This window comes from Passer montanus, unplaced genomic scaffold (assembly GCF_014805655.1).
Source record: "Passer montanus isolate IOZ18808 unplaced genomic scaffold, ASM1480565v1 scaffold71, whole genome shotgun sequence".
NCBI classification, from domain to species: Eukaryota; Metazoa; Chordata; class Aves; order Passeriformes; family Passeridae; genus Passer; species Passer montanus.
Genome location: NW_024372259.1, coordinates 2,632,526 through 2,701,459, shown reverse-complemented (window position 1 = coordinate 2,701,459; position 68,934 = coordinate 2,632,526). Strand labels below are relative to the sequence as shown.

The 68,934-nt window shown below is 47.7% G+C and overlaps 3 protein-coding genes and 1 long non-coding RNA gene across 7 annotated transcripts in view; 2 read left to right on the top strand and 2 right to left on the bottom strand.

Annotated features, from left to right (window-relative positions):
* The window catches only part of CENPL (centromere protein L), a 4,515-nt gene extending 2,059 nt beyond the window's left edge, over positions 1 to 2,456 (bottom strand). Inside the window, exons 1-3 of the mRNA XM_039730235.1 lie at positions 2,217 to 2,456; positions 1,846 to 2,097; positions 393 to 935 (exon numbers count right to left, since the gene is read on the bottom strand). Of these exons, the coding sequence (XP_039586169.1) occupies positions 393 to 935; positions 1,846 to 2,097; positions 2,217 to 2,438 (1,017 nt within the window). The 5' untranslated portion in view covers positions 2,439 to 2,456. The remainder of the gene's footprint in view (positions 1 to 392; positions 936 to 1,845; positions 2,098 to 2,216) is intronic.
* Positions 2,457 to 2,513: 57 nt separating this feature from the next.
* DARS2 (aspartyl-tRNA synthetase 2, mitochondrial) lies at positions 2,514 to 16,424 on the top strand. Its single transcript, XM_039730234.1, has 17 exons — positions 2,514 to 2,646; positions 3,829 to 3,928; positions 4,671 to 4,737; positions 4,981 to 5,082; positions 6,146 to 6,241; positions 6,851 to 6,974; positions 7,628 to 7,674; positions 8,371 to 8,477; positions 9,248 to 9,317; positions 9,856 to 10,035; positions 10,399 to 10,506; positions 11,692 to 11,754; positions 11,926 to 12,078; positions 12,929 to 13,147; positions 14,060 to 14,170; positions 14,387 to 14,462; positions 15,542 to 16,424. The coding sequence occupies exons 1-17, from the start codon at positions 2,577 to 2,579 to the stop codon at positions 15,727 to 15,729; spliced, it is 1,881 nt and encodes a 626-aa protein (XP_039586168.1). The 5' UTR covers positions 2,514 to 2,576; the 3' UTR covers positions 15,730 to 16,424.
* An 8,587-nt stretch (positions 16,425 to 25,011) lies between these two features.
* LOC120512262 lies at positions 25,012 to 31,757 on the bottom strand. Its single transcript, XR_005629982.1, has 3 exons — positions 31,428 to 31,757; positions 30,127 to 31,120; positions 25,012 to 27,729 (listed from the first exon to the last, which is right to left on the bottom strand). It is a non-coding gene; the product is annotated as an uncharacterized LOC120512262 (long non-coding RNA).
* Positions 31,758 to 34,542: 2,785 nt separating this feature from the next.
* Positions 34,543 to 63,572, top strand: RGS8 (regulator of G protein signaling 8). Of its 4 annotated transcripts, none has more exons than XM_039730330.1 (6): positions 34,543 to 34,649; positions 41,715 to 41,773; positions 47,563 to 47,664; positions 48,557 to 48,621; positions 58,937 to 59,103; positions 61,098 to 63,572. In XM_039730330.1, the coding sequence occupies exons 1-6, from the start codon at positions 34,572 to 34,574 to the stop codon at positions 61,278 to 61,280; spliced, it is 654 nt and encodes a 217-aa protein (XP_039586264.1). In that variant the 5' UTR covers positions 34,543 to 34,571; the 3' UTR covers positions 61,281 to 63,572. The 4 variants fall into 4 exon arrangements, with proteins under 4 accessions (XP_039586264.1, XP_039586268.1, XP_039586266.1 ...); XM_039730332.1 differs by lacking the exons at positions 34,543 to 34,649; positions 41,715 to 41,773 and adding exons at positions 43,557 to 43,715; positions 45,229 to 45,401; XM_039730333.1 differs by lacking the exons at positions 34,543 to 34,649; positions 41,715 to 41,773 and adding exons at positions 43,559 to 43,715; positions 45,229 to 45,758.
* Positions 63,573 to 68,934: the final 5,362 nt, after the last annotated feature.

Here is a 68,934-nt window from a genome sequence, read left to right as displayed (position 1 = left end):
AAGGTAGAAAGATCAGCACCTTTATGAAAAGGTTTACATGTGAAGGAGTCTTCTGCCTGTGTCTTAATAACTACAATACTGGAAAGCTAGGAATGTTTTTGAAGTTTGGGATGTTTTTAAGTCCAAAATGAGGTTTTCTATGGCCTAAGAAACTTTCCTGTTCATACCACAGCTAATACACCTATTTCTGCCCCAGGCAAGTAGCTTCTGCTGCAACACAGTAATAAAATACTGTAGTGGCAGCTGCCCCACCTCTAAAGCCAAATATGACTAGTAAAAGCTGAGGGTTTAACAATTCCTTGTAGGAAATCATGCAAAAGGCACACAAGACCTTCAGGTACAGCTATTTTTATTTGGCCAGCATTAGGACAACCTGCTACTAAAGGCCTCACCTTTACAATCCCATCACAGTGTGCCGAGGCAATCGCTGTGGAAACCTTCACCAGCTTGGCAGCTGACAAGTGGATCTTGAAGTGCCTGTGGAAGTGGGCATAAAGGCAGTCCATGAAGACATCCACCTCCTCTTGGGTGATCTCCCCTGGCGTTTTTTGCACCGTGTCCCACAGAGCTTTGGCATCCTCTGGGTGGATGGCGTAGGAGATATCCAGGGGCTGCAACAGGCGGGGCACGGAGAAGAGCAGTTCCACGGCGGAGGCGGCTCTGTCCAGCTTGCAGCCAGCCCACATGGCCACCATCCAGCTGAGGTTCAGCGGGCTGATGGCCAGGCGGCGGAAGCAGCAGTCGAAAGTCTTCTGGAACCAGCTGCCAACCAAGGAGGTGTAGCTCTCGGCCCCGTGGCTCAGGAACAGGGGCAGGCAGGTGAAGTGCTCCGGCACGTTCTCGGAAAAGTCGTCTCCGAACACGGAGCAGAACCAGCCCATCCACACTGGTTTGTCCTCAGAGTTCTTGGAGGAGGCTCGTGACCTCGAAAAGAGCTGCCATGGGGAGAAGAAGCATTGCAATGCTGCAAAGCAAGTGTGGCTTTTTCTTTTTTTTTTGTCATATATTGATTTAAAGTTTTAAAACTTTTTTTAAAAGTGGCTTTTTTTTAACTTGTGTCAAACACATACAATTATTCAGTCTGTCCACGACATCCCTAAAAGTTCAATGCAATTCTATTGAAAACAGCAGAAAAAGCACTTTTAAATTCCTTAGGAACAGTCCTGACATCTGAGTTTATGCTGCTTAACTCCCATGGTACATCCTACAGCCATTGACACAATGAACCTGACACTTCAGTAGCACATTTCACTCGAGGCAAAGCATTTCAGAAATATTAATTAAGCTCTGGCCAGGAAGTGGGATTATGCTTTATCCAGGAAGAAAAATAACCCATCCATGTCCTGGCAGTAAACTGACTACTGAACTAAAACATCAGAGATTGCTCTGTATAGCCATACCCTGATGCTGAACTCAAACTTGCTCTTTACTGTATGCATTGCTTAGGGGAGATCACAGAATCTCAGTTGAGCTGAAAAAGACCTCTGAGGTCATCAAGTCCAGCCTGTGACCAAACACAACCTTGTCATTAGACCAAGGTTTTGACTGTGTCACATCCAGTCTTAACTTAAACACCTGCAGGGACGGTGACTCCACCATCTCCCAGGGCAGCCAATTCCAATGCCTAATCATCCCTTCTGTAAAGAAATTCTTCCTAATGTCCAACCTAAACCTCCCCTGGCACAACTTAGGACTATAAACGTTCAGTTCCAGTTAAACATAGACAGAATTCAGTTTCATTAAATCACAGTGGATGCCCCACTAGGTATTCCACACAGCTAAGGTTTAACTTCGGGCTTTTCTTTCAAGACAGAGCTTTCCATCACAGCATAAACCAGCTCCCACCTGCACCAGGAGCGCAGCCTGGTCCAGCTCGCTGCCCCGGAGCTCGGCAAGGCTGGACAGGGCCGCCTTGATGTCCAGCTCGACGCCCACCTGCACGGCCAGCCCCTTGTGCTTCTCGGCGGCGATGAAGGCGCCGAGCTGCCGCGCGTAGTCCCTGAGGCGGCCGCGGCGGAAGCCGAACAGGGGGGTCACGCTGTACAGCGTCCAGGCTTTACGCAGCAGGAACGCCGTTTTCTGCGGGTCCGCCTTTTCCTAGGGGCAAACAAAAGAAAAGGAACGGGGTTAAAGTTTGGTTTGAAGTTTGTTTTTGCAGCGCGGCTGAGGGGACGCGGAGGGGACACGGAGGCGGCGCCGCCCGCGCCTCCCCGTACCTGAGAGCACAGCGCCGGCACAATGAGGCGCCCGCCGGGGCTGACGCCGAGGCGGCCGTGGCTGCGGCCGAAGGGCAGAGCCCGGGAGAGCCGCCTGAGGCTGGGCAGGGTCCGCACCGCCGCGTCCTCCGGCGCCTCCTCCGCCATGGCCGCCGCGGCCCGCCCGCGCCGTTCGAACTTCTTCCCGTCGGCCCCCGCGCGGCGGGCGCGCCCCTCCGCCATTTTTGGGGCGGGCGGCGCTGAGGGAAGGAGGCGGCCGCGGGTTCCTTTTTTGCCTTTTCCCCTCCGGAGCTCTTGTTTTTCCCCTCGCGCAGGTCTGTGGTGCTCCTCCCGTGTGTCTGGCTGAGGGGCGGCTGCGGGATGGCGCTGTCCCGGCTGCTGGTGCGGGCGCTGCACCGCGCGGCCGCTGCCGCCGCACCTGCGGCCCCAGGTGAGGAGGAGCGGTGCTCCCACACCCTCGAGATCTGGGCTCCTTCTCTCCCGGGTACAGGTCAGGGGAGTCCACACAGTCGATTAATATCACAAGTTATTTTCCCTGTATCACTTTATGAAGTGTCTTGTCTACATCTGTTTTAATTCTAAAGGCTGTCATGAAGAATTATTTGTTTGTGTCCAGGTAATGGTATCCTTCGGGCTTCTCCTTGCAAGCTGAGCCTCTTGCACATTCTGTAGTGGTGTGCTTAGGCTGTGATTGCAGGCACAATCACACCTTTCTGTAACCATGCTTAAGGCCTTCTTCCAGTTGTTTCAGGCAGGACCTGTTCAATTTACACCTGCATGGTGGGTGTCCTCTATGTGTGTGGAATTCTTGGTTTGTTAAGCCCTGTTCTGCTGTGTCACTGGCAGGACAAAGGGGAATGGCTTTGACTTGAAGGAGGGCAGGATTGGGTTGGATATAGGAAAAAATCCTGTGAGGGTGGTCTGTTCAATTTACACCTGCATGGTGGGTGTCCTCCGTGTGTGGGGAATTCTTGCTTTGTTAAGCCCTGTTCTGCTGTGTCACCACCAGGAACTGCACTGGCAGGACAAGGGGGAATGACTTTGACTTGGAGGAGGGCAGGATTGCACTGGATATTGGAAGAAATTCTTCCCTGTGAGAGTAGGGAGGTCTTGGTCCTGCTGAGAGGAGCTGTGGCTGCCACATCCCTGGAAATATCCAAAGCCAGGCTGGATGGGGCACTGAACAACCTGGGATAGTGGAAAGTGTCCCTGCTCATGGCAGAGGTGGCATGAGCTGAGCTTTAAGGTCCTAGAAACCCAAACTGTTCTGTGATTGTAGATTTAAATGTGGAATTGTCAGCATCCCTCAGGACTGATCTGTGACTTTTGCTTCTCTTGCTCCTGAAATTTGCAGGGAAACAGTTCGCAGCAAGGCTGTGCTCAAGTATCTTTATAAACTGAGAAACAAATAATCCCTGTTTAAAATACATTTATACTAGCTTAATTTAATGTTTATGACATAGTATTTTAGTGCGGATCTGTATAAGAAGTAACTTCTCCATATATATTAAAATTTCATTGGGAGGGAGAACTATTATTTATTCTGCCTCATCTGCAAAATCTATGAGAGATTATATATATATATATATTTTATTTTTTTTTTAAATTTAAGACTTCAACAGTTTTGTCACTCGGACCAACACGTGTGGAGAGCTGCGTGCTGCTCACGTGGGACAGAAGGTGACTCTGTATGGATGGGTTCAATATCAAAGGTAAGTGCAAACCATGGTGAAAATGGAGGTGATTATTTGCCACATCCAGTCTAAGCTGTGTTTCATCCAGCATTGCTCTCCTGTGATGGTCTGCATGGGTTTTTTGATTTTAGGAGGTCCTGAGTGTCTCATCTTTGAGCAGTTGTGGATAGGGGCTCAGGAAGAGGAGTTAGGATTATTGCAATGTGGTTGTGGTGATCTTGTTTTTGAAGACACCAGAGCCTGTCCCATTGGGGAGTTTTTTGATGGATAAAGCACAATGGCAGCTGTCCCTGCTGCAGCTTGAAGAAATCAAGATTTATGGTTCTGGGGCTGGCAGTGTGGATTGTTCATGTGGAACTTTTTATAGGACCAGTGTTCCCCTTCTTGTGATTGGATTTTGTTGTTGTTTTTATTCCACGTGAACTTTAGTTTTATTGCTCATTTAGTTGTTTTTAGCTGAATTCTGTTTCCCAGCAGGAAAATTCACGTGCCCAGAATCCCTTGTCTGTGCATGAAAGCTCAAGTTAAAATCCTGCCTCTCCTGGTTATTTGTATGTTGTGTGAGGCTGGTCACAATGTGAAATGATTTGTGCAGGTTGGGTTCAGGTGTGGGAAAAGTGTCCATAATTCAGTACTTGGAAGTGCTTCGGGGTGAGTTGCAGGGTTCTGAAAGTGTAGCCAGTTGCCATATGCTTTAAAAAGTATAAACTACTAAATCTGTGAAAAAAATGTTCTTCCTTTTGTGCTTTTCATGGATCAGACAAGGCCTGTTTCTGGTTTTGAGGGATTTCCAGGGCCTGACCCAGGTCGTCATTCCTCAGGATGAGGTAAGTGCTACCAAAACACGAGTCTGTGTTTTTATTTTCCTTTGGCAGCCTGGCTTCAGCAGCCACTTTGTCAAACTGAGTGCTCTGACTCACAAGTGTTGTGAGAGCCCTGACCTGACACTGCAGCAGAAGCATCAGTGCCTTTTCCCCTGCCTTAAAAGAGTGATTTTGGATTGAGGTGCTTGGCCACAGTGCCTTGGTGCTGTTCTTTGGTTCCTCTGAGGCTCTGTCCTCTCCCTGCAGGCACATTCCCACGTGAAGGAGCTGCTGTCCAGCGCCCCGCTGGAGTCTGTGGTCAGAGTCACTGGGACAGTGTCCCCCCGGCCCCTGGGGCAGGAGAATCCGGTGAGGATGGGCTGGGGGGGACTCCCCAAGTTGTTATTCCTTGAAGGAAACACCTCTGGATGGTGGGATTGTGGTGGGCTTTGTGTGAGAGCATTGTCAGGTTCTGGTTGTGTGACAGCCCATCCTCAGATAGCACTGATTTCACCTCACACTGTGTCAGATAACAGGAGAATCTCAGAGCACATTGCAGGCACCCACAAATTAAAGTGGATCCCAGCCCTTTGCAAGGATGATGCTGGGTTTTCCATGCTTTCAGAGTGTGGGGGGAATTCCTTTTGCTTGAAAATAGATATTGTCATGTCGAGTTCCACCTGTTTATTGATTCTGCTGGTCTCCCTGTATAGGAAACAGAGGTTGAATAATTTTTTAATGTTCTGCATTCCTCAGCTGTCATTGTAATCAGCTGTAGACTGATCTTTCAGGATTGTACATACAACTGGCAGGCCTAAAAACAGTACTGTATTTATGATCATAACTCCTTTTTGCTCCATCTTGTAGATGTCCACTTAAAATCCAGGCTTCAAGCAATGCCTTTCTTTCTTTTATTGATTTCTTGTTTTGTGGGAAGGTTGTGTGTCCTTTCCCCTGGTAAATAGTGGGAGTCCTGCAGGATGAGTGAGCTTTGCTGTGCCTCAGTGCCATGTGAGGGGAGCTGCCTGCCCTCCCTCGGGATGGAGTCAAAAGAAGACCAGTTCTGAGAACTGGTGTTTAGAACTGGAAGTTCTGAGAAGTTCCTCATCATTTGCCTTTTTTGACTCATGTTAAGGGCTGCTGCTGCTCGTGCTCACTGAAACCCACACTGTGTGGTTTTGCTGGGGCTAATGTGTTTAGAGACCAGTATGCTACTGGGAAGGAAGCTGCTATCTTTGGTGAGGTGACTTGTGTTTCTCTGAAGAGAAGGAAAACATGGAAGAAATCTGTCCTTAGGAGAAGCTCTCTGATTTATAGATTGTGTTAGAAGGCAGGGAGTGTAATCACATTGCTTCTTTTTTTTCCTTAGACCATCTGTGAAATACCTTTGTCCAACTGCTTTGAGTTTAATTTTCTTGCCTTTTTGTTCCAGAAAATGCCAACAGGGGATATTGAAGTGAAGGCAGAGACTGCAGAGATCCTAAACTCCTGCAAGAAGCTGCCTTTTGAAATCAAGGATTTTATCAAGGTGTCTGTGTTTCTCTTATCAAATTGGTGGCTTTTTGCTAAATTGGGAATTTGCCCAGGGTGGTGGCAAAACATCTGAGGGCTGAGTCTGATTCTCCCTGCTTCACTTCAGAGGAATGATGGTATTTAAAACAGGGGTGCTGTTTGTTTGCTGGGATGATTTATTTCCAGTTAGCTTGAATGATTCCAGATTTCAGAAAGAAATTATGGTAAAGGAAAGAGTGAAAGAAATGGGGCTAAGCTGGGTTTTTTGAGTGTGAAATGAGGCTGTTTTATTTAACTCATGGAATCACAGAATGGTTTGGGTTGGAAGGAACCTTAAAGATCATCCTTTTCCAAACTCCCTGCCATGGTAGGGATGCCACCAGGTTTCTCAGAGCTTCATCCAGCCTGGCCTTGAACACTTCCAGGGATGGGGCAGCCACAGCTTTTGTGGGCAGTTTGGTTCTTTGTTCCCAGCAAAGCCATATTTGTGTAGGTTGTGCGTAACAGGCACGTTGTGGCAACCAAACACAATGTGCTTCTCGTCTTTCCCTGTGGCTCTAGGAGCACCTTGAGTGGACATGCAGTTCGAGTTTTGTCCCTTAACCCTGCCCCTGTCTCCCCCCAGAAGTCGGAGGCGCTGCGGATGCAGTACCGGTACCTGGACCTGCGCAGCTCGCGGCTGCAGGCGGCGCTGCGGCTGCGCTCCCGCGTGGTGATGAGGATGCGCGAGTACCTCTGCAACCTCCACGGTGAGGGAGCTGCTGGGAGCAGCAAACCTGCCAGCCCTCCCTGCTGCTTTTTCCTTGTGCTGCCAGGGATTCCTAACCGACCTGCTGCTCCAAACTGGTCGTGTTTAATAAGGACGTGTCTGCTTGTGGTGGGGTCTTCAGTGGGATGTTGTCAGGCCTGAAGAAGCTGCCCGCAGAAGTTATGGCTGCCCCATCCCTGGAAGGGTTCAAGGCCAGGTTGAGTGAAGCTCTGAGCAACCTGTTTCAAATTAGCTGTTTCCAATGAGAAAAGACCCTTTGCAGGTCGTAGTCCTCATTTGGTCACCCAGTTGAGGCATGTCAGAGGGATGGATTTTGTTTAGGGCTTTTGCTTCTCTTAAAATCAGGAATTGCTTTTTGGAAAACCATTGCCTGGTTCAGAATAGATAGAGAATTAACACATTTTCAGCCTGTTTGGAGTCCTCTGTCATCCACAGTTCTGGCAGGACATCAGAGTAGCTCAGAGCCTTTAGATCTGTCATTACAGGAATAATTATTGGAAGTAGTAAAGTGTGTTGGTTTTGGAGGGGCTCCATGGTGTACTACATGACCCATTTTGCTGACTAACCCTACTCTAGCCTACTCTGTCGTGTTAGTTTTTCCTCCTCTCAGCATATTCTGTGTTTGTTCCCCAGGCTTCGTGGATGTAGAAACTCCAACTCTGTTTAAAAGAACCCCAGGGGTATGTATGTGATGCTTTTGGCCTCCTACAGCTGCACAGTCAGGGCTGAATCATTTCCAATTGCCACTCAGCTTTTGCTGCTTTTCCCTTGCTAAATAACACTTGTGGAATTTCTTGTATCATCCACAGATCCTTTTAAAAGTAGAGGGAGAGAAAGGGGAGAGGTGATAACTCATGTCTTAATTTTGAAACTTTAAACAAGATAAGCTTCTGCCTTGTAGAGCACATGTTGAATGCAAGTCTACCCTGGGATTATAAACCCAAAAAACTTTAAAGCACTGTCTTTTCAGCATTTATCTCTTAACCAGTAGGTTATTGTAGAGGTCATACTCAAGTAAATTTAATTTCTAATCTCGTATTCCTTTCTTTCACTTCAAAAATAGTCAGAGAGAAGAGAGCTGTAGCTGAGGAATTGTTGATGCAGTTACCCTGGAGTTCTTGCATTTAAACCCCAGTCTTGGATGGTCTATTATGCATTAGTCTCTCAGAGAAGAAGGTAGAGAATTCTCCTTTCAGATATTTTGGACCAAGTTGGTTAACAAATATGAAGTGTAATGTACAAACAGCCATTTCCTCAATTGTGGGATTTCATAATGGGAGAAACAGGTCCTTTCCTCTTGCAGTTCCAGTGTTTGCTCTGTCAGGAATCGGGACCACTTACTTGCTGAACTGTGTAAATTCTCTTTCTCATGCCAGGGAGCCAAAGAATTCCTTGTGCCCTCGAGGGAAGCAGGCAAGTTCTACTCTCTGCCACAGAGTCCTCAGCAGTTCAAGCAGCTCCTCATGGTTGGAGGCATGGATAGGTAAGAGTTCCTTGGACTCCTGCTCTCTGCTTGTCCTCTCCAGGGTTTGATTGCTTTATCTGTGAAGTTTAGAAACTTCCCTAAAAAAATTCACTGCCAAGAATTTGTGCCTTGAAGACAGATCCTTAAATACTTGGGACTTTATAGTCAGATGAAGTGTATCCTTCTGGAAAGCTGAAATCTTTACTGCTGTGTTAAATGCAAACCTGATCTGAAGCAGAGCCTGCCTGAAGGGCAGAAAATTTAATGTGTGATGAAAGCTGCTCCAGGAGTAACCTACAGAACTAATTGAGGTGAGGCTGGGCAGCTGAGCATGACTGAGACAAGGAAAAGCATGTCAGGTTGCCCAAGTGCAAGGCTTTTAATTGAGCTTACTTCTCCATATCAAATGGATGGACAGGGAGACAGACAATTATTCACATGGTGAACTGGAGGCCAGGTTTGTCTGAGAGTTTTGCATGGCTGTTAGGAGAGTCCTGGAGTGGAGTGGAAGGTGGAGTAAAGAGTTGTGTGCTGCCCTTGGGGGACAGCTCACCTGGCAGTCTCCGTGTGCCTCTGGAACATATGGCTGCAGATGGATACAGATGAGTTGCTTCCACTCAAAATTCCATTCTTTTGAAGGGATGGGAACAAAGATCATCTGCTATGGGAACAGAGCCCTCTCTCTCTGATTTCCTTCTTTTTTCTTTATCTTTTGTATGATCAATTCTGTAGCCACAGTTGACTTCAGGATACTATCAATCATTCTCTAAGTCACAGTGTCCCTGCAGGTACTTCCAGGTCGCTCGCTGCTACCGGGACGAGGGTTCACGGCCTGACAGGCAGCCAGAATTCACCCAGGTAACCAGCCTCTGCTCCTTTGCTCCTCAACCCAAGTGGCCCAGAGCTGTTTTCCCTTCTGGAGCCTTAGTCTGTGCTAGTCTGGTGCTGCTTTGGTGTGTGTTTCACAGACACAGCCCTTGGAAGTTGGGGTGGGATGAGTGCGTGGTTCCTGTCCTTGGCTGGCTGCAGTGCCCCAGGTGCAGATGTGGGAATTACGTTGCAGCAGTGATTTTACTGTGATGATACAATCTCCTCCTGTCCTGCTAGGTCAGACATCCCATTCCTCAGCCTTGAAATCCCAGGCTGAGTTAGCCTGGTTCATTCAAGGCTGCATCTGTGTCCTTGTCATCCTTACCTCATTCACTCTCTGAGGAGGTTGTTGCCTGAGTCATCAGCCTGGAGGGTGATCCTAAGCACGTTCCTGCCCTGATGCAGTCATGCTGTGATGTCATTTTGTGTATTGTTTCTTGTTTTGCTGGCTTTGTACTCACAAGCAGCACTGTGAAAGCACAACCTGTAGCTAATGTGGAATTCCCCCCCTCTTCTCTGTTTCAAGATAGATATAGAGATGTCATTTGTAGATCAAGCTGGGATCCAGAGGCTCATAGAGGGCCTCCTGCAACATTCCTGGCCTGAGGAAAGAGGCTCCATTGTGACTCCTTTCCCTTCCATGACATATGAGGAGGCACTGGCTGAGTATGGGACTGATAAACCAGACACTCGCTTTGGGATGAAGGTGAGGGTTTGCCCCTTGGAAGCTTACAGCTTTTCCTTTCAGTCAGTGTTTTAATAACCTTTGGATCATGGTTGGCTGGAGTTTTTAGTGCTGTAATTTACCCAAGGTGCCTGTCCCATTGTTGTTGCTTTGTGCAGTCTGCTGAAGAAGAGAGGATTTAATCAGTTGACTGTGAAAAATAGATGTTCTAATAAAACTTTATTTTAAAGGTGATGTAGTGCTAGGGAGCAGTGCATCTTGACTGTTTTAGGAGCAAAAGCTTCTAAAAGGGAATAGTGTGGAAGGTGTTAAGATAGAAGTGCAGGAATTTTTGCTTTGTATTCCTACCAGCTGTGCTTTTTCCTGTGCTCTCTCCTTTGTCAGATCGTGGATATCAGTGATGTTTTACGAGGATCAAACATTCACTTTGTGCAGAATGCCCTCAGTTACCCACATGGCTCCATCAGAGCCATTTGTATCCCTCAGGGAGTGGTAAGTGATGCTCTTACATCCTGTTTATGGTTTATGTGGAATAAATAAAATGCTAATTTGAATTCCTTTGTTGGTATGGAAATGTTCCTTGCTATTACTGGTGCTCTTAAGGGAGCTTGGGATTGGTTAGGTGGGGCTGAGTGTGTTAGAATGATAAGGCAACAGGAGGAGTATTTTATCCTTAGGAAGAGAAGGAAAACAATAGAGCTGCAAGATCCCACGAGGATAGGGAACCCTCTTGGGGTTTCATCTTGCTTTCTATCACCTTTCTGATGTGCATGTCAGTAATAAGTTGTGCCTTGTGACGGGAGATTTGTCCTGGTTTAGGGGCTGGGCGTGGCACAGCTCTGGGATAGCCAGAGAAGGGTCAGGTGCTTGCAAGTCCTCCTCCTGTTTGCTTTAGCTACATTTTTGGGTACAATTAATGTCTTGTAATGAGAATATCATAGACCAAAATCAAGGCTGACAGTAGATGTGGAAGACATTTGACACAGCCCTGCATTTTGGCAAGGAAACAGATTTATTTCTGGTTGTAGGCATCTCTGTAGCTTGGACAGTATGGAAAAAACAACTCCTTTAAGTATTGAGTTTTATCTGGGGGGAGCAGGGCTTCATGGCCATGGTTTCCCTTGGGATTCCTTTCATTTTGGCACAAAGTGCAAGTTAGTGGCTTCCCACAAGAGGGCACAGAGGTGTTTGTTTGAGCAGCACAAAAATGGCATCTAGAACCACCCTAAACACTGGAGTAGCTGAAAAAAAAATATCAAGATTTTGAGACCTGATGCAGGTCCTCATTTACTGCATGGCTTTGCATGCCAGAGTCAGCTCAGCTGTTTTTTCTCTGTTCTTCCTCCAGTTTGAGCTCTGCATTCCCCATCCACAGTGTGGTGGTGTAACCTTGTTTCTGCAGGCTGGAGGCAGTGATCTAACCCTGCTGACCAGACCTATTTATCTGTGAGAGGGAGGAAAAAATGTGGATCTGGAGGGGTCTCTTCCTGAAAGGAGCCCTCAGAGCAGACACCCAGCCCAGTGCTGAGGACCCTGTCCTGTTCCACAGCCTTCATAAGAGCTTGAACTAGGAGCAAAAGAATTGAGAAGTTTGGAACCAGCTTAGTCAGTGAATTTAATACCTAGTCAGGTTTTCCAGACTGATCTTTGCTGTGTCTTCTCTTGCTCTTTCCCCAGAGGTATCTTACAAATAAAGACTTGGAGTCACTGAAGGAGTCTGCAAAATCCCAGTTTAACCAGGTGAGACAAAAACTCCTCAGAGGCTTTGGGAAGGGTGAGTGACAAAGAGTGATACAGGCAGAGGGAGGTAGGAGGGCAGTTTTTAGTAGCTGAGAGTCAGAGCCTGAGCATGTAATGCTTCCAGTCAAGAGAGGGCAGCACTGCACTGAACATACCCTTACCTTCCTCCAGGAAATCCTGGAAATTATCCGCAGACCTGATGGAAGCTTGAAGTCTTTGCTTACCAAGTTCCTGGGTGAGAAGGAGCAGTCGGAGCTCATCCAAGCACTGAACATGCAGGAGGGTGATGTGGTGCTGCTGGCAGCTGGAGAACACAAGCAAGTGGTAGGAGGCATTTCTTGGGTGGCTCTGTGAGTTGAATGTTGCTGATGATGGTTTTGATGTTATCTGACCTTAGTCTGATTCTTCTTATTATTAAAATAGGTCATCATCTAATTTCTGTTTCTCTGGAACGGCAGCTATAGCAACAGCAGATAAAGCATGAAATGTGCCTATTACTTTTATGGCCCCCAGTCAAATTCTGGGCAGGATTTGTAACTGAAATGAAGGCTGAAATATAAAAAACCCTGCAATAAATCAGTGCCTTCTTTTCTTTTAACTTCATTTTTGAGACTTCAAACAGATTGCAAAATGAGGTCAACTAGGTAATTGTGTCTCCCATAAGTGCATGACTTATTAGCAGCAATGATGAAAGATTCTGTTTCTATCCTTCTCTCTGTTCTTGCCATCAGATGTTGCTGGCAAGAATACAGAGAAATAAAACAATAAAACAAAGCATTGTTTTATTATAAGGTGTCATCCTTTGCTCAATAGCCAACATGTTGTTGTATTCTCTTCTGTGCCTTCATTTCTCTGTCTGCAAAGTGTGGATCTTACATGTGGTTTCCGAGTTAATCCACATGTGTGGAGCTGGAGGGTAGTCTAAGAAAGTTCTGGAGATGAAATAGCTGGAAAAACAGGGACTTCCAAGCTCCTTACTTAGTCTCTGTCAAACCCTGGTGCTGCTGCTGCCTCAGCAGGAAGGTGATATATTTCAGGGTACAAAGCTAAAGTGTTTAAGGCAGCAAAGCATTCCAGCTGATGCTGTCTGTGGTACTTCCTTCATGGAACACTTTGCCTGGCGGGTGTTTGAGTGGTGCAATGACCCTGTCTCACCTCTCCCTTCTTGTTGCAGTGCTCTGCCTTAGGAGCCTTGCGGTTGTTGGGTGCCAACCTCCTGGAGGCAGCTGGGCTGGCACTCCGTGATCCCACAGCCTTCCACTTCCTCTGGGTGGTGGATTTCCCCCTGTTCCTCCCCAAGGCTGAGAATCCCACTGAGCTGGAATCTGCTCACCACCCCTTCACTGCCCCTCATCCTTCAGATGCCAGCCTCCTGTATTCTGATCCCACAAAGGTAACCAACTTCATGCCTGCCATGCTGGCTCTTCTACAGCTGCTCCCAGGGAAAACCAGGCAAGCAGCAGCTGGGTTTAGTGTAAAAAGAGATGTTGTTTCATGGCACTGACTGCACGAGGAGATGTAGATATGTTTGAATGAGTCCAGAGGAGGCTGCTAAGATGATCAAAGGGTTGGAGCACTTCTGCTATGAGGAAGGGCTGGAGAAGCTGAGGTTGTACATCCTGGAGAAGGGAAGGTTCAGGAGCAACATTAGAGTCCTTTCCAGTGCTACAGGAGAGCTGGAGAGGGATATTTTGCAGGAGCAAGCAGTGATAGGGCAGGGGGAAATGGCTTTAAACTGAAAGAGGGTAGACTTAGATTGGTATTAGGACAGAAATCTTCCCTGTAAGGCACAGATTGCCAAGAGCAGCTGTGGCTGACCCATCCCTGGCAGTGTTCAAGGCCAGGCTGGACAGGGCTTGGGGCACCCTTGGATAGTGGAAGGTGTCCATGCCCATGGCAGAGGGATGGAACTAGAGGAGTTTTGAGGTCCCTCCCAACCCAAACCATTGTGTGATTCTATGATCTTGTACATGTCTGGAAGAGATGGCTTCCTGATGACTGCAAATAGCAGGTATTCACGTGTGCCCCAACAAAAGGAACTGACAGCAAACACAAATGTTAGATTCTGACCTGTCTCATTTGCTTCAGGTTTGATAAACCTTTCAAAAGGATTTGTTCTCCTCCCACATCAGAGGCCCCCATGCCTCCAGCAGGACTGGTACCTGAATTGCAATGCACCCCTGGGGGAGCAGTTTTACAGAGTTCCATGGCTTCATTCCCAGTGCCTTTGGCACCTCTGTGCAGGTTGTTTGTGGGTGCAGCTGTGGGCCAGCCTCACCTGGTGCCTGTCCCTGTCTCTCTGCAGGTCCGTAGCCAGCACTACGACCTTGTGCTCAATGGCAATGAGGTTGGAGGTGGCTCCATCAGAATTCACAGTGCAGAGCAGCAGCGTTTTGTGCTGGAGAAAGTGCTGAAGGTAACACCTACAGATGCCTCTAACGCTCTCTTGGAGATTTAAAAGCACTGATTAATTGAAATATTAATTGCATATTCTGAAAGAAACACTCATCTTCTCACATAAAGACATAACTCCTAGCCCCAAGCAATGGATGATTTCATTGTACCTTCATCTTGTGTTGCTGATAGGAAGAGCATTGCTTGTCCAGTGACACCTCTTAATGTGATTTTGCAGGAGGACTCTGAGGTGCTTTCCCATTTAATTGAGGCTTTAGAATTTGGAGCTCCACCTCATGGAGGAATTGCTTTAGGTGAGTGATTTGTAGTTCTACAGATGCAGGTCCTTTTGGGATTTTTTTGTTTGTTTGTTTGGAGATTTTTGTTTGTTTGGGTTTTGTTTTGGTGTGGGGTTTTTTGGGTTTTTTTTGCATACCAGATCCCGGGAACAAGGCTCATGGTTGATAGGAAAAGCCCTGCTGCTTCCATCTCTGCAGCAGCTTTGTGGAAAGAAACAGACTTCTGGTCACCAAGAGCAGAAAGTTGTGGTGTTTCTCCCCAGAGGCAGAGTGGGGTTTAGGTATAAAGCAAGGACATTGGTGGCTCTAAGGACGGTCCTTACCTGCTGATCTGCAAACCCTGTATTCAGTGAGGTTGGGCCAGCTTTGTTCCCATTCCAGTGCAGCCAGAGCAGGATCCCTGTGCTGCCTGCCTGGAGGCATGGGACAACAATGGCACTTTGTGTTTCACACCCCTCCCCTCTGCTGCCATCTCCCTTCCTTCCCTCCTCACCTGTTTTGCTCGTTGATTCAGAAAATGTCAGGGTTTGGTTTTTTCACTAGAACAATGCAAGTTCATGGTTTAAAGAAAGAGGGGTAAAACCCAACCAACCAACAACACCCTCCCTACACTCACCAAAATGAAAAAGCCTACAAAACCAAAGGTATTTTAACCTGTGGTCTTGCAGTTTGACTTTCCTCCATCCAGTCACCCAGAGGCTTTTGTTCCTTTTGAATTCTTCTTAGTAGTTTAATCCTTCCAAACTGGTTGATGCAGAGCTGTGAGCTCCAAAGCAGAGCCCTGCCAGTGTTCTGCCATTCAGCTGCCCAAGTTTTGTTATGCTGTGTTTGCTGTCTGTGTCCTGCAGCCCTTCCTGTGCCACAGAACTTCCTGCAATATTGAAAAGCTTTATTTTGGTAGACATTTCTGCTCTCGAGGCAAATCTGTCTCTCTGCTACCAGCTGAGATTAATTTTTTTCCTCCCTTACTCGCTTCACTCTTTTTCTTCAAGCTCAGTGATATTACCTCCTCAATCTTTCTGATTTTTCTGACTCAGGGGAGGTAATACAGAGCCATAACTCAAGTGTTTCACCGATTTGTTTTCTGCTTGTAGGACTTGACAGGCTGATCTCTCTCATTGTTGACGCTCCAAGTATCCGGGACGTCATTGCCTTTCCAAAATCCTTCAGGGGACGAGACCTGATGGGCAATGCTCCAGACTATGTCACTCCAGAAGAACTAGAACCATATCACATTCAGGTCTCCTGGCCTCTTGAAGAAAAAGAGGCAAAGAAAAACTGACTTGATGCCAGTGATGTAAGCTGATCTGATCAACCAGAGGTGGTTACAGCTTCTAGAGGCTGAGATTCAGTTCAGAAAATATCAGCTCTTGTGGCAGGGTGAGGGACAGTCCCACTCCACTGTGCTGTGGCAGTTTCCAGATGGAGTGGCAAGTAGATAAGGGATCTTCCTGATAGGAATTCATCTTTGGGAGGTAACGGAAAGGATATAAAAAAACCAATAGCAAATAATATAATTTTAGCGTAGGATATTGAGACTGTTTGCTTTAGGGTGTCATATTGGAGGGAGGATGGGTTCTGGTTTTTCCCAACTCTCAATTTTTACATGTCCTTTGTAAAGTGTTCCTCCTCCCATCTGGAAGAGATATTCAGCTTCCCTGGCAGGAATTAAATCATGATCCTCATTAAATCATGTCAGCTAAGCACTGTGACAATAAAACTGTGCTGGACCAGGAGCTCTGAACACTGCACAGCCAAACTGCTGTTCAGCCAGCAACTTGTCTCCTGTTGGAGGATACCAGATCATGCAGAACTTTGCCATGAGGAATTCACACTCAGCTGTGTTTTTCCTTCAAAGGAGAGGGAGAGAAGCATGGATGATGTTTGCAACAGTTGTCCTTGTAATACTTGTCAAAGAGGTGTTGATCTGTCTTTGGGGCCTGTGGTCCTGGTGCTTTCAGCACAGTCATTCAGGAGTTTGTAGAGAAGATGGTGCAAAGGAAGAAAAGGGAGAGCTCCTGTGTCCCAGCTGGGAGGGACAGCAGGAGGCACACGCCAGAGGAAATGCTGGAGGACAGAAGGAAGACTGCAGTTGTCTGAGCTGATACTGAGCTCCAGCCTGCCCTGCAGACTGTCAGATCCTGCTCTGCTCCAAGGGTTGGCCACTCTGTATCCACATCATGGGATAACATTGCATAGTGGTGTTCACAGCTGTTATTTAAATACTGAACTGTCCTGCTGATAAGAATCACTAATGCGGGCAGCTCTTCTCCTTAAGGGTGGATTTTGGGGTTTTTTGAGTACCATCCATAGAATGTGACACTGGAGTTGACTTGCTGCTGCTTTGCACATTATAAAATGATGGAGTTCCATGTGTGAAAGAAAAATACTTTCTTTGTTTCTGGCATGATTGTTACTTTCAGTCTCAGAGCTGGTTGAATGTTATTTAAAACAAAACAGAATGTGAACACAATCCTGGATTTGTATTCACATTCATTTTAGCCAAACACTGAATTCCTTCATTTTTTCCTCATATGGGCTATTGATTTCTATTTGAAATCAATTCATCTGTAGTTAACCATTTTTTTTTTCTTTCTCTGAGTAGAAGCTGTCAGTAATGGAGTGAGATCAGTTTTCAGAGAGAAGTTGACCTGAAAAACAGATTCCTAACCACGTCCATGATAAGCTTTGTGATCTTTGTGGGTCTCGTTCAACTGAGGACATTCTGTGACTTTAAATACAGTTATTTAATTTTTGTTGTTTTTGCAGGGAGGAGAGTCACCCTGGGGCAGTTATACCAGATATTTTTGTTCTCCTGACTTGTCAGTGGTGATACAAAGTACAGCCACTGCAGGCTATGTGTTGTATTCTGCTGGTTTAGAGGATGCTGGATTTTCTGATTTCCTTTCCTCACTGGTAGTGTGATTAAGATTTGCATGGAACTTGCTTGAGGATCATCTGTGTTCCCAAAGCAGGGATGTCATAGGCTTGTTTGAGGTCATGGAACATAGGAAATAAGTTACTCTCTAAAGTTCTTCACTCCCCCCAGGCTATTATTTATAGTAACTGTAAACAAAATGTGCTGAACTTTGCTTTTTAATTGTGAAATCAGGAGTAGCGTATCGCTTGCTTAGCACCTGCTTGCAAAGGCAAATGCTGTTTACCTCTGCTGAGTCCCAAATTAGGATTATCCAGTGTTCAAGGGGAAGCTGATGCTCTGGGAGGCTCAGGCAGAAATGTAACCCTGCCTGGAACATTCTTTTTGAGAGCACTTGTTAAAACATGTGAGCGAGCTGTCTCCCAGCCATGCACATCCCTCTTGTGCAAGCAGCTCTGGGTGCTGGTTGTTTACCCACTGCTAGATGAGGGACTTGCTGCAGTTAGAAATCAAAAGTGCAACCAAACACCTTGTCTGGGCTGCTGCTGTCCTGCCACAATTAGGTTAAATGTTAAAAGGTGTGTCCCAAATCCAGGAAAACCATTTTTGATTGGACTGGTGAATGAAGGTGGCTCCCAAGACAAGTGTGAGTTTGCCAGGGTTGTGTGAATGTTGCCACAGAGAAGATACCAAGTTGATTTTTTTTTGTTTGTTTGTTTTATAGAGCGTCGTGTAAGATTGTACTTGGCCTTATGGAAACCAAATCTACAGAAAATCCCTGAAACCACAATCTGCTTGGCACACTTTAGCTGCTTATTTTGGTAGGAACAAGAGTAGACAGGCAGTACAAAGAAATCCATGGAAATCAGGGCTGCTCATATTGCAGACCAGTATCTCCTGCTTGCTGGAGAAAAAATGCCAGCCTGTGATCCTGAAAAGAGGTGTTGAAACCATCACAGACCCCTTGTTGCTTCTGCTCCTTGTTATTTTCCCTGTATCAGACAAACCTGTGGAAAACATGTGCTGGAACATGCCAAATCCTCCTCTGTTAAGAATTATTCTTTGGGTAAGAATGTGAGGTTGAATGTTCCCTGACATGATCCTCTCCACTCCAGAGAGCTTCTCCTCTGGCACAGATGGGATGTGAAGATCAGGGTGGGCAATAGGGTTGTACAAGGAGTGCTGCAGCAGGAGCCAGGGTTGGATGTGAGGCCTCTGCACTCTTTGACCCCACCTCTTACTGATTTTCTTCTGTTGGATCCGAACAAAACACTGGTAAAATGATTATTCCCCACCTCTAAGAGAACCTACTCTGTGTATATTTTAATAGATTTGACCACAACAACCCTGTAGTAAATTTATACTACCCCTTTGTGGAAGCAAAGATCATTTTCTGGTGAGTATATTTCAGTATATTCCCCCTGTCCCCGCTCCAGAACAGGAATGTGGTGTTCTGGTGGGATTCTCATCTGCCAAAGTGTGAGTTGTTGTTTTAGCTTAATTTTTTTTTCCTTAGAAGTTTCCAAGCCTATCCACAATATTTCAGGCTGTGCCAAGCTGGGGAGAAATGGAAGCCTTTGGTTTCAGCCATCTCAGGTGGTTTGGGTGAATTTAGCTGGAAGGGTTTTGTATAAAATGCCACAAAGACAGAAAGTGTTCCCAGAATTTAATATGGAGTTTAATCCTGCATTGTGCTGGTACCTCTCTCGAGATTAGCTAAATTACAATATAATTTACTAAATTGCAGTGTATCACAGCAGCTTTGTGTAATCCCTTGCTGCAGATACCCAGAGGTTCAGAGTGCTGATGAATTCCCAATTCTGCTGAAAACAGAAAGTATTTGTAAAAAGTCAGCTGAAATATGCCAAGAATGGTTTCAGCTGTTTGCAGCTGGATTTGTACCCACTATTTTATCCTGGATGTGAGCAGGAGGTGGGGCTTTGTACATTCCCAACCCCAGGAATGCCTCTGCTGCTCTGGCTTCCACCAGCACCTCTCCCACTGTGAGGAAAGGAGCAGTGATGCTGCACTAAATGCAGACAGCCCCAGAAAATGAGTCTCTACTGATAAAAGCAGAAGGATAACGAGAATTTATGCTCTCAGGTGTATAGATTTCTATTTTTTCCCCAGTTATTTCTTATCTTTGCTTGCACTGGGGTGTGTTTGTGATTCTTGAGCCCCTGTGCTCACAGCAGCAGAACAGGCAGAGACAACACAGCCACCTAAACAGTGCCAGATGCAAATCCCCCATGGCAGCTTCACATGACTTCACCTCTCAATGTTTGGGCTCTGATTCCAGACTTGTGCTCTAGTTTGTTGTGTTCCTTTGGAAGCATTGTTTTCTGTAATTAAAAAATGATGATTCCATGCAGTCAGCAGCTGTGCCAGGCACAGTTCTGCAGCGAGCAGAGCTCCGTGACAGATGCATTCAGATGGATTGGTCACATTTTTCTCTAATAACCCAGCAGGAGCCAGCTTGCTTGTTATGTTTTGATAGCCTTGGTGTTCACTGCAGAGCTGAAGAAAAGCATTGTGAATGATTCCCCCACCAATTTGGTTATATTTTAACCATGTTTGTATTTCATAGAATCATAGAATTCAAGAATTTATTTGGGTTGGGTCTTAAAGACCCTCTAATTCTACCCTGGGACACCTTCCACTGTCCCAGGCTGCTCCAAGCCCTGTCCAACCTGGCCTTGGACACTTCCAGGGATGCAGGGGCAGCCCCAGCTTCTCTGGGCACCCTGTGCCAGGGCCTCCCCACCCTCACAGGGAGGAATTTCTCCTCAATATCCCATCTAAACCTGCTCTCTGTCACTTTAAACTTCTATCCCCTTGTCCTGTCACTGCATGCCCTTGCAAAAAGTACCTCCCCCTCTTTCTTGTAGACTCCCTTCTGTATTTTTATAGCCTTGAGTTTTGTTAAATTATGTGTTATTCTAAAAACTACTTCCTTGTGCTTAATTTAAACCTCTCACCTGATCATTGCACAAGGCACTTTCCCATGTAGCTTATAGAAGTAATGATATTCAAATTTCTTACGTGTTTTCTGTTCTGCTTATAACTTCATGAATTAATATCCTCTCTTTTTTTTTTTTTATTTTTCCATTCACATTTATTTTAAGCTGTACAGTTTTAGGCAATTTCACCTACTTTCCTAGGGAAATCCCTGCCTGCCTTCTGTGCAGTGACTTTTCATACACTCATGGACAGGTGGATGGCCAAAGCTGAATGTTCTTGTTGGTTGTTTTTGTGGGTTTTTTCCCCCCACATCTTGCTTTTTATTTACCAACCTTCAGTTCCAGTGACTAGGTACTTTTTTTGGTGCAAAAACTAGTATTAAATCATATATTTATATATATATATATTTAAAAAATATTAACTGCTCAAAAAGATCCCAATCTACCTGAAAAAGCAAGAAGCAAATTTGGACAACACTTTCTCCTTGCCCAACTGGCAAAGTGAACAGTATAAAAACATTTCTGAGAACATTTGGTACAAGGGGCCTGTTTGGTGGCAATTTTGTCTGGAACAGCAATCACAGTGTACTCTTGGATTTTTTAATATTACCCTCTACTTGGAGAGTGATAGATTTAAAACACCTTCAGTCCTGAGAATTTTATTTGTTTACTTGAGCAATTTGAAGGGAATTGGAGATGAAGTCCTCAGCTCCTTGATGTTTTCCCTTGAAATGCAGCCTCCTTGTTTGTCATCTATTCAATTTTCCTCACCATTATTTTTATTTGTATGTAAAGAGAAAAGACAACCAGGGTGGTTCTGGGAAAGAAAAGCCTTCAATAGGTTTTTTTCCTGCAGCATGAACAGAACTAATTTGACAGCAATTACAGCAGCAGGGCTCTGAGGAGAAGGACTGAGTGAGTCCCATCCTTTCACACAGCATCTCTTCACTCCAAGTGGCAAAACAACAATGGCCAGGATGCCTTGTCAAAGCTGCCTTGGAACAGAGACCAGACAGAGCTGAAGAATAAAGTAGGGATTTATCAGGTGTTTATCAGATCCACCTTGGGCAGCACAAGAGCCCAGCCAGGGCTGCACCCAAGATGAGCCAAAATGGCCACAAAATGGACAACCAGTCATGGGGTCTCTCACTTTTGTAAGTTCTGCTCCATTTGCATATTGTTGTTAATTGTCCAATTCCAGCTTTAGCCCATGCAGTCCCATCCTGCTTGTTTTTCTCTCTTCAGCCCACGTTGTTTATGCTCTTGGGCCTGAGATCTGGATCATTTGTCCTTGGTGCCCAGCTGGAGCAGGAATTGTTTTGTCTCCCTGCTCTGTGCAGAGAGCTCACCATCCCCTGATAAGAAGCTCAGACCCACACACTAAAGCAGCACAGAATCTGAAAAATAGAAGAGCTCAAACCTGAGGCATCAGCCAGAGCCAAGCACTGCCCAGAGCCAGGAGTTCTCCCGAGGATGACACAGCCCTGGTAACTGTGGAATTGCCCTTTTTTTGCAGCTTTGTACAAACCTGCCAGAGGACCATGAGCAGATGTGGGTGGATGGCAGGCTGAGTAGCTCAGGGTGCCACAGGGAATTGTCCCAGAGGGAGCATCCCAGAAACAGCCTGGGAAGGAGACCTCATTGTAGCCTTCCAGAACTTTCTTCCCTGTGAAGAAGCCCTGGCACAAAGCTGTGGCTGTCCCTGGATCCCTGGAAGTGTCCAAGGCCCGGCTGGGCAGAGCTTGGGGCAACCTGGGATAGTGGAAGGTGTGGGAATTAGATCTTGTTTAAGATCCCTCCCAACCCAAACCATTCCTTCTCTGAGTACTTTAAAGCAAACTCATCTCTAACCTCCCGTGCTTCTTTTCAAGAAAAGAGTTTAAATAAAAGGTGCCCTGTCATGTTCATAGCAAAGGATTAAAAAAGCAATTATGGAAGGCGAGATCTTGATTTGGATGTTTAAGATGTCTTGTAAAAATCCAGAGAATTCTCTAAATAGAACTTAAACTGAAAGCATATGAAGGCATGAATTCTCAGCTCCTATTTTCACTGTTAATATTGTATAACTAAAACCAGATCCAGCAAAAAAAAAGGATTCTTTTAATGGGAGGAGCATAATTTTAGCACAGCTGCCACAGAAACACACAGGGCCAAGCTCTGCCCACAGTTGCCTCTGGAGATAGCTGGGTTTAATGCATTTGCAGGAGCCATGTGGAGAAAATCTCTGGCATGCTGTTACTAATTTCATTTGTGGAAGATGAGATAAATATTAATGAATATAAACACCTATTAAATGTAGACTCACCAGTTAAATAACTGTGCTGACTGCATTAATGTGCTTTGTAGTCAGGAATGTTCAGCTGGAATGATGCCTTCTGAAAGGCAATTTCTGCACGTTTATAATTTTGTCAATGCTACCTGAAAAACCTCCTGTTGAAGCTGGAAGCCTGCAGACATTTTTTCTTCACATCAAGGTCATTTCCATCCCTTTTTTTCTGCTCCTCACTGCTTCCTTGGCAGCGCTGATCAAAGCATCTGAGGGGTGCCTGATGAGCAGCCCTTCATTATTTCATCCAGGACCAGATTTTGGACCCAGAGCACTGCATGGCCTCCCAGAACAGCTGCTGCAGTTCTGGTGAGGAACAGCACCAAATAACTGAGCTTTGCAGGATATAGAAATTAGCTGACAGGAATAAAATAAGGTGCAGCTAATTCGTGCTGCCTCCCCATGGCTCCAGCTTAAAAAGATTTAAAAATACTGAAAAGTGTCAAAATAATCAGAATCTATTATGCAACAGTAGGAAATACTGAAGCTGTTCTTTACATAGCCAGTGACACAAGATTTTTGTGTGCTTTCCTGGGGGTTGCTGTTCCTTTTGAAACCCTAAAAGAGGTTACTGCTTTTTTCCTTAGCCTTTCACAGTAGTGGAACTAAAAGCTAGAGGTACAAATTGTGTGTAGATATATAAATTCTGTGATACTATGCATCCTACAGTGAAGAATAGGCATTGTATAATGTGCAGTTGTAGAAAACTGTAGTCATTTTAATAAATTCATAGTCAGGAAATGTCATTTAATGAATGTAGAAATCGATGAACGGTGCTGATTTATTTATTAAGTATATATTATATTTTTTTACATATATATAAATAAACACATACCTATGTATGTTTATTTACATAAATAAACAAATATGTATATATTAAGTATATATTATATACATATATAATATATTAAAATGTATATAGAAATATTTATTTATTTATTAAGTATAAGGAGGATAGGGAAAATTGAGGAGGAGAATTCTGCTGGAGGCTGTGTCCATCATAAAAGAGGATTAAGGAGGGTGAGATGCTTCACTCACCTTGCTCTCCTCAGTCAGGACTTTAACCTTACACTGTAAAAACACTGGGCTGTTTCTAACTGAGCTGAATTTGAATTATGACCTCCTTGGCAACTCTTGCATTTCACTTGGCTTTGCTTTTGAACTGCTGCAGGTTTGTTTGGGGCTTCTTCTCCCTCCCTGGAGCTGGAGTTATAAATTTGCCATATAACATTTCGTGATAGATGGAGTGTTGGACTGTTGGGAATGAGCTTTTTGTGACACTGACCTAAAGGTGCCACTACTCAGTGAATAAAAACACTTCCCCTCTGTAACCCTGGGCTTGCTTTATTCTCTAAACCTGCAGGAAAAACGCATTTTGCTTCATCCTGATCCATTAATGCAAGAAATACTTGTTCTGACTGTGACAAGCCTTCCTTTCAGTGGTCCTGGTAATCACAACAAACGAGGTCAGCATTTCCCTTGGTCCTCCTCAGGCTGTTAATGCCCATGTGGGATAATCTTGGGGACACAAAGAGCTATCAGAAAATGTCAGGAAGGCCAAAATGGTTATTTTTCATAGTTGTCATTGTTAGAAAGTTCAAGAGAAAGAAGTGCTGAGTAGCACTGCTGGTGATAATGACAAATAGTGAGGGCTTTGCTTAGAATAGAGGGGAAAAAATTGCATTCGAGAGGGCTCTTGGGAAATCAGGCTGCCTGGGTGGCAGGAATTTCAATAAAGAGCTTTGAAGTGATTTCAGAATAATTTGTGGTGCTTTCTGATAAATTTGGGTGGATAGGTGAGGAACCTGACTGCTGAAAAACTCGCTCAGTACCTGTCTCTAATAGAACAAAAAGGGACCTGGGTAATTACAGATCAGTTTAATTTCACTTGCAGGAGGACAAAAAAAAACCTGAAAAAAAAAAGCACAGGTGTGGAAGGTGCTGGACAGGTAAAACCACGTGGTTGTTTTGGGGAAGTGTCATCTGCTGGTGTGAAAAGTCCCTGCCCATTCCTCCTGTAAACCCCTGTGAGGTACTGGAAGGCTGCTATAAGGTAAATTAAATGGGTACTTTCAGGTAGTTTAATTCAGTCTGGGATGGTGAATAGAAGATGTTGTTTCCTATATTTGTGAGCAAACTAGTACAAATTTGAGAATCTGTAGGCTAGTGTGATGCCTTAAGAGCTGGAACAGAGGCTGGATGGAGTTAAGAGGAATAAAGCGGAGATTTATTGAGGTGCCTTTATTTATATATTTATAGATAAACAAATATATATTTTAATATATTTATATAATATTATATAATATATAACATATAACATATAATATAATATACAACATATAGTATAGAATATAATACATAATATATAGTATACAGCATATAATATATAATATAAAATATATAATATATAATATAAATTTATATATTTATATAATATGTATGTTTATTTATATTTATTTATATATATATCTAGTGCCTTCAAAGGCCACACCCTGGCAGTACCAGAGCCACAGTCTTGGCTCTGCCTGGATGGCTCCAAGATGGAAGCAAAAGAGGTCACAAGATCTCACATTTTTATAAGTTTTAGTTCATTTGCATCTAGGAGTTAACTGTCCAATTAATAGCTTCAAATGATGAAGTTTCATTCTCCTTGCTTGCTTGCCCACCCTCCTCTTCTTATGTTTTTTATCCTTTGGGCCTGAAGTTTGAAGAGATTGTCCTTGTGTCTCCAGCTAGAATGGGATTGTTTTGTCTTCACCACCCTGTGACAAGATCCCAGTAACAGTTAAAATGAAGCTAAAAGCTGCACACCAAAGCAGAACAGAAAAACCTAAAAAATCTAAGGCAGGTTTTCTCCTTAAGGAAGGTTTTCTCCTTAAGGCAGGTTTTCTCCCAAAGGCAGGTTTTCTCCTAAAAGCTGAGGAGAGGTTTTGAGCTGTGATAAATTGAGAAATGGTGATGGGAAGGCTGGGAACACCGCTGTGTGAGTGTGAGCTGCCGGTTTGGAGGAGCAGCCCTGCAGGCACGGCTGCTGCTGGCACAGGGTCACCAGCTGAACACGAGTCACAGACGGAGCCCCTTGTGCACAGGCAGACACCACGCTGGGTGTGAGCTGTCCTGCAGACAGCAGAGCACACACTGCTGGCTCCTCCTGCTGCTCTCAGCCGGAATTCCTGATTTTGGGGCTGGGGCTCCCTAGGAGACCCTGCGCCCTCATCCCAGCCCTGCTGGGCCAGAGCAGAGCTCTTGTGCCCGGCTCATTGATGGGCAGCCTGGCACAGAAAAGCTCCTTCCTGCTGCCAGCAGGGCAGGCAGAGACTGACGTGGGTGAATGTGGTTGTGTTCACAGGTCCCTTGATTCCATGTTCCAGAAGGCTGGTTTATTAGATTATGATATTATATAATATTAAAATGCTATACTAAAACTATACAAAAAAGAATAGAGAGAAAGTATCCATCAGAAAGCTGGAGTGGAATGGAATGGAATGGAATGGAATGGAATGGATAATAAAATCCCATGACTCTCAGAGAGTCCGACACAGCTGGACCATGGTTGGTCATGAAGTAGAAACAACTCACATGGACCAATCAAAGATGCACCTCTTGTGTTCCACAGCAGCAGAAAATGATTGTTTTTCTTTTCCTCTGAGGCTTCTCAGCTTCTCAGGAGAAAAAATCCTGGCAAAGGGATTTTCATAAAATATCGTGGTGGCAGGTGAATCAATGGGGTTCTCTCTTGGGTGCTGTGCATGGTGATGCCCTGGGCCACACAGAGGTGCTGTGATGCTCTGTGACCACTCCAGCTTCTTTAGCAGGTATTTCTGTCCATTTCTGTTCCACTTCTGTCCATCTGTTTTCCCAGACAGAGAGATGCTCATGCTTAGGTAGCTGTGAAAGTCCCTTATTAGTTTTTTTCTCCTTGATCTCACTGCCTGTTTCTCTTGGTTTTAACTGCACAGTCCCAGAGGATGACCACGTCCCCCAAACTGGATTTTTAGGGAGATGTTATTCACACAGTACCTTGTTGTGTTCTCTGGGTGCTGCCTGAAGTCCACAGGACTCCTGGGAATTGCATCCACGCTGTCTTTGCAATCAGTCTGGGCTCAGAATGGAGCTGGATCAGTTCCTCCTGTCTCAGGAGCATTTCATTTTCCTGCTGCTAAAGGCAGGTGATGGAACATCCTCAAACATAACCCCCACTCTGGGGGTCATCTTGTTTGCACACATTTGGTCATGGATAAGGGGGCTGGCTGCAGGACATAATTTGGGCAATAAATACAGATTTATGGCTTTAAACCACAGTGAGGACAGGTAGGTTTTAACAAGCTGCTAGACCAGGCTTTAGAATGCCTCTGTCTCCTCTCCTAAAGACATCCAAAGGATCTCTCCTGGCTCTCTGGCATTGCCAGCAGCAGAAGGGTTGGTCTCCAATGCCCCCTGCACAGATCCTCAGTGCTCAGTGGCTGTCTCCTGCCTCCATGAGCATTTCCTGGAGAATTTTCAGTCCTTCCCAGCTCATGGCTGTTTATGAGGGACTCTCTGCTGCCTGCCAGCGTGGCTCTGGGTTTTGCTGGGCTACGCTGATGGAAATGTGAAAGATAAATGAACCTGCAGGTGCTCGGTCAGAGCTGGCACGTGGTTTTCCAGGCATGGGAGCCAATTCTCAGGGTCAGAGTGTCTGGACTGTGTTTGGCCAAGTGCCTGGATGGTGGCCAGCATCACGAGAGTGGCTCATTACAGCAGGCTGGCCAGGGGACAGGCACCACTTGGTTCTTGGCCTCTCCTTTGCCAAATGGTGCTGGGGTCACAGAGCACAGGGCGAGACACCCACGTGTCCCTGCCCTTTGAGCAGAGGCTCAGCAACATTCCCAGATGTTCCTCCAGCAATGCCAAGGCTAAACAAACAGCAGCAGAAGGGATGGCCCCGTTGTGGTGCTGCACAAAGCTGCCAGACGGCTCCAGGACAGGTTTTGTGGAGTTGCTGCTCACAGTGAGCAGGGTTGAGTGTCGGGGAGGAAATGAGGGAGCAGCAGGATCACTGCTGGATCTTTCTCAGCTCTGATTAGGAAGGAGCACTGCAAGAGGTGATGGCTGACCTCTGAGCTCTGTGTGCTGCTGCTGCAGAGAGGGTAAATACAGAATCAATAGCAGCTTTTTGAACACCTTTTTTTTTTTTTCCCCAAGACAGTTGCTCCCAGGGGCATTTATTTTAGGAGAGAGGTTATCTCAGGAGTCATTTCCCAAGAGACTTCTCTGTTATGTGATGTTTTAGCAAGAAAGACCTTCTCCAGAGACTGTGCATTCTCTCGGGGGAATCATGTTTTACAGAGCATTTCCTTGCATGTTTCAAAAAACCAATTTCTGTCCCCATTTATTTGAAAACACCACCTCGTATCAGTCGTAGCCTTCAGTCTGTGCTGTGGTGGCCTCCCTCACCTCCCAGGCTGGACTTCAGGGGGACAGGAGTCACCCTGCTGTCTGCAGCCAGTGCCTGTGCTCAGTGCTGCCCTTGGCCACAGGCACTCCAAGCCCTGGGTCACCACCCTCTCTGGAAGTCTCATCCCTTCTGCTTTAGGATAAATGTCCAGGAATATGGGCCCAGGCTCAGGGAATAGTGAAGCCAGAGGTCACAAAAACCTCCACAATTCAGTCCTTTCCCTCTTGGTTTCCCCACAGGAATGATTTTGCTGCCATTTGTGAGCCCAGTTCAGCCCTTAAGGGGCTTTGCCAGAGTCCCAGGGTGACAAATTCAAAGCCAAACAAGGAGTGGTGTCGTGCTGCTTCCCACCAGTGCCAGCACTGCCACAGGATGATTTCTGGAGCTGAAAGACCTCTGAAGTGCAGGGCTGTCACCATGACATTTTTCTGAAAAATCCTTTGCCAGGATTTTCTCCTGAGAAGCTGAGGAGCCTCAGAAAAGAAATGGAAACAATAGAAAGAAAATAAATGTGGACAATAACTATCTGATGGCTGTGGAATGTGCGCTGGAGGTTGTTTACCAACAAGTGCATCTTTGATTGGTCTCATGTGAGTTGTTTTTACTTGATGACCAGTCATGGTCCAGCTGTGTTGGACTCTCTGTCACGAGTTTTCCTTTTCCTTTTCCTTTTCCTTTTCCTTTTCCTTTTCCTTTTCCTTTTCCTTTTCCTTTTCCTTTTCCTTTTCCTTTTCCTTTTCCTTTTCCTTTCCTGCCTTCTGCTGAAATCCTTTCTCTATTCTTTTTAGTATAGCTTTAGTATAGTATTTTTAATATAATATACTATCACAATACAATAAATCAGCCTTCTAAGAAATATGGGGTCAGATTCATCTCTTCCCTCATCCTGGGACCCATGAACACAATGACACAGGGCTGTCTGGAAAATCCTGGAGTTTCCCATTTCCTCTGGGCTTCCCATTTCCAAGGCCGGGCATTGCTGGATTCCCAGCCTGGTTTAAGTGGGGCAGAGAATGTGAGTGGAAGGGGAAAGATATTGTATTTGTGGGGTGCCCCGATGAAGGCAGGAATGATGAATCTGACTCCGTGTGTTCAGAAGGCTCATTTATTATTTTATGATACTATCTTATATTAAAGAATACTAAACTATACTAAAGAATACAGAAGGGATACTTACAGAAGGCTAAAAAGATAATAATGAAACTCATGACTCTCTCCAGAGTCTTGACACAGCTTGGCATCAATTGGCCAATGAGTGAAAACAACTCACAGCAAAAACCAATGAAACAATCACCTGTTGGATAAACAATCTCCAGCCAGATTCCAAATCAGCAAAACACAGGAGAAGCAAATGAGATAATATTGTTTGCCTTTTCTCTGAGGCTTCTCAGCTTCCCAGGAGAAAAATCCTGGGCAAAGGGACTTTTCAGAAAATATGAAGGTGACAGAAAGAAATGTCACAGGCTGGCAGGGAGCTGTCTGCCCCTGCAGGGACCCGAGGTGGATCCAAGCCATCAGGCTTCACAGCCAGGACGAGCTGCTAATTTCAGCGGTGGCACAGCCCCAGCTGCCCTGCCTGGAAAAACGCTTGGGTTTTGTTTGTGCACAAGGGAGTCGTGTTCTGAGGGTGCCCCATCCACCACGGGGGACGTCTCTGGGAGCAGAGGGCCAGCACTAATGCCATCCTGTGTGGCTGGGAATGAATTCAGCCTTTATTCTGTGCTCTCCATCCCTGCTGGGCCCGGAGCTGACAGGCAGGAGGAGATGCTGCCATTTACAGCTCCACACCCTGGTGCCTCTAATCCCGCACAAAACCCGGCCCGTGGAGCAGCAAACACAACAAGACCTCTATTCTTAGCCTGGAAAGCCTCAAAGCTGGTTCTTTGGGGTGTGGGGAGATGAATATGCAGTTGCTGGAGCTGTCACAAAGCCCTGAGCTGGGAGCAGACGCTCCTCTCCCATTGGATCCGTGGCCTTGGCTGCAGCTTTTCACAGTTACATAAATATGGCCTATTTTCCCCTCCCAAATTAACATCTTGCTCGCTAAGTTTAGGCTCTTGCATGCATACAAAACAAACCTGCTTTTTCACATGCAGCTGGAAATCCTGGGTCGCCCAGGGAGAAGCTGTCCCTGCCCCTGTAGAGCTGGGGGCACCTTCACGGTGGTGACAGAGAGTGGCACTGACAGTGTCCCCCTGCAAGTCCTGGACACCACACTGCAAATCATCAAATTGCCCTTTTTTTTCCCCTCTGGGAGAGTCAGATCCCAGCCCACAAGGCTGCCAGAGTGTCTGTCCTCCTAGAGACCAGAAGTTTGGCTTGGGGCACAAGAGCAGACAGCTCCTCACTCCCCACAAGACACAGATGTGGGGATTATTTTCCCCCAAAGATGGTTCTTGCCCACCCTCCCCAATGGCTCTGCAGTGTATCTGCATTAAAAACAGCCCTGCAGAGAATGGATGTCACTTGGAAATCTCCCAGCCCTGGGCTGTAGGAAAGCTGTGCATCCTCAGAGACTCCTGGCAGCTTTGTTAGTGATGTCAGTAATACAGATGCAGAGAGCTGCAAGAGAGATGCTCACACCCCCCTTTGCAGTGACAGTGCTCCCAGTTTTAACATCCTAGAGGGATCCAGCTCCCCAGCACCACTGGGATCTCTCTGGGATGGAGAAACAATCATGATCTTGTCATGGCATCAAACCTCAGCTCCTCTCTGCTCTTGTGGTGGGAATGAGGACGGGATACTGATGGCTTGTCAAAGCTGACCTAGGACAGAGGCTGGACAGAGCTAAAGAATAAAGCAGGGATTTATTAGGAGGCCTCAATGGATCCACCTTGGGTAGCACAAAAACCCAGACAGGGCTGACCCCAGGTGAACCCAAAATGGTCACAAAAAATGGACAACTGCTCACGGGGTCTTACACTTTTATAAGTTCTGGTCCATTTGCAGATTGCAGTTCATTGTCCAGTTCCAGCTTTAGCCCATGCAGTCCCATCCTTGTTTTTCTCTCTTCAGCCCACGTTGTTTGTGCTCTTGGGCCTGAGATCTGGATCATTTGTCCTTGGTCCCCAGCTGGAGAAGGAATTGTTTTGTCTCTCTGCTCTGTGCTCTGGTCCATTTGCAGATTGCAGTTCATCGTCCAATTCCAGCTTTAGCCCATGCAGTCCCATCCTTGTTTTTCTCTCTTCAGCCCACATTGTTTGTGCTCTTGGGCTGAGATTTGGATCATTTGTCCTTGGTCCCCAGCTGGAGAAGGAATTGTTTTGTCTCCCTGCTCTGTGCAGAGAGCTCACCATCCCCTCATAGGAAGCTCAGAATTGCATACTAAAGCAGTGCAGAATCTGAAAAATAGAAGAGCTCAAACCCGAGGCATCAACACCTGGTTAAAGGCCCTGATCATCCCTTGGGCCTTGGATGTGCTGCTCCAGGCAGAGAATCCATCCATAGCACGGACCCACAGCGAGACCTGCTCTCGTGCAGGGCTGATGGAATGCTGAGACTTGAAATATGCTCTGGCAGCTCCTGGCAGGGTGATCTGTGAGGAGGGGCTTTCCTGGAGCTGGCTGCCAACATCCTGAGGCCACTGGAGCAGGCAGGGCACTGGATCTTGCTCGGCAGGACCCATCCTGTCCTCGCTGTGGGAATGCTGCTCATTTTAGGTGAGACTGGGAGGTGTGTGACCGAACACAGCCACCAGGGATGGGGATGGGCCTGGCGTGCTCCCAGGGCAGTGCTGGGCAGGGCACTGGCTTGGAAACTCTGCGCGTGTAATTCCATGCGTCACCCATTGAGTTCTATTAACAGCAGCCCTGTGGCTGGAGATCCGTGTGCCTGCAAACACCAGTGGGAAACTTGGAGTAAAACGGGATTTTGGGGAGGGTGGAATACCTCCAGCATCTGACTTGACTTTGATTTAACCCTTCTGACCAAGCTGAGCTCCCCCAGGTGAGATCTGAGTGACAAAACATTGGAGCAGAGGAGGGAAAGAGATCTGGGAACTTTCAAAAAAGCTGAAAAAGGCATGAGGTACAAAGGTCTCCCTTCCTTCCAGAGGATCACACACTTCTAAGCACACAATGTTTTAGAGAAATAAAATCCCCTTCTCCTTCTCCTTCTTCCTATTATTATTATCAACATAATTATAATTATAATTACTGTTGTTGTTTAGATATAATATATAATATATAATATATAATATATAATATATAATATATATTATATAATATATTATATATAATATATTAGATATAATATATTAGATATAATATATAATATATACTTTAATGTCTTCACACAATTTTACAGCACAGTACTAACCAATATTTTATTCCTTGCACAAAACACTGATTTTGTCAGATTAAACTCTTTTCTAACCCAAAAATAGAACAGCTAAGGAGCATTTTAAAAACTTTTATTTTATTTTCAGTCTCATGTGAAGAGTGAGGCAACGCAGATGTTATAATTCACACCATCACAATCAAAAGTCAACTATTTCTTAATTACAATACATTATAAGTGTTTCTTAACCTACCAATTTTTACTACACTATACTATAAATACTCTAAAACCAATTATCTAAAATTACCCCTCGTAAGTTCTACTACAATGCATCTTTCATGGTTCTATTTCTGTAAAATATCTATTCTTATTTACAAAACCATCTTTGAAAACTTATTTCTAATTCCATTTCTCTCTCAACAGTATCTGTCCTATTCCATAACATTTATAAGCCAACATTTCTTATCTCAAAATTTACATACAAATATACACTATATAATCCTTCCATCAAACTTTAAGATTTCTCTGCAAATCTATTTCCCAGGTAACAGCAAACAAAGACCACAAAAATTGTATTTGTTTTGGTTTAGGGTAATTTTGGAAGAAAAAGTTTTAAAGGCTTTTTTTTAGAAAAGTAAATTTAAGTGGGTTTTTTTAAAAATGGGTTTAGGGAAAATATTTTTTTGGAGAAAAGTGGAAAAATTTGTTTATTTAATAGGCAAAGTATTTATTAGTATAAAAAATGAATAACATTAAATCATAAAAATTTTTGTTGTTTTAAAGGAGATGATAAATTTAGAAAGGTTTTTTGTGGTTTGTAGCTTGGTTTATTTCGTTTTTTATTGCTTTTTTGGTGTTGGAAATGTTGTGGTTTAGGTTTTGCTGAGTTATAGGTGTGAGGTTTTGGGTGTTTAGTTTGGAATAGGTTTAAAGAAAAGGAAAAAAAACCCCTATAGTTTAGGGAATTTTTTTTTGTTTTAGTTAAAATTAATTAAAAGTAAAGGAGAGTTTTGTTTTGTTGTTTGTTTGCAGATAATATAGGAGTAGGAATGTGGAGTAGGAACGATCTGTATTGGTGTGAGGCCCTGATCCCTTTCCTGATCCCTTTCCTGTCCCTTTCCTGTCTCTTTCCTATCCCTTTCTTGTCCCTTTCCTGTCTCTGTCCTGTCCCTTTCCTTTTTCCTGTCTCTTTCCTATGACTTTCCTGTCTTTTCCCCATCCCTTTCCCATCCCTTTCCTATCCCTTTCCTGTATCCATCCTGTACCTTTCCTGTCCCTTCCCTGACTCTTTCCTATCCCTTTCCTCTCCTTTTCCTTTTCCTTTCCCATCTCTTTCCCATCCCTGTCTCTTTTCTGTCCCTTTCCTGACTCTTTCCTCTCCCTTTCCCATCCCTTTCCCATCCCTTTCCTATCCCTTTCCTGTATCCATCCTGTCCCTTTCCTGTCCCTTCCCTGACTCTTTCCTATCCCTTTCCTCTCCTTTTCCTTTTCCTTTCCCATCTCTTTCCCATCCCTGTCTCTTTTCTGTCCCTTTCCTGACTCTTTCCTCTCCCTTTCCCATCCCTTCCCCATCCCTTCCCTGTCCCTTTCCCATCCCTTCCCTGTCCCTTTCCCATCCCTTCCCTGTCCCTTTCCCATCTCTTCCCTGTCCCTTTCCCATCGCTTTCCCATCCCTTCCCCATTCCTTTCCCGTCCCTTTCCCGGTCAGCAGCGCTGCCGGCGTCCCTTTCCCATCCCTTCCCCGTTCCTTTCCCATCCCTTTCCCATCCCTTCCCCATTCCTTTCCAGTCCCTTTCCCGTCCTTTTCCCGGTCAGCAGCGCTGCCGGCATCCCTGTCCCTTCCCCATCCCTTCCCTGTCCCTTTCTTGTCCCTTCCCTGTCCCTTTCTCATACTTTTCCCATCCCTTTCCCGTCCCTTTCCCATCTCTTCCCTGTCCCTTCCCCATCCCTTCCCTGTCCCTTTCTTGTCCCTTCCCTGTCCCTTCCCCATCCCTTTCCCATCCCTTCCCCGTCCCTTTCCCATCCCTTCCCCGTTCCTTTCCCATCCCTTTCCCATCCCTTCCCCATTCCTTTCCAGTCCCTTTCCCGTCCTTTTCCCGGTCAGCAGCGCTGCCGGCATTCCCCCCTGCTCTGTGTGTGAGTGTGTGTGAGTGTGTGTGCGTGTGCCACAGCTCCCGCTCTCCCTTCTCCCCCTTCCCTCTCCTCCCGAGCCCCCTCCTCCATCCAGCTCCTGTTCTCCCCCGGGATGCGGGGCCGGCTCCCCGGGCCCCCGCAGCTCCCCGGGCCCCAGCCAGCCCTGGCCAGCGGGCACCCAGAGCCACAGGTAAGGGCCAGGAGGGATGAAGGGATCAATCCCAGGAGGGATTCTGGCTTGTTCCTGCCCCAGTTCCTGCCAGGCGGGAGGGGAAGGGCGATGCTGGCATGTCACCCCCTCGATGGCACCGCGGTGCCGCTCCCCCCGCGCTGATCTGCCCGTGGCATCTTGTGAATGGTCAAAGGGACACGGGCACGGCTGTAATTAATTAGCAGGCGGGGAAGGAGCAGCTTTCCTTAGGCTCAGCCCAGCCCTGCCCCGGGAGGAGCGGGGCCGGTTCTGGGTGATCTCCGTGGCAATGGGATTAGCGCTGGGCCTTTGATGCCGGGAGAAAACAGCAGCCTGTGCCTGTGCTTGTGCTGCACCTCGGGGATCTTCAGCATCCCGGCATCTCCCCCCGCCCTGCTTTGCTCCTGTCGTGGTTTTAAAATGGTGGATTGTGTTGGCCTCGAGTGTTTGGGTCTCTGTGGCATTGTGAGCGAGCGCTGGGGCTGAGCTGGTTAAAAACGAGACCAATTGGAGCGAAAAGATTCCGTGTGGGAGAGGACAGAGCTGTGCTGAGCCGAGGCTGGAGAGAAAACTTGCAGATAGCAGCGGCATGTGCGCTCTTTGGGGAAGAACCAGCTGGACTGGGGGTTTATTTTGCTCCTGCCCTGACTATGGGGCTGCTGTAACACCCCCAAAGCAGCGAGGGTCAGCTCCTGGCTCTCCCCTGGGCGGGGGAAATAATGTAATAATATCAGGCACAGCTGACAAATACAAGGGGCCCGTTGTGCTGGCATCCTCTCGGGCTGCTGCGCCCCATCCCAGCGGAACGCGCTGGAATTCCTCCAGCTGGGAATGGGGAGCCCACAGGTTGCAAAATGAGCGGGCTGAGCTGCCGTGCTGCCCTCCTCTCGTCCCTGCAGCCCCCAGAGCAGCGCTGGGACACGCCTGCCCTGTCCCCCTGTCCCCCTGTCCCCCTGCCACCCGGCTCTGGGGACAATGCCCATCTGGGCTTTGGCATCTCCCTCCAGCCTGGCAGGGCACGGGCGCTGCTGGCAGCCGCTCTCCCGAGGAGAAGCTGCTGCTGGATGCATCAGACATTTTTATGAAAGAAAAATCCGCTGGAGAAAAGAGGACGAGCTCGTCTCGCTCGCCTCATTTATATTTTAGCTCAGGCTACAGCAGCAGCCTCCAGAGATGGATGAAGGAGAAACCCCAGCTCGCCCTGGTGGCCGGCTCTGTTTGTATTTCATCCCAGGTGAGGTGTTTAAAGCCGAGCACGTGCTCAGGTGTTTTGCTGCGGTGGGAGCGTGTCCCTGGAGCAGCGGATGGCCCCAGGAATTCCTCGCTCAGGGCCCTGGATGCCCTGCGGGCCCCGGTCTGTGGAATAGCAGCGATAAGAGCAGAGCAGAAGCAGACCTTGTCCATCATAAATGGCTTTGGGGCTGCAGCTCCGAGGTCTGGGGCTGATTTTTAACACTCAATAAACAGCTCGTTTGCGGTAGCCAGCTCACTTTGCAGAACGCAGGCTGCTCGCGAGCACCTCGGATGATCTCCCGGCAGCACATTACCCTTGTCTGTCAGCAGGGCTGGCTCCCTGACCCGCAGATCCCGATGAAACCCCGCGAACACCGGGGCAGCCCGTGGCAGGGATCGCCGCGGATCCCTGTCCCAGCCTGCCAGCCGTGCACAGAGCCGTGCTCCAGCCGCTGCCATATTGACAGCAGCAGCGATGCCGAGGGCTGGGAGGGCTCCGAGGCTGCACAGAGCAGCTCTGTGTCAGCTCCCATCCCTTCTGCCTCCCTGCTCCGCGCTCGCAGCATCCTCCCCAGCGCTGCCCTCCGCCCAGCTGCTTCTGGCCGCGGCAGCGCCTTTCCTCGGAGAACGATTATGGAATTGTGATAAAAGTGCTTTAAAGGGAAAATTCTTCCCTTTGGTTCCCGCCTGCCCTTCTCAGCCTGGAGCTCCCTGCTTTGCTGTTGGTTTTGTGTCCTGCCTGCCCGGAGGGAGCAGGGGAAGCATCTGCTCCGCTGCAGCAGCCTCCGAGCCCAGGAGCCACAAGCATGGCCAGGAGTCGCTTCTGTCATTGACACAGGGGACAATTTAAATAGCTGCCACGCTCTCGAGCCGAGCCACGGACACATCTGCGGAGCTCGCTTTATGTAACTCGGTTTTATTTCTATTTTTGAGCGTGTGCTTTCATTTCCAAGGGGAGTTTGGCTCGGTGGGTGTCTCCCATCTCCTGCCCTGCCTCAGAGAGCACGTGTGAGATGCTTGCTCTCCTCACCTGTCCCTGAAACTCTGGCTCTACTTCTTTTCACCTTTTAGGATTTCCTCCCTGCCAGGCCTGACGTGGAGAATGATTTGAGGTTTAAGATGAACAGATAAATCAACCCCTTAAAAACATTCTGAGCTTCACCTGTGGACATTTCCTGCTGTCCACATTACCTGAGATTTTTTTATTTTTTTTTTTTAGAAGGGGGTTCTGTTTGCAATTAAGATAAGTGTGTGGTTTGTTTTGTGATCCACACCGATCACAATTCCTTCCTTCCAAGGCAGTCACCTTGTGCTGGACCAAGTGTGCTTTCAGACAAGGCAGCAGGGCAGCCTGGCACAGTGAGCAGAGCTGGATGCAAGTTCCAAGTCGTTTCCTTCCAGGTTTAATTGCAAACGGTTCTGGAGAAGAGCAGTCTCTGGAGAGTGATTAATTAATTACTAATCTGAATTCCCTTGGGGTTGGGCCCTATCAGTGCCACTCTGGAGTCTGGATAAATTTGGAATGACTATGAAGGAGAGCAAATGACATTTTATTCCTTTCAGTAGTGCAGCAAAAGCCCAAATCCCCCCTGGGTTACAGCAGCGTGCTGCAGGTCTGTGGCTCAGCCTAAGGCAGGCTTTGCAGCTCACCTGAATTCCCAGAGCCAGGACTGCTGTGGGAGGCAGCCAGCCCCTGTGATTGGCATTTTGCAGCCACAGAGCCCACACAAAATCCCAGGAGGGTTTGGATTGGAAGGAACCTTAGAGCTCATCGAGTTGCAGCCTCCTGCCATGGGCAGGGGCCCCTTCCTGTGGTTGGTGAGCATCCTCTGCAGAGATCTCAGGGGCAGCAGAAATGAAAAACATGAAAACACACCAGGGAACGACTGCACCTATGGGGATGTAGCTGTCCAGCAAAGTGAAGAAGGGAAGGGAAAATCCTCTTGGACCAAGGGGTTGTGAAAGCTTGAACAAGGCCCTTGGAGCAGCGCACAGCCAGCAGAGATGCTGCCAGAAAAAAATCACAATGGAAAAGCAGCTACAGCTGGTGGAGCTGTTTGGTCTGGGCAAGACTTTTTGGGTAAAACCCATCTGAGTCACAATCAATGGTCAAAACACCTGGAATAGGCAGGGAGGCACTGAAAATGAAAAGGACCCTGGGTAGGGAAGAGGCTGGCAAATTCCCTTCTGCCCTTCCACAGTGACAGCCAACACTGCCAACGCTGCACGTGGTCACTGCTGCTGTGTTTGCTGCTGCCAGGTGAGGGGGAAATTGCTTTGGAGTAATTGTTGGAGAGATTTAAATTTTTGGATGGGATTCAAGCCTAATATCAAAATGAGTTATTTTATTAAAAGCATTTAAATAGAAACTGAAGAGTGGTCGGAAGCAGGGGGGCTGTTTTAGAAGGAATTTGCTGTAAACCCACTGCACAGAAGCTTTCTAAAATATTACCCTGTAAAAACCCCATAATTCTCTTTATCTGCAATTTAATTACATTTCCCATAGTGCCTGTGTCAGAACAGTTCACTTATTCTTGTTCTCTGTTAACTCACACCTGCCCCGGGAATCTAGAAGGAAAAACTGTTGGCATTCCAAGTCATTTGTGTGTTATTTAGGATATCACTGAGCTCACAAAAAGGGTCTAATGAGGTGCTGGAGAAGTAGGAATTGGGGTTCTCATCCTGGTGATGGCGGTGAGATGGCAATATCTAAAAATATATATTTATAGAAATTTATAAAAGATATATTTATAAAAATATATAAATCAGATGTTTAGATAAAGATATAAAATATGTATGTACATAATTATAATTATAATTACATTTATATATAATATATAAATAAATAGAAAGTATTTATATATTATAGAAAATATAGAATAAAATATACTAATAATTTAAATATAAAAAATAAATATATGAATTTATAAATAAATACTTTTAAAATAAAAACTATAATATAATTATAAATATATAAAATTTATTAATAATTTTATAAATGAATATTTATAAATTTATATCTATAAATTATAAATTTATAAATAAATATTTATAAATTTATATCTATAAATTATAAATTTATAAATAAATTTATAGATATAAATTTATAAATAAATATAAGCAGAGGGAGAAATGGGAGCACTCTCATGATCCAGGAATTTGTCCCATCCAGTGCAGGTGGACCAGAACCTGATCTGTTTGGGACTGCAGCAAAGTCTCAGAAAATCTGAATAATGGAGCAGAATCACCCCGAGCTGTGTGGATTGAACATTTTGGTGACCCCCTCCAGCCCACAATGTGTTTGTGAGTGAGGGCTCAGGGATGTCCTGGGACTGTTATGAAAACCTTGTCACTCGTGAGCCCCTGCAGTGCCCAGAGGGAACCTGGGGGCATGGAAACGCTGCACTAAACCAAAAATGACACGTTAGGAGTTAAATTTGGCTTGGGTTTTGGGGCAAGGGCTGCAGCTGACTGTTATTTAACTTGGCCAAAGCAGCCTGTGGCAAGAGAGGCAGAGGATGAACCTCAACCTTTGACTGGCCAGGGCAGTTTTGCAGTGCTTGTCCTCTGATAAGTGGAGATGTGATTAAGCCCAGCCGGGAGGACCTGGGCTTTGCCAGGGCAGGATGAGCACAAGGCAAACATCTCCCCAGCACGGCGGGCAGCGCAGGAGGGGAGCCAGGCTGACGGGGAGCCGGGACCTTTGCTGCACTGCTGCTAATCCCCGTGCTGTTCCAGGAGGTTTTGCCTCTCCCCAGGGATGGGGCCTGGTGATAATGTGCTATCTCAAGGCATGTTTCCTGCTCATTGCACCGGGGTGCCAGCAGTGTTTGAGCAGACTGGAAGGTGACTGAAGTTTCCAGGGAAAAGGCAATTATTGTATGTGCAGGGATTTTTGTGGTGGGTAGGAAGGAATGATGAATTTGATTTTATGTTTTCAGAAGGTTAATTTATTATTTCATGATATTATATTAAATAATATTATACTAAACTATATTAAAGCATTCAGAAAGGATATTTACAGAATGCTAAAAAGATAATAATGAAAACTGGTGACTCTTTCTAGAGTCTCAATATAGCTTGGCACTGATTCGTTAATGAGTGAAAATACAGCAGTAACTAATGAAACAATTACTTGTTGGATAAATAAATTTTAAACATGTTTTACATGAGCACAACAGAGGAGAAGCAAATGAGATAATTATTGTTTTCATTTTTCTCTGAGGCTTCTCAGCTTTCCAGGAGAAAAATCCTGGGTGAAGGGATTTTTCAGAGAATGTGAATGTGACAGGCAACGACTTGTTAAACAGCAGAGGACTTTTTTTATTATGATAATTCTTCTTATTTTTGTGTTTTTTGTTTGTTTTGGTCGATCACCTTTGTCAGGATCAAAGATATCAATGGAGATCCCCTGGCTTGAGCTGTCAGTGAGGCTGTGACCCCCATCAGTGTGACACTGCTGGCTGTGCTGAGCAGCTGGGGGGGTGCTGGTGCCACGGGTGAGGTTGTTGTGGTGCCCTGGACACCCCACACGTGTTTCTGAGGAGGAAAAAGGGATTGCAGCCACACTCTGGGGTGAGGGCACCGAGGGGTGTCCAGCCCCGGGGGGTCCAGGCTGTCTGCCACACTTCTGGGAGCGTTTCCCTTCTCTCCTCCCGTGCCCGGCAATAAAACCCTCCTTTGCTTTGTGCCAAATCCCCCGCGGCCCTGCTGACACCTGGGCCCTTGGGTGAACCTCTCTTGTGTGTGGCAGCTCCCGGAGATGAGCGGTGTGGGGCAGCAGCCCCCCTGAAGCCCCGGGAGCCTCTGGAATCCATCCCAGCCCAGCCTGGCAGGCAGCCCCGTCCCGGTGCTCCCTGGCAGCCCTTGGCATCCTCCGCCGTGCCCCTCGGGCCCGCGGGGAGAGGCTGCATGCTGCTGCCGGCTGGGTGAGCCTGGGATGCGCTGGGATGCGCTGGGATGGACTGGGATGAGCTGGGTGCGCGGGGATGAGCTGGGATGCGCTGGGATGGGCTGGGATGGGCTGGGATGGGCTGGGAGGGACTGGGATACACTGGGGTGAGCTGGGATGAGCTGGGAAGCGCTGGGATGAACTGGGGTGAGCTGGGTGCGCGGGGATGAGCTGGAATGAGCAATGATGTGCTGGGAAGGGCTGGGATGCGCTGGGATGAGCTGGGATGTGCGGGGTTGCTTTGGGATGAGCAATGATGCACTGGGGTGAGCTGGCATGAGCTGTGATGTGCGGGGTTGCTTTGGGATGCACTGGGGTGAGCTAGGATGTGCGGGATTGCTTTGGGATGAGCTGGGATGCTCTGGGGTGAGCTGGGATGAACTGTGATGTGCGGGGTTGCTTTGGGATGAGCTGGGATACGCTGGGATGCACTGGGGTGAGCTGGGATGCACTGGGGTGAGCTGGGATGCACTGGGGTGAGCTGGCATGAGCTGTGATGTGCGGGGTTGCTTTGGGATGAGCTGGGATGCGCTGGGTGCGCGGGAATGCACTGGGGTGAGCTAGGATAAGCTGGGATGCACTGGGGTGAGCTGGGATACGCTGGGATGCGCTGGGATGCGCTGGGATGCGCTGGGGTGAGCTGGGATGCGCTGGGATGAGCTGGGATGCGCTGGGATGCGCGGGAATGCGCGGGGCTCCTGGCAGAGGCGGCTGGGAGCGCTCGGAGCGCTGCGCAGCCGGGCTGGGGCTGATGCGAGAGCGGCTCTGAGCTGCGCTGCTGCTGCCGGGGAGGGTGGGGAGGGGAGGGGAGGAGTGCCGAGGTGTGCCTGTCACCCCGAGCAGGGCTGGCGCTGAAGAAGCCCGCTCTGCTGTCTCCCCAGAGCCGCTCCGAGCACGCTGTCGGCGCAGACCCCCCGGCAGAGAGGACAGGTCAAAGGCAGTGAGTATCTTCTTCTCGGCGTCTGTCTGTCTGCAGTGCCTCCGTGCTCGGTTTTTTTTTCCCCCTTGGCTTTCCCTGCATGTGAACGGATGGTCTTAATCTCCTGAAGCCCCTGGAGATCTCATGGTTTGCTGTTCTGTTTATTTGTTTGGTTGGTTTTTTAACCTTTGTGCTGCTGGTTTTTTTTTGGATTGGGATGGCTTCCTTATCTTTGCCCAGGTGGTTTGATAACCTGAACGTCCTAATCACACTCCTCCCTTGCTGTCTGCCAAGGAGAAACCCCCAAAACTCATCCATGATGAGGCTGGTTGTTCTCCTTGACCGGCTTCCTTCCACAGGAGGGGGAGGCAGCATGAAGGATGGAGCAGGGGAGGCAAAACCTCTCACCAAGACCTTTATTGCAGTTTACCAGACACCACAGATTACATTTTAAAGCCAAAACTGACTGGATTTTGTTTGCAGACAGAGAGAACATCCACGGGTGTGCCAGCTGAGCAGTGGGATTGCCTCCACGGGGAATGTAGGTCCAGCACCCCTGAAGTCAGACAGACTTTGGGATCTCGGGGAAGTTGGGTGCTGCTCAGTGGTGCAGGTGCTTGCTCTGGGGGCTCAGTGGGTGGCTGGGAGCGAGCAGAAGGCTCTGTCATAACAATACCCCAAAATTCAGGCTGCTGGAGGAGGCTGCAAGGGGGAGAGGGCAGATGGCTCCGCTGCCAGCTCGGAGCAGCAGCGGGAAAGAGAAGCAGGAGCTGCTGGACTCTAGGAAGTCATGTGCTGTGGCCCCACATGGGGGTGAGGCTGTTAATGAGGAAATTTAGAAGGGCTTAAGGAATTACAAGGATTGATTTCAGTCAGAGAAGCAGCCGGTCGGGGCGAGGATTAAGGGAATGCACTCACTGGCAATGCAGCACAATCCCGGCTCCATTAATTGAGTGGGGAAGAGGCTTTGTGCCTTTTTAATGTAATCAGGTTTTAAGAGGGATGCTGCACTGGGCAGTCCAAGCTCTTGGGTCTCCCCAGGCCCCAGCAGAGCAGGGTCCTGGCTCCTTGCACACCCTCTCAGCTCTCATCAGCTCCTTGGGCTCCTCCTCAGTTGTTCCCAGTGACACCACGACATGGAGGGTACCTGGAGCTTGGCAAAGCAGAAACCTCTGCCTTTGCTCATTGTGGAGTCCTGTTCTCTGTCCCCTGGCTCTCCTGCCTGCTGGATCTCACCTTCACTCTCTGTTGATGTGAGGGTTGTCAACCAGTTGATCCCCAGTGTGCCAAGGCTCACGAGGAACCCACCATCTCCAGTCTCCCTCTCTCCTGCTGGGATGCACTGGGGTGAGCTGGGTGCGCGGGAATGCACTGGGATGCGCTGAGATGCGCTGGGGTGAGCTGGGATGCGCTGGGATGCACTGGGGTGAGCTGGGATGCGCTGGGATGCGCTGGGGTGAGCTGGGATGCGCTGAGATGCACTGGGGTGAGCTGGGATGAGCTGGGATGCGCTGGGATGCGCTGGGATGCGCGGGAATGCGCGGGGCTCCTGGCAGAGGCGGCTGGGAGCGCTCGGAGCGCTGCGCAGCCGGGCTGGGGCTGATGCGAGAGCGGCTCTGAGCTGCGCTGCTGCTGCCGGGGAGGGTGGGGAGGGGAGGGGAGGAGTGCCGAGGCGTGCCTGAGCTGGGATGCGCTGGGATGCGCGGGAATGCGCGGGGCTCCTGGCAGAGGCGGCTGGGAGCGCTCGGAGCGCTGCGCAGCCGGGCTGGGGCTGATGCGAGAGCGGCTCTGAGCTGCGCTGCTGCTGCCGGGGAGGGTGGGGAGGGGAGGGGAGGAGTGCCGAGGTGTGCCTGTCACCCCGAGCAGGGCTGGCGCTGAAGAAGCCCGCTCTGCTGTCTCCCCAGAGCCGCTCCGAGCACGCTGTCGGCGCAGACCCCCCGGCAGAGAGGACAGGTCAAAGGCAGTGAGTATCTTCTTCTCGGCGTCTGTCTGTCTGCAGTGCCTCCGTGCTCGGTTTTTTTTCCCCCTTGGCTTTCCCTGCATGTGAACGGATGGTCTTAATCTCCTGAAGCCCCTGGAGATCTCATGGTTTGCTGTTCTGTTTATTTGTTTGGTTGGTTTTTTAACCTTTGTGCTGCTGGTTTTTTTTGGATTGGGATGGCTTCCTTATCTTTGCCCAGGTGGTTTGATAACCTGAACGTCCTAATCACACTCCTCCCTTGCTGTCTGCCAAGGAGAAACCCCCAAAACTCATCCATGATGAGGCTGGTTGTTCTCCTTGACCGGCTTCCTTCCACAGGAGGGGGAGGCAGCATGAAGGATGGAGCAGGGGAGGCAAAACCTCTCACCAAGACCTTTATTGCAGTTTACCAGACACCACAGATTACATTTTAAAGCCAAAACTGACTGGATTTTGTTTGCAGACAGAGAGAACATCCACGGGTGTGCCAGCTGAGCAGTGGGATTGCCTCCACGGGGAATGTAGGTCCAGCACCCCTGAAGTCAGACAGACTTTGGGATCTCGGGGAAGTTGGGTGCTGCTCAGTGGTGCAGGTGCTTGCTCTGGGGGCTCAGTGGGTGACTGGGGGCGAGCAGAAGGCTCTTTCATAACAATACCCCAAAATTCAGGCTGCTGGAGGAGGCTGCAAGGGGGAGAGGGCAGATGGCTCCGCTGCCAGCTCGGAGCAGCAGCGGGAAAGAGAAGCAGGAGCTGCTGGACTCTAGGAAGTCATGTGCTGTGGCCCCACATGGGGGTGAGGCTGTTAATGAGGAAATTTAGAAGGGCTTAAGGAATTACAAGGATTGATTTCAGTCAGAGAAGCAGCCGGTCGGGGCGAGGATTAAGGGAATGCACTCACTGGCAATGCAGCACAATCCCGGCTCCATTAATTGAGTGGGGAAGAGGCTTTGTGCCTTTTTAATGTAATCAGGTTTTAAGAGGGATGCTGCACTGGGCAGTCCAAGCTCTTGGGTCTCCCCAGGCCCCAGCAGAGCAGGGTCCTGGCTCCTTGCACACCCTCTCAGCTCTCATCAGCTCCTTGGGCTCCTCCTCAGTTGTTCCCAGTGACACCACGACATGGAGGGTACCTGGAGCTTGGCAAAGCAGAAACCTCTGCCTTTGCTCATTGTGGAGTCCTGTTCTCTGTCCCCTGGCTCTCCTGCCTGCTGGATCTCACCTTCACTCTCTGTTGATGTGAGGGTTGTCAACCAGTTGATCCCCAGTGTGCCAAGGCTCACGAGGAACCCACCATCTCCAGTCTCCCTCTCTCCTTCTTTCCTTCCCTCCTTCTTTCCTTCCCTCCTTTTTTCCTTCTCTCCTTCCCTCCCCTTTTGCAGGCTGTGCATCTCCTTGGCTCCCTCAGGCTCCCACCACCCTGGCGTGGCCCTGCTTGCTTTGTTATTTCTGTGTGAGCCCGTGGTGGTGAAAGCAGCAGCACCTGCAGATGTGTGAAGTCCTCCTGTTGTTCTGTTTGCAGTGCCAGCTTTTCCGTGATGCCTGGCCAGTACCACCAGCCATGACCTGGAGGGACAGGCACAAGAGGTAGTTTGGTCTTCTTAGCGAGCTCAGCCCGGAGCTCTGCCCCTTGAGGAGAGACCTTCGGAGGTGCTGGAGGATGAGTGGGATAATGCCAACTCCTGCTGCTCCCTGGTGAGCTGGGACACCAAACTCACCCTGCTTCAGAGCTGAAGTTGGACTTTACCTGGTCCTAGAAGGAAATGCTGTCTCTCCTCTGTGGCCATCCCTCAGCTCTCAACGTCTTCCATTGAACAATTGACTTTCCACTCTAGGAGGCAAGGATCAAATGGGTTGAGGACAACTGGCCCTTCTTGGCTTTGGCAAAGAGGATTCTTTGGTGTATTTTTAAGTGCCAGGACATGAAACAGTAGATCCCTTCCTCCTGCCCTCCTGCCTCCTGCAAGCAGCCCTGACTGCGGTCCAAGCCAGCCAGTTAAAGGGTTAACCATAGCTGGATGCCTGAATGGCTGCCTTACTGATCCCACGGAGGTAACTGCAAAGAGCACGGTGCATCCCCCAGATCTGCCATCCTGTCACTGTCTGCCTCGTCCAGCAAGCCCCTCTGCCCACTGCAGTGTCCCCTGCTGCCCTTCCCTTGCCTCTCCACCTCTCCACACCCACTTCCTCTCCCTCTCTCTCTCTCCCCTGTGTCCTGTCTTGGAAGTCCTCACTGAGAGAAGTGTTTTCCATGAGGAAGCAGCTCCCAGCTCTGATTCCCAGCTCCCTGCTCTGATTCCCTGCTGCAGCCCCTTGATCTCAGGCCCCACGGGGGAACCGGAGCAGCGCTGCGGTGACGCCTGTCACACCTCTTGCTGGGAAATTCGTGAGCAAACAGAGCAGGGCACGGAAAGGGGGAGGGTAGGAGGCATCTGGAGAGGGACCAGAAGGATCCTCCAGTGGGTTTGGTGCCCACAGCTGGGAACGTGGCACTCCCTGTGCTCTCCTCTGGAGTTTGTGCAGTGCCCACGGCCGTGGGGCCGTAGTTGGAGGCTGTGCAACAATTCCTGTGACTGAGGAGCTCCTGGGTTTTGTGCTTGTTAAATGCTGCGAGCTGCCTGTGCTGCACCAGGGAGACACTCGGTGCATTTAATTAACATTTAATTTGCTTTAAGATTACATTAAAATGTGCAATAATAGAAGCTCTCCGAAGGGCGGGAGGGGAAGGGGGAAACAGGCGCGCTACAGATTGGCTCAGGCACTGGTGCTGAAGTGTTCTGCAAGAATTACAGATGGAAGGGGAAAAAACGCTGTACTTGTGCTGCCACAGAGAGTATTGGGCATCTGTCTGGGAGCAGGGCTTGGAGAAGGGCTTTCAGCAGCTCCAAAGGAGGTCCAGCAGCTGAGAAGTGGAGATGGGGTCGCTGGATGTTCCTCCCATGGTCCCGAGGAGAGAATGGCCCAGATTGATGTCCAGGGAATCTCCAAGAGGAGACACCCTCGGGCTGGAGAGGCAGATCACAGAGCCCATGCAAACCCAAGAAGCAGCCCCCGCATGTTTTTGGGGAGAGGGTGATGCCAGTCCTGTGCAATGCATGTGCTCCCTTTCCCTGTCCCTCTGTCCTGCCCATCCCGGGTTATGTAATGAAGGATGCTGCTGTCCTGGGAAGGGGCTGGGCAAGGACACCAGGGGCTGGCACGGGATCGAAGGCTCTGGGGCTGGGCTGAAATTTAGAGGAAAAAAAGCTATAAAGCCATTTTCTGCCTGGGTAAGCGTGTCAGGAAACAGGCAGTTTGATCCTGCTTATGTAATCCTGAGTCTAAAGAAGCGGCTCGGGATCGATCCTGGCTGGGAACTCACGGGGCTGCAGCACAGGCTCACCTTGCAGGTGCCTTCCCACCCCTCTCCTTTCTCCAGCCCCCTCCTGCCCTCCACATCAGGTATTTGTGCTGGTTTTGGTGCTGCTGGAACGTGGTGACCGATTTCTTGTACTGCTACCCATTGCTCTCCTCCCACACCTGACCAGAGCAGGACTTTCCAAGAAACCATCCCAAAGCTCAGCTTTTCAAAGCCTTTCTGCCAGCCAAGGCAGCTGAAAGTCTGCTGTGAGGGAGCCTTCAGCTGCTCTAGTGCTGTGTTCACCCTTAACATCAGCCTGGAGATGTCTCAGGGTCCCTCTCACACATGAGGGAACCAAGGACACAGATCTGGCACAGAGCTGCTGAGGTTTATTTATTTATTTATTTATTTATTTTGGGTTTGTTCTTTTCCTTTTGCCAAGCTGGCTAGACTTATAATCATCCTGTTCTTTGGTTTTCCCCTGCTAACACCCCTGCTTCCCCACCTCGACCACAGGAGCAGAGGGATGAGGACTCGCCTGGGCTGCCTGTCTCACAAATCAGACTCATATAATGATTTCACAGCTATTCTTCCGGACAAGCCCAACCGGGCTTTGAAGTGAGTATAGCTGCAGCACCCCACCCCAACCCCACTCCTGCCCTTCCCCTCCCCACCCACCACCCCCTCCAGTGCTGTCTTCCTTTCGTTGTACTTTGTATGAGCTGTGAGTGCTTCCAGGAGGAAAACAAAGCGGCACTGATCCAGCAGGAACAGCCTCAGGAAATTCCTGGATCTTTGGCACTGTGAGACAGGATGTGCTCCCAGTCCCCACTGCTGTGTGGGGGACGTGTCTGCACCTCTCTGAGGATGTAATTTACACCTCTGTCATCACAAATCAAAGCCTGAGCAGTTGGCTTGGTGTAAGAGGTGACCAGAAATTTCAGGTCATCTTCAGCACAGCCTTGTATTTGACACTGCTAAAATTCGGGTGATGGTTTGCACAATGCTGGAGGGAGATGCTTCAAACCCTCCAGAATCCTGATTGAGAAGTGTGGGATGGGACTCGTCTGATCACAAGTCCCTGCTTCCACCTGAGATAAGATCTGTCCTTCCTCTGAAAGGCAAGCCAGAGAAATAAACACTTCTGCAGGGCTGAGTTCCATTTCGCCTGACTTTTGGCTTTTACAATGTAAATGTCTGCATCTGAGCTTGTTTCCCGGGCCTCTGCTTAGAGTCAAGGAGGAAAAATTGGTGCCTTTTTGGCCATGATTCATCTGGCCTATTTTACCTGCCTGCTGGGCATGTGAGCTGAGCAGAGTCCCTGCAGGTCCCTTGGGATCTCCTCAGTGATTCTAAAGGAAGCCCAGGGCCACTTGGCTCAGTTCTACATCCTAGACCTCCAAAATCAGGCGAGAGGAATTCCAGCCTTCCTCGGTGTCCTCACCAAACAGCTCCAGAGGGGATGAGCAGCTGGGGTTTGTCTGTAACTTGCCCCTTCCTTTCCTTACAGAAGACTGTCAACAGAAGAAGCCACAAGATGGGCAGACTCTTTTGATGTCCTTTTGTCCCATAAATGTGAGTAGAGATCAAATTCCACCTTTTTTCCCCTCCTCTTCCCTTAACCCCTGCCCAGGGGTGTGGTTCCTCAGAGCTGCTCACTCCCCAGCAGCCACCATCCCTCACAGGCAGGAAAAAAGAGAGTTTTGTGTGTTCCCTTCACATCTTTGCTCCTGACCATGAGGAAAACTACAACTGCTAAAGCCACCAGCCCAAGGTGCTGCCTTTTCCAGCTCAGCACCCTTGATCAGCTTGCCCTGTCACAGAGGAATCCCCCTTGGGATCAGAGCAGATCTTGATCTGCAGTTATCACAGCAAACCCGAAAATTTCACATCCACAGCCCTTATGCCAACCTATAATCAGCAACCCCTGTCTGAGTTCTGTTCTGCAAATATTGCTCTGCTTCAGCAGCATATTCACACCGAGAAATTATAAACAAAGCAAAGTTCCCAGTATGGGTTCATTCATGGGCTTCTATTGAAGAAAAAACCCAAATGAGTCGAGGTTGAGGAAAAGTCGCCGTGGGTGCTGAACTGGTTCATGGCAATAAGGAGCTGTCTGGCTTGCTTAGAGACTCAGGTTTCCCTTACATTTTAAAATGTAAGTGTAAATTATGTTATTAAGCTAATTTTAAGGTAATTTTGCCAGGTTTCTACTGAGATGACAACAGTTTTGGCATGGAATTAAGTGACAACTTTAAACAGGCAGGCTGACCAAGGCAGGAAAAGCAGGATGTAATTTTAGCAGCAGTATCTAGTTGAGATCATTGCTCTTGCAGCCAATAGGGGAAAAAATATATGGTGTAGCTGGGAATGGCTAAAAAGGAACATTTCTTTTGTTGAAATTCAGAACAAGAATGGGAAAATACACCAAGGAGATTACAGGGTACCTGGGGGCTGGAGAAAGGGGAGGGCAGGATATTCACACCCCTGTTATCATCCTGAACTCAAACCCATTTCTTCTTCACTGGTGTAAAAGTAGAAATTTTCTTTATTAGACTGCAGAAGAAGGGCTTGGATTACAAACCCCAGTGAATTTACCCACCTGTGTCCTGATGTTACACAGATTCTTCCCTCTTCAGCTGACTATTGCAAAAATGCAAAATCAAACCTCAGTTCAATGATTTTGTCCAGCAGCCTCCACAAGGGTGTCTGCTTTTATTAATAAATTAGCCTTATGGAGTGATAAATGAATTATCAAGACCTTTCCCATCTCTTAGAATGGAAAGTAATTCTGATAAATCTCTGGCACTAATGAAAAATATTCAGTTTCTAATGAAAAATATTCAGTTCCTAATGGCAACAGAAGGTGATCTTTAAAATTTAAATTAATCTATTTTTATCAGCAGTCACGGTGACATTGCCTGGTGATTGGTGACAAAAAAATTTGTTGTTTAATAAACTACTTTCTAAAGGAATATTTTATAACCGCTCTGCACCTGAAGTTTCTGGAATTGCCAGCCTGGTAGTCAAGGGTTATAATGATGCAAATACAAAAAGTTCTGTTGAAACAGAAGTGTTATTTTAGTTACACTGGTTTGAAGGAGAGAACAGCACATACTCATAGAATTAATTATATTGTACAAGTTGCATTTTTGCTGTTAGGATGTGCTGATGTTACACAGGTAAGGGAGCCTTATGCCTTCACTGGCCAAAATTTGGGATTAAATAAAGCTGTGCCTGGCCTGCTGGCATCTGTCTGTGAGGGAAGCTGCCAGCAAAAATTCTGCTTTTAGCGCCAAGAGGAGGACAGAACTGCCCCAGTCTAATTTCCCTGTGACTGCTCAGGTGAACAGCATCAGCCAGGGAAAATTGGAATTCATGCTTGGGGGCATGGGCTAAGCACCAGCTGGGCTTGGGGAGAATTCCCCCGGGGCTCACAGCATCAGCAGGTAGAGCACTTCTGCTTGACACATCTGTCAGAAACTGGCTTCACTGGATGGACAGCTCATTTATTTTGGGAAGGGAATTGTGATTTTGGGGGGTTTTGTGGTGCTTTCTGCTGCAGTCAGATGGATCAGGTGCCTTCCAGGCAAACTGTTCTCCAGGGAAAATATCCCCCAAAGTGGTGGAGCAGGACTCAGGAGCTGATGGAGCAGCTGAAAACAGGGCAGATGTTTTGGGTAATATTGCCAGGGGCTGGACAAGTGGCAGAATTGCTCCAAGGAGCAAGAATGTGGATCAGAGCTCCCCAAGAGGTCTCCAAAGGACCCAGCTGAGCAGGCTGCCCTCGTACACGGAGCAGGCTCACGGGGCTGCAGTACTTTGGGAGACAGGAATATATTCCCTTCCTATTTTCATGAGTCTCCAAAACATTTCTTGTTGGATTATACTGATTCAGAGATGGGGTAACTGAGAGGTGTTCTAAAAACTTTTATTTCATGTTCAGTCTCATGAGAAGGCTGAGACAATACAGATGCTATAATTCACGCCATCACAATCAGAAGCCAATTAATTCTTAATTACAATACATTATAAGCATTTCTTGGCCTATCAGTTTTTGCCACACCATGCTGCAAATGCCTTAAAGACAATAATCTAAAATTACCCCTCAATGGTTCTACTACAGTGCATCTTTCACAGTTCTATTTCTCCAAAGCACCTAGTCTTATTTACACAAAACCATCTTTTAGAACTTGTTTCTAGTTCCATTTCTCTCTCAGCAATGTCTGTCCTGTTCCATGGCATTTCTAAGCCAGCATTTCTTATCTCGAGGTTTGCATTCAGATGCACACTGTGTGAGCCTTCTGCCAGGCTTTGAGAATTCTCCACAAATGTATTTCCCACAGTTTCTAAACAGAAGTGACCTGAGGAGTGTCATGTATTACACAGATTCCATGGAGAGTCCGTGGGGATTTGAGCCACCTGGTCTAGTGGGAGGTGTCCCTGCCCATGGCAGAGGGGTTGGAATGAGGTGATTTTTTAGGTCCCTTCCAGCCCAAACCATTCTGTGATTCCATTATCGCCTTTGCCAGACATCCCTGGAAGTGCTGATGGCCCTGGGGAGCTCCCGTGCTCTCCCCTCATCCTTCTGAAGAATGAGTGACTGCAGGTAGTGTTTGATCCTGTTGTGAGAGGAGGATTGAAATCCCTTGGGATTGGAAGCAGTTGTTTTCTCCTGGGTGATTCCCAGGCTGGGTAATGCTGGGTAATGCCCTTCTCTCTGCATACACTGCTCTGATTTGGATTTATTCCCCGAGCCATTCAAAGGATAATTGGAGTTGACAAGTTATTAGAGTTAACAAGAGATTGTGAGCAGGAAATGCGGGAGGGCTCTCCCCACCTCCCTTTTGTGCTGGCCCTGGGACTCCATTCCCTCATCCCTCCTGGAGTGAGCAGTGCTGAGCAGCAGGATGCAGCAACACCCATGGGTCAGTGCAATGAAATCCTAATTGTTTTTGCTGATGGGTGGAAAAAATCAACTCAGAAACCCTGTGGTCAGGCAGACAATCCCTATTTTACACCTATTTTGCACCTGTCTGAGGGTCCCTGGGGTCAGGGCCTCTGAGCACGAAACAGGAGAGGGAGCCTGATGCTGCTCTTGCCAGGGAATTGGCAGAGTAAGAGGCAGACCATGTGCAGTGTTTCCTTGGGTGCCCAGGGAGGAAAAGCAGGGGTTTTAACACGCTGGATTTTGGCAACTTTCCCCATTTTGTGCCAGGGAAGTGAGCTCAGCGTGGTCCCCAGATTGTGAGTGCATGCTTGTGAGTAACTGAGGAGTAATCCTCACCCTGTGCCCAGGAGGCTGGCCAGATGAGGATTTCTTTTGACAGCCTGCTGGAGGGAAATACAAGCCATAGCATGTCTCACTCTGCATCCCCCACAGGGCTGGCCACACAGATTTTTGTTCCTCCAACATCCAGCAGGACAGTCTGTCCTCAACCCCTGCTAAACTTCTCACCCAACACCAAAAACATTCATCCTGAATTCCCACTTTGATGTCAAGGGTGATTTTCCCCCAGATTTTTTTAAATCTGGAGGAAAAGGTGATTTTTCTCTGGATTTTTTTTTTTTTTGTGATCTCCGTGCTCTTCCTCCCAAACTTTATTGTTGTTCTCCTCCTTCTGTTGTCTACACATTCCTTCACATCCTACACAGCACAGGAATATCCCAACCCACTCCCAGCTCCTTCTGAGCCAGCAGAGCATTAGCATTGTGCTGGTGACAGGCAGCTGAGATGAAGGGAAGCTCTGCTCAGCAGCACTGAGAGCACATTTCTGTGCTGTGCAGAGCAATTGTGACCTTGTCCCTCCAGCCCTGGGCCCAACACTTTCCAGGGAGTCAGTCCATCCATCCACCAGCCACAGGGACTCTACCTTTGCTCCCTGCATGAAGTCTGGTTGCTGAGGGGGTGAAACACATGCATTAAATAAATGATTGGGCATTGCTTTCTTGCTCTGACAATGGCAGGTGCTTGGTTATTAAACTGCCTGAACGATTTAGGCCACTAATCTGGGCTCTTCCTCATGCTGATGAAGCTTAGCTAAGCCCTGTCTTGTGTTTTCTGCTCCCCACCTCAGTCCCTTCTTGCTGGAAAGGATCCAGTTTCCATCTCCTGAATGGGATTTCAGGAGTCCCTGTCCTCACATGGTTATCAAACAGCCTGGTACTGCCCATTCATAAAACAGAAATTCCTGTCACTGCCAGACTCACAGATGATCTCTGGTATGGGGATTGTTGAAGGAGTTTTCAGTTAGAGACAGGACCTCTGAATTTTTTAGATGATGTGATTTATTTTTCCTATCTTCTACACAGGCAGGAAGGGTGAGTTTGTCTCACATCTTCATAGCATGGTTCAGAAGGTCACAAACCCCCTAGTTACAAGACATTTTAAGGATTTATTAACCAGTAAAACACTGCCAACAAGGATTTTTATGGTTTTGACACAATCCTTCAATATTTTGTCTTATGGACTCATGCTACAGTGTAAGCTTTCTTAGCCAATGTTATGACACACAAACCTACAGTGCTGCATTCTAAACTCCTTGTTTACCTTTGTAACTACTTTTTCTATCTCTTAAACTCTAAAACTCTAAACTTTCCTTTACTTAGCTTAAGGTGTCTTTGCTTTAAACTATAAATCCACATTCTTGCTTCTGTCACCTAAGTTTGGAAGCCTTTCCCAAGGTCTCAGATCAAATCCTGGGTTTAATTCTAAGCCTTGGCTTACAGGCCCAAAGCTCTGAGAATTCCCTGCATTTCAGATTCCAGCACTGCGGGATCCTGAGTAATGTCTGAGCACTTGCACAATCCCCTCTGCACCTTCCTCAGTCAGTCTGAAAGGAGAGCAGGGCATTTTGAAGCTTAGATTTATACTGCAAAAGGAAAACATCAAATGTCTGCTGCTTCTCCCTCAGCCTCTCAACATCCAGCAAAGAGCTCTGCTTCTTTGCCTTCAACTTATCTGCTCCACCAGGATCAATTTCCTCCTTTGGCTTCAAGCAAAGGATTCTTGAGGCAAATTACTGAATAATTGTCCAATAGTTGTCCTGAAGAGCTGTGCAGCCCCAGCAGCACATCCTGTCCTCCTGAGTGGCCGTGCCTTTGGGCTCAGGTTGAGGATTATCTTGTGCTGCTGCCTCTGCAGACTTCTAGTCCTGCTTTTAACTTCTGTGCTTTCTAAAGCATCCCTGTGGAACTGCAGACTGGGATTGTTCAGGAGGTGATATCTCCTGCTCATAGCACACTGGACTCCAGTGGTGATTGTCCTGGGAAAAAAGATGTCTAGTTAGTGAAAAAGTTAAAAGCTGTCCAGTTAATTTCTGTGCTTTCTCTGTAAGGCATCCCTCGGGAACTGCAGACTGGGATTTTTCAGGAGGTGAAATCTTTCTCCTGCTCATCATATACCCACTCCAGTGGTGATTGTCCTGGGAAAAAAGATGTCTAGTTAGTGAAAAAGTTAAAAGCTGTCCAGTTAATTTCTGTGCTTTCTCTGTAAGGCATCCCTCGGGAACTGCAGACTGGGATTTTTCAGGAGGTGAAATCTCCCTCCTGCTTGTAGCACACTGCACTCCAGTGGTGGTTGAACTGGGAAAAAAAGATGTCCAGTAGGGTGGGATGAGCTTTGAAATGCTGATCATTCATAAGAAATCATTCCTTGAAAGCCTGGATGTGCTATGAAGGAGAGGAGGAGACTGAAGTCAATATCCAGGTCAAATCCCAGCCCGGGTGGTGGCAGCTCCCATGCCTAACTGTCCTCCTGCTCTTTCAGTCACATTGTCATTGTTCCAAACTTCTGGCAGGGATTCCCCAAACCTGGCTGTCAGGCAGAGCTGCAAAGGCTGGCAGGCAGACAAGGGTTAAAGATGAGAACTGGAAAACCAGGGATGAGCTCTCCTGCACCCAAAGTGTCCCAGGCAAGGCCCTCACAGGTTCAGCCTCACATCTGCAGCTCCTCCAAGGCTGTGGGGACTGCATGACAGGAGGCTGTAAAAAAAGCAGAGAGCAGCCAGACACTATTATTTATCCATTCACTGTCTAAACTTATTTCAGGATCAAAAGGAGCTGATTGACATGAGAGCAGGAGGCAGAGCTCATGGAAACCTCCTGGTCCCAGGGGAACCTGCTGCAGCTGCTCTCTGGGGCAGGGCTGTAGCAAACGCCTTTCTCTCCTTGTCACTCATGGCATTCCCTTCTTTTAGCAGATATTACATTTCTCAGGTATTTTATTTCTCAGGTACTATATTTTTCAGATACAATATTTTTCAGGTATTATATTTTTCAGATATTTTTCAGGTATGATATTTTTCAAGTATTTTATTTCTCAGGTATATTTTTCAGGTAGGATATTTTACAGGTATTTTTTCAGGTATTTTATTTGTCAGGTATTATATTTTTCAGATATTTTATTTTACAGGTATTTTATTTCTCAGGGATTATATTTTTCAGGTATTATATTTTTTAGCTATGATATTTTACAGGTATTTTATTTCTCAGGTATTATATCTTTCAGATATTATATTTTACAGGTATTTTTCAGATATTTTATTTCTCAGGTATTATATTTTTCAGATATTATATTTTTCACATATTATATTTTCTAGGTATTCTATTTTTCAGATATCATATTTTTCAGGCATTTTATTTCTCAGGTATTATATTTTTCAGATATTATATTTTTCACATATTATATTTTCTAGGTATTCTATTTTTCAGATATCATATTTTTCAGGCATTTTATTTCTCAGGGATTATATTTTTCAGATATTTCATTTTTCAGGTATTTTATTTCTCAGATATTATATTTTCCAGGTATTCTATTTTTCAGATATCATATTTTTCAGGCATTTTATTTCTCAGGGATTATATTTTTCAGATATTTCATTTTTCAGGTATTTTGTTTGTCAGGTATCTTATTTCTCAGGTATTCTATTCTGCATAAGTGATCTTTTGCAGATGTGTACTTTCATGCAGCACTGCTATTCCTGCAAGTGATCCTCTGTCAGTGCTGCAGCTCTGGGGCTGCTGTAGAGGAAAAGGGGGAAAAAAAAAGACCAGGGCAGAGACAGAGTAGCAAGACCTCAGCAGGGACTCAGCAGAGACTGCAGAGACATAGCAGCGTGCTTGGTGCTGGAATATTTAATGTCAATCATCCTAGGAGCTGATGATTGATAAAATGGCATCAATCTCGAGGAACTGGAACTTTCTCCCTGTTTTATTTCCTTCTCTCTCAGAGCTGCCAGCATGCAAAGACTCCTTGCTCTGTTCTCCAGTCCTTCCCTTGCTCTCAGCAGGCCCTGGGAATTTTAGAGGCACTAAGGGGGACACAGCTTTTGGGAAATGCTGCTGTGTCCCAGATTTCAGGAAGGGGAGCACCCCTACAGCACCCTCACCTTCCCCATATTTATCCACCCACGGGGATGCTCAAAGGGTGATCCTGGCAGGTGCCCTGCTCCTTTGGCATGCTGCTCTGGGGCTGATGCCACAATATTGCCCCAGAGCCACAATTTGCAGTGTTACTTGGATGAGAGGCCTGGTTTTTGTCTACCCTAGCAGTGCAAAGCCCTGATCTCCTCCTGAAATTGCCTGAAGGAAGAAGTGTCAGGACGAGCTGGAATAATGCAGCTATTTCTGGGGCTGACAGCAGGAGGGAGCATGGCTGAGATGGGATGGATCCATTTTTATGCTGATAGCAGACTGCTGATGGAGCAGTCAGTGCAAAAAAAAAAAACCACAAATGAAGGAGCTTTGAGGAAGGCAGAGAAGGGATGTTTAGCCTGTTCTTTGGGCTGGTCTGGCCTAATATATATTTTCCTTTTCCCTCTGAGGATCCGGGCAGTCAGAAATCTCATCTGACTGACACACAGACAGAAATAGGATTTTTTGTTTCTGTTCAATACCCAGGGCCACTGCTTAGGGCTTGAGGTTTCAGAGGGAGCTGAAAAATATCTAAGTTTTTACCAGAAACAAGGGGAGCAGGAAGAAGTTTAGGACATGCAAGGGAGATGCAGGGCAGTGTTACATTTCTATAGATCTCTAACACACATAGCATATAGATATATCTATATATATATATATAGCATATAGAGAGAATATAAATAGCATATCTATTATATCTAGCATATAGTTAGCATATACAGCATATAGAGCATATAGAAGGAACTGTCTGAATGGCCTGCTTGAGAAAATGTTGGGATTTTCCACAGGGATCTGAACAAGCTTGAGAAATGAGCCCATGGAAAACTCGTGAGGTTTAACAAGTGCAAGGTGCTGCACATGGATTACCCCAGCATCAGTCCCGGCTGGGGGATGAACAGATCAAGAGCAGCCCTGCCCAGAAGGATTTGAGGATGGTGGTGGATGAGAGGCTGGACATGCCTTGTCCTTGCTCCCTTCATCCTTCTGAGGAGTCTGACCTCACCAGGCTCGTCCCCAGTTTCAGCAGTATTTTTAGACAGTTGCTTGGAAGTAGCCAAGAGCTTTCCAGTCATGAGCTACAAAAACCTGGATGCTATTGCAAAAGACCAGGAAGAGTTAGAAGCACATTACTGGAAAAAAAAATAAAAGGAAAAAAAAAAGAAAAAGAAAAAAAGAGAAGCTAACTTTATACTTTATCCTGATGAGAAAGGGGATGTGTGAAGCCTTCAGCAAAAAAAAAAGAAAAAGAAAAAAAGAGAAACTAACTTTATCCTGACGAGAAAGGGGATGTGTGAAGCCTTCAGCTGCATCGATTCCCCTGGTGCCATTCAGGGAAAGGAAATAAAAAACAATGGCTGTGTCCATAAATAGGCCCAGGCAGGGGTTTAACACAGATTGCCTAATAAATCTTTCTATATTTCTAATCTGCCCCGGCTGACTCAGATTGCATTACTGAAATGTCACAATTGCTGAGCATTAGCAAGTGATAAGCACACTTTTACCACTGACTAGACAAGCCGTAATTAGGCCAAGTCCTTTCCCTCTCCCCTTTACTGGAGCTGTAACAGACTCTCTGAGAGCTTTCCTCTGTTTAAATAAGAACTAAAAATGGCACAAGGCAATAAAGCAAAATGACAGAAAACATAGGAGACAAGTCCACATCAGCCATGTTTTATTGAAGGTTGTTCTTAGTGGAAGATAGGGCCTTATAAAGTGTGGCATTAACACGAGTTGAACCTTGATAATTCCATGAGTAACTTTCCAAAGGGTGGGTGTCTCAGTCCCAATGAAAGTCTTGCCACCTTAGCAAAGAAAAACACTTTTTTAGAGTTACATTAAGTGATGTTTGGCTTTGTGGCAGCTCACAGGAGTCTGGCTCATCAGTGGTGTGTTATGGATGCATCTCGGGATGGCAGAGCTTGGGAGAAATATCAAATTTTCTTTGGTAGGCTGGGGTGGGTGGAAGGGTGTCTGAGAATGGAACAGTTCCCTGCCTTCTCTTGATGCCTCAGGTTTTAGCTTTTTAAATTTTTTCAGATTCTGTGCTGCTTTGGTGTGTGGGTCTGAGCTTCATATGAGGGGATGGTGAGCTCTTTGCACAGAGTAGGCAGACAAAACAATTCCTTCTCTAGCTGGAGACCAAGGAAAAATGATCCAAATCTCAGGTGCACGAGCACAAACAACGTGGGCTGAAGAGAGAAAAACAAGAAGGATGGGACTTGATGGGCTGGAGCTGTAATTGGACAATTAACTCCAACATGCAAATGTACCAAAACATAAAAATGTGAAATGTTGTGACCAAACCCTCTTTTGCTTCCATCTTGGAGCCACCCGGGCAGAGCCACGACTGCACTACTGCCGGGGTGTGGCCCTTGAAGGCTCTTCAACAAACATCCCCTTTATTCCTCTTACCTCTGCCTGGCCTCTGCTGCAGCCCCTCAAGCCTCACTGTCTCCTCCCTGTGTGTCTCTGGCAGACGGGCTGGCGGCTTTCCGTGCTTTCCTGAAGACGGAGTTCAGCGAGGAGAACCTGGAGTTCTGGCTGGCCTGCGAGGATTTCAAGAAGACGCGCTCGGCGGCCAAGCTGGCCTCCAAGGCCCAGCGCATCTTCGAGGAGTTCATCGACGTGCAGGCCCCGCGGGAGGTGGGTACCGGGTGCCACAGCAGGGCTGGCACCCCCAGCCGGGCGCTCGCCCTCTCTCCCTTCCCTCTCAGACTCATCCCTGACTCATCCCTGATGAGGGAAACTGCTGTGATGGTACTGAATTACTCACAGCCAGGGAGTTCACTGGCAACCTCAGCCCACATCTCCTAACCTCACTGAGCTCCCCAGCAGCATTTCACAGTGCTGCTGATATTTACTGTCAGCCTCGAGCAGGCTGCTGGGCTCTGCCCTGGCAGGACACTTGGCACTGGACCATCCCACCCAGGAGTGGAACACAAGCCCAGAGGGAGCTGGGTGTATTTATGCTGGAGAAAATTTGACTCAGGGTGATCTTATCACCTTCTACAACTCCCTGAAAGGTGCCTGTGCTCAGCTGGGGTTGCTCTCTTCCTCCAGGCAGCACTGACACAACCAGAGCACACAGCCTCAAGCTGCACCAAGGGAAATACAGGTTGGATATTAGGAAGAAGTTTTTTACAGAAAGGTGATAAAGTTCTGGAATGGCTGCCCGGGGAGGTGGTGCAGTCACCATCCCTGGGTGTGTTTAACAAAGCCTGGATGTGGCACTGGGGGCCAGGGTTGACTTGAGGGGTTGGGGTTGGGTTGGATTCAATGATCTTGGAGGTCTCTTCCAACCTTGTGATTCTGTGAATTCTGGAGTAACTTGTTGACTCCCAAGGGAAGAGAGTTTCTGACTAACTCCCCCCTCACCCAGTCCTCCCAAGAGATGCAAACAATAACTCTGAGCTGAACAGAAAATGTAGTCACACCCCGAGCCTGGGATTGTTAAATCCTCTTTCAACCACTCCACAGGCTGATGGCACTGCCAGATCCTGCTGATGGCACTGCCAGATCCTACCTGGTGACCACTGGCTTGTGTCACTGCAATCACAACACAGCCAGGGGGGCTCTCACAGCACCCAGCCCCTCCTGTTCCTGCATGGGTGCCTGTCAGGGACCCAAAAAGGGCTCATTTTCCTCCCTCTCCCAGCTAGGAAATCCACTGCAAGACCACTGGGAAGGACCCAGGTTCACACTGAGGTGTGTGGGGGTCTCAACACTCTCCTTGAGCATTTTCTCACTGTTATTCAGGAAGCTGGATGAGATTTTAAGGACTGGAAGGCTGATTAGAAATGGGAATGCAGGTAGGATGGGGTCCTTCCTACAATTTGGTCCTGTGGTGATGTTTCCTTAGCACCGTTACATAATTTTGGCATGCTTAGAATATGAAATTATTAGAGCTAATCCATACTGCTGACATCCATACTGTTGAGGCAGACAGCTTTACTTTCCAGGCTCCTTACAGTTTGGACACTGAATTAATAACAACAAATAACATTTTTTCAGCCATTTTTTCTTCCAGGCAATAACCCTAAAAATGCTGATTACCCTACTAGGGAAGGAGAGCAGGAAAACTCCACTGGCTGGCTTTGCAAACAAATGGCAGTCATAACATTATAGGGTGGTTTATTTTTCCAAGCCTCTCCTCCAGATATTGTAACGTGAAGCTGCTATGGGAAAAAATCAAACAGTTTATTTTAGATCAGCTGAGTTTAGAGACATTTAATAAGAATGTGGTTTAAACCCATTTAAACCCAGTTAAAAGTTTATTCACCCATTTATTAGGCATGTGGTGAAGAAGAGAGGGAGTAGGAGAGAGGTTAGGCTGACTCAGCAGCTTTAGGTGATGTGCTGCCTAAGAGTCTGAATAAAAGTAATTTAAAAAGCAATTTCAGTAAAAGTAAAGTGATTTCAGAATATATATATATATAAAAATCTATAAATCCAACTTTTCCAGGCTTGGGGCAGGATTCCCAGCCCTGAATCACTAAACCCCCCAGATCTCTGGGGCTGGACAGGGTAGGACCTTGGTTCTGCTGCAGTTCCACAGCCATGGCAGAGAGGGAATTTTGCCATTTGAAGGAGGCCAGCTGGACACTCAGTGCCAATCTCTCTTCTGCTGCTTTCCCCAGGTGAACATAGACTTCCAGACACGGGAGCTGACCAGAAGAAATGTGCAGGAGCCCTCCCTGTCTTGCTTTGACCAAGCTCAGGGGAAGGTGCACAGCCTGATGGAGAAAGACTCGTACCCCAGGTTCCTGAGATCCAAAATTTACACAGACCTGCTGTCTCAGACCCAGAGGAGGCTCAGCTAGGACAGCCACGGGGCTCTCAGAAACCACGTGCTTCCCACAACAGCCAAACCCCATGTTTAAATGTGAAACTTTCTCGGTGTTAAAAGCAGTGGGAATGGGAAAAGAGGGAGAAGGGGCAGAGGAAGCTTCCAGAGAGTGATCCAGGCGTGGTATTAAGACTCTTTGACTATCTGTGCTTTTTTTTTTGTTTTTGTTTTTGTTTTTTTTGTTTTTTTTTTTTTTTGTTAGCAGTAGCACCTTGCAGTCGTTCCCTCTGTCTAGCACAAACCCACAACCCTCTGGAGTCAGGGGGTCACCTGTGGGCAAGGCAGGTTCCCTTTAAAATGGCTGGGCTGGTTTGTGTGTAAATAACACCCCTCCATCCTTCCACCCATCTCGCTGTCTCTCACCTCTCCCTTGTGCTCAGGAGAGCCCCAAGGGCAGTGAGGCCACATCCAGGCCACCTCTCACACTGCTGGGGTCCGGACCAGACACTGAGGGGAGGCAGAGAGCAGACAAAGGCACAGGGTTCATTCCCTTTCTTGAAGTGGAAACCATCAGCAAACTCAGCTCACCTCCCCATTTATTCTGTACCCCTTATGGCTTGGCTGCCACCCTGCCACTGCCCCCTTTCCTTCAGGGATGGAGGCTCAGAGTATTCTCCAGGAGCTGAGCTTTCCTCATGAGGAAGGTAATCCCAAAAGCTCTCACTAGGCCTGGGCAGGCAAGTCTTCTAATGTGAATGATTGTTTTTCGTGGCTGTTATTTATTTGTGTGGTAGCTCAGTCTCAGCCATTATTCAGGCTTTGTTGTGCTGGGCACTGGACCAAAGCCTAGCACAAAGGGGCTCCAGGCTGCCACAGGCTTGGTGGCTCCTCAGGAAGGACCTGTTGGGAGAGAGTGGAGAGAGGGAATGTCCCTTCTGGCCCTTGCTGAGGTGTAGGAAAAGCACAAGGCCCATCTGCCACAGCAGATGGCATTTTTCATGGGGTACCTGGCCAGCACGTGGCAAGGTGACAAATCCCATTTCTATTTTTGTTATTTCCCTTTTACTGACTGTTCCCACTCACCGAGTGTCCACTGTGGGTTCAGTGCCCTGCAAAGAGTTCCCCAAGACATAGTAATAATTCCTTCCATCTGATGGCCCCATTTCCACGGCACTGCTGCTCCAGCTTGGCAGATTCTTGCAATATTTTTGAGGGGAGAAGCAGACAGCCTGTCTGTGGATTTGAGCCGGCAGACCAGAGGTCTCTTTTCTTAATTTAATGAAGGCCTGGAAAGTGAACCCATGGATCTTTTTCTTGTCTCAGTCATCCCCAGACCAGAAGCTGTAAACCTCTGCTCCAGCCGAGGGTGGTGGGTGTCTTTGATACATCAGAAAACTGCCGATGGAGACTTTGTGTAATGTGGTGTATGAGGAAGAACAAAGTCTAAAGCCAAGCAAAATGTTTTTGGAACAAGATAAAAAAAAAGTCTGGTTCGATATTAAAAATTACTGTCCGTCAATTAAGTAGGAAACAGCTTTTTGAAAGGATGATATGTAGGACAGTAGGACAAATAGGATCAAGACAGAGGTGGTAACCATGCTGGATTTATTTTGGAGGTGTATTCCTGTGGTCTCCAGGACACTGAAGTCTAAATTGCAATTGCAAACTTTATGTTCAGTAGGGAAACCTGCTTTTCAGTGCCTGGTTGGCCAGCAGCAAAATCCTCCAGGTCTTTGGAAGGCAAATCCCATCTCCAGTTAAATTTCCCCGAGGAAAGGCCAGAAAGAGCAGCACTGACCCAGTGTTCTGGCTGTCCCCTGCCCCTGCAAGGACACCTGAGCAGCAGGGGCTGGCCTGGGGTGACAGAGGTGACATTCTGCAGCCACACCAGGCTCAGTGACACAGCTCCTGGGACTGCTGAGGCCCCTCATGGGACACAAGAGACACAAAGCTCAGGGTCTGGATGTGAGACTGTTGGACACAAACTTTTTGCTGCTTGCTCAAAAAGGGGGAGCAGTGAGGGGCATCTGGAAAATGCTCCAGATTTGCCATGATTTCCCCAAGGGGACCAGATCACGCAGGAGCTCAGTGTCCCAAAGCTTTGTGGCAAGCAAGGCACAGTGAGAGAGGTCTGGTGAACCTGTGCAAGGCATGGAAGGAATCCGAGGTGGAAGCAAAGGACACAGAGCCACACGCCCAGTGGCTGTGCCTGGTGCTGCCTGGGCTGTAGGAAGGTGTCTTGGTTTGAAAAGACAAGTGTCTGTTAAGGAAGGCAGGAACCTCCCTTGAAATGGAAAATGTAAACCCCCTCCCTCTGAATTATTGTAATTTTGAAATGAAGGGGCTCTCAGGCAAAGATATGGGAATAGGAATAACAGTTCTTTATTAGGAAAAATAAAAATAGAAATGCAATAGTACAAACAAACAAAAACAACCACTGCCAGAGTCAGAGTATCCCAGACACATCATCCAAGACAGAAGGAGTCATATCACCCCCACAGCCCCTGCCTGGGGTAGGGAGCAAGAAGGACAAACCCTGCAGTGACACACTCAGGGCCTGACCTGCAAGGGAGGATGGAAATCTTCCCTCTCTGGCTGTGAGCAGAGGCTGGAGGAATTCCCCTTTCCCAGAAATGCTGTCTGCCACCCCTGTGAAACACAGGACAGACTGGGATCCCCAGGGACACGGGCTCCTTTTGCAGTTTCCTCTCCCATCTGGGTCACCAAAAACTGATGGGGAGTGGCTGCCTAGAACAGAAGCTGGACAGAGTTAAGAGGATAAAGTGGGTATTTATTAAAGGCATTCAATAGGCACAGCTTGGGCAGTCAGAGCCTCCCAGAGGCTACACCCAAGATGGACAATGGTCATGAATTTTTCAGACAATTATAAGTTTGATCCATTTACATATCAGGGGTTAATCCTCCAATTACAGCTTCAGGTAATGAAATAATTTACCCCCAGTTTGCTCCCCACCCCCAATTCACTTTTGTTTATCCTTTTTGGGCCCTGAGGCTGTAAGGTGGTTTTGGATCACAGGCCCAGAGGGATTGTTTTGTCTGACCAAAATGTGGAGAGAATTAACTGCACTTTATATGGAGTTTAGAGCTATGCACTAATACAGTGTAGGACTTGAAAAATCCAAAAGCTAAAATCTTAAGGCATCAGCCTGTGGTCCCAGTTTTACTCCCTGCTGCCAAAGAGCAGCTCAGCTTCCTAGCACTGTGGCATCAAACAAATGCTGCCAGTGGTGAACGAGGCCACCTTGTCTGGCCCTGCCTTCCTCCTTTCCACCCTCCTCTTGCCTGTACATACAAAAAAAGCCTCCCAGAGCTGCCAGGATGTGAGAGCCAGCAGAAGGAGGGTGAAGCAATCACAGAGAGAAGGCAGAAAGCCATGACAACTCTCCAGACACACCTGAGTGGGCTTGGCTGGGCTCTAGTGCCAGCTGAGGCACCCCGGACAAGGCTCTGCAGCACCCTGGGGAGGGTCACAGAGACAGCCAGGCCAGGGGACACAGCAGGAACCAGAGGCTTGTGTCCAGGAGTGTGAGTGGGGACAATCCCCAGGCTCCCCTGGTGTCCAGAGTGTGACTCCCTGCTCCTGTCCAGCGTGTGACTCCATCTCTCCACGAGATGCTCCAGCAGTGTTGGTGCTGGAAGTCCTTTCATTTCACATCAGAGCTCATGGGAAAACTTCAAAGTGGCCAACACCCTGCAAATCCAAGCTCCCTTCTCTCCTCCATCCACCTGGGGAATTGCTTGGAGCAGGGCACACCTGCAGATGTCATTGCTGCAGTGTGACAGGAGCTGGAATCAGGCTGGCTGATGTAGGAGAGGTGTTTTCCCCAGCAAACTGAGCCCCAGTAAATTGTTCCCTCCACTGGGAACAGCATCCTAGAACACAGAATGGAGCAAAAGTATTGTCTGGGGCATTTGAGTCTACCACTCCTTGTTTGTGTTGCTGCTCTTGCAGTTTGTCTCTCTGGAAGGAAAGCAGACTAGTTATTTAAAGTAAAATTCTATTTTTCTTAAACAAGAAAATGGCACCAGCTGCTTCTTTTATGACAAATGCTCTGAATTGAATCAAAATAAGCAGCTTGTAGTTCTACCCCTCAAACCAGGGGCTGATCAAGGAAATAAAGACTGAGCCAAAGCTTTGGAAAGAGCTGAGTGGTGACTAATTCCCACCAAGGGCAAATATCCTATCCTTGATTCATCTCTTCCTGGTGTGAAAGGAATACTCACAACCTACAAACCCATTTCCCTCTCCACAAGCACACACCTCCAAAATTTTCCTCCTGTTTGGAGCAACGTTAAAATGTGCCATCACATGAAGAGGGGGGAAAAAATTGGTTCACTCAGTTCTTTTTATTCTGTTTGCTGGCTCATACCCAGTCAGCTCCCAGGTAGATTGATGGCAGAAGGGAAAAAGAGTTTACAAATTTCCTTTTCTATGAGCTTCAGGTGGTTATGTTAACTCCAGGGTCAGATGCAGAACTCTAATCTGTCCAAAGTTTCTCCTGCTTTGGTCCACCAGCCAGGCTTGGGATGATTTCCACCACTTTTAGTGGACTCATTGATGCACCAAGGGGTCCCTGCTGCCCGTGCTGGGGAGGTGTGAAGGGCAAAGGGAGGGGGAAATTGCTGTGTGTGTCTGGGGGTGTGGGTGGATGAGAGTGCATGTGACTTCATCTGTATCTTATTTAGTGTCCTCTACTACAGAAGCTTTTCTGAGACATAGATGTGCATGTTAAAATAGGAGAATTAGGCACAAATGACATAAACTGAGATCTTTAGCCAGTGTTGTGTTTGCCTCATGTGTAAGTCCAAGTAGTAGTAAGAGATGTAAAACTCTGCTAGGTTTCCAGTTACCCCTAAGAGCACATGTATCAAACTGAACTGAATGTTCACTGATAGACACAAAACCAAAATGTTTACAGCATTCAGAGCAATAGCAAAGCATACCTCATGCCAGTCCTGAGTGCCTCTCACCTGTCAGTGCAAGCTCTCCCCTCCCTGGGGGCCTCTGGCTTCTCCCTCCAAACTCCTCTCTCCTTCTCTGTCCTGTCCTGGTTGTCTTCCCTCCTCCTCCTTGAAGCACTCCAAACCTTCCTGTCCACCAGCACTGTTTGTCCTCATCTGTCTGAGCCTGGGATTCCCCTAACCTTCCCCTGCTTGCCTCTCCTCATCCCTATTCATCCCTCCTGTCCTCTTTGCCTTTCCTTTCCCCAGGCACTCATCTCTGGTCATGCCATCTCCCTCCTACACTCCTCCTACTGCCACTGTAAAGCTCCTAGGAGCTCTTCCCTGCCCGTTATATAAGAACAAAACGTTTCACATCATTTCTGCATTATCTTTCATCCCTGGGGCTGCTGCAGTTGTCTCTTTCCTTGGTGCTGTGCTCTCTCTGGCATCGTAGCATTATATCCCAGAACTGGAATTAAAGTTCATTTTGCTGCTAGACCAGAATGCTTCTGTCTACCACGCACCCCTTGGGCTTTGCAGAGGCTCATCTTGTCCCCAAGTCTTTTGTCTTCCTTCTTTTTCTCCTTCTTCCATGCAGGCTGCACATGCAGTGCTTGTGGCAGGGGCTGGCTGGGGTAGAGGGTGTCCGTGCTGGGGTCACTCACAGCTGGGCACCCCCGTGGCTCCCTGCTTTATAAAAGTAGTCTCAATAAAGGTGTGTGGGTTGCATTTGCTCAGCAAAGTCAGTCATTGTGCTCTGTGCCTCCTCCTGGCTTTACAGGAGGACGTGTGTCTAATCTGAGACTGCGGTGAACTCAGCGGGAGTTCAGGGAGCCGAGGCCGTGGGAGGGAGGTGGCAGAGGGGGATGAGCTTGTTACCAAAAACATCCAACATTCCTGGCAAAAAGGCACAGGAGAAAAGGCAGTGCCTGCTTCTGGAGGGGCCAGGGAGCTCTGGGGACCAGCTGTGCTGTGAATTGTTTGTCTCAAGCAGCCCCACACCTCCCAGTCTGCCTCACGTGCTGCGTGCCCCGGGCTGGCTCTGAAACATGACGGATGAGGAGCTGCTCAGCTTTGCATTTGCAGTGTAGGTAACAGCGTTATCCCCAGAGAAATGTCTTCATGTTGCTCTATCAGTGCCTGCAGCCACCAGCTGAAAAGCAGAGAGGGGAAGGAGGCACCTTCTGCTGTGTTTCCTCCTGCAGACCTCTGTAGGACTCCTGGCAGCGAAGAGAGCAGGGTACGAGCACACCCTGGGGTAGATCCCCCTCCTTTAAGAGCCACGACTGAAGATCTCATCTTCTCATAACCTCTCCCCCCAGCTCCTCTGTGAGTAACCCAAACCAGAGCTCAGATTTGTCCTTAAGCTCCTTGGCACCTCCACTTTGCTGGGATGGCAGTGTCCCCTTGAGGACCTGACTACAAACCCACACGCCCAGCAAGGCTGCTTGAAATAACAAAGATATCTGGTTCCTCTGCAAATCAGCTCGTGGGTGGCTCAGGAGAGACTGAGGATGGCTCTGCTGCACGCAGTGAACTCAGAAGTGAGCCACCAGGCAGAAAGAACAGCTCCAAAGTGCTTCCCTGGGCAACGCTTTTATTTCCAGGAGATCCCGCTGCCGCAGCTGCCGCCCCTGCCGTGCCCAGGTGCTGCTGGTGTTGGGGCAGGCCTGGCAGGCTGTTCAGTCTGATCCTTTCCCTCTCAAGGAAAGGCATGGGCTCGGCTCCCCGGGCTCCCCTGCATTAGCTGCTTGTTTGCTAGGCTCCCCTTCTTCCCTGAGAAGCCACGCCGCAAATCCCGCACCGAGCCGCGTCACCACGCTGTGCAGTGTCACACCCGTGCTGTATAGACACCCTGAGGACGTAATAAACAGCCTGAGACTATTTGTTCTCTGCCTGAGTGTCTGAGAAGCTGCAGCCCTGGGCATGGAGGGGTGTCTCCCAGCCAAATTGCTGAGGAGGAACAGGAGGGGAGAAGCTGTTTGTCCTCAGCCCCTGGTGCAGACATGCAGAGTGGGGATGGGTTGGCTCCAAGCTGTTGATGGCTCAGTTGGAGCAATTTAGAACCAGGCTCTCCAGAGGTCCAGTTTGGGGGGGTGAGTCCCAAATGAGTCAGTAGGACCTGCAAGGAAGGAGAATCCCAAGAGCCTTCCAGCAGCACACTGCTGTCCTCTGAGTACACCTCCCTGCTGCCTGTGATGGACTCCCAAATCCCAAAACCATCATGGCCAGAGGTGGAAACAAGTGCTGAGCCTGCTTCCTGCACCAGGAACAGCGGGGGACACAGAAGCTCCTGGGAAAGAGAGCAGTGTGGATGGATCGAGCACGATGAGGTCATGAAGAGCAAACAGCAAATAAGAGCTTTCTCCAGACCATAAAAAGCCACCCTGAGCTCCAGCAGGCAGCTCACACCTGGGCCTCAGCTTGCTCCATCCTGGTGGGATGAACCAGGGAGGGATGAGCAGGAGAGTCATAGGCCAGTTTGGGCAGTCTGGAGGGGGCTGAGATTTGGGGAAGGGTCAGGCATCAATGAGGGCAACCCTGGGTAGCAAGGGGGGAAGGGGAGGCATTAGCAGGGGCAGGGAGCAGGGCTCTTGAGGTGAGGTTAGGTGTTAGTGGGAAATTGCATGGTGAGAGATTGTCTTGGTTTGAAAAGACAAGTGTCTGCTAAGGAGGGAAGGAACCTCCCCTGAAATGGAAAATGTAAACCCCCTCCCTACAAA

Bases quoted from the DNA above. Each gene is read 5' to 3' on its own strand.
- DARS2 (XM_039730234.1), top strand. From the start codon at position 2,577: ATGGCGCTGTCCCGGCTGCTGGTGCGGGCGCTGCACCGCGCGGCCGCT. The intron at 7,675-8,370 runs GTATGTATGTGA...TTCTCATGCCAG, and splicing joins TGTTTAAAAGAACCCCAGGG to GGAGCCAAAGAATTCCTTGT. The intron at 10,036-10,398 runs GTGAGGGTTTGC...CTCCTTTGTCAG, and splicing joins ACACTCGCTTTGGGATGAAG to ATCGTGGATATCAGTGATGT.
- RGS8 (XM_039730330.1), top strand. From the start codon at position 34,572: ATGCGGGGCCGGCTCCCCGGGCCCCCGCAGCTCCCCGGGCCCCAGCCA. The intron at 41,774-47,562 runs GTGAGTATCTTC...CCTCGACCACAG, and splicing joins GAGAGGACAGGTCAAAGGCA to GAGCAGAGGGATGAGGACTC. The intron at 48,622-58,936 runs GTGAGTAGAGAT...TGTCTCTGGCAG, and splicing joins TGTCCTTTTGTCCCATAAAT to ACGGGCTGGCGGCTTTCCGT.